Source organism: Sciurus vulgaris, assembly GCF_902686455.1.
Source record: "Sciurus vulgaris genome assembly, chromosome: 10".
Taxonomy (NCBI): Eukaryota; Metazoa; Chordata; class Mammalia; order Rodentia; family Sciuridae; genus Sciurus; species Sciurus vulgaris.
In genome coordinates, this window is record NC_136470.1 from 121,798,206 (window position 1) to 121,868,583 (window position 70,378).

Consider the following 70,378-nt stretch of genomic DNA (forward strand, 5'->3'; position numbering starts at 1 on the left):
GGGGGCTCCCCTCCCAGGAATGTGCAGGGGCCCCAATTCTGTGTACAGAGGAAAAAGTGCAGGCCTTGGAATAGCCTCTCCAGCATTGTTCCTTTGCAAACACAGGAAGATGGGTTTCCTTTAGCTTTGTAGGGCTGACATCTGAATCCGGACCCCTCCCCCAGCCTCAGCTGTCGGGAGGGAGCAGAGGACCAGACATAGATGGAAAATAAACACCCACCTCTGCTCTCCTGACTTAGTTCATGTTCTTAGAATTTCCTCTCTTGGAGCCTGGCTTTGTTGTTTTAACATTCCACACGATAGTTGGGGTTGGGAAAATCCCCAGTTCTACCGCTGTGGAGAGGTAGCTCCGCACTGGGGACTCAGAGTCAGGATGCCCAGAAGAAGGGGCCTGGCCAGCAGGCCTGAGCCCGGTCTGCAAGTGAGCTCCTGAGTCAGCCAGGTGGGGGAGGCTCTCCCTGCTGGGTGTGCATGCATCTGCAGGGGCGTGTGCCAGTTCCATGGTAGGGGTGGGAACCAGGCCAGTATAAGAGTGAAGTCTTCACTGGGGAATGTTGGAACCCCCATCCAAAGGGGGTTCTAAGTGGGCCTTGGCAGTACACAAACTGAAAGGACACCGCCAGCCCAACTGGGACCTGTCTCCACACACACCCACAAAACTCCTACCTGTTCTGGACTCTGTGCTGTAGACCCATGGAGGTGTGCTTACCTGTCCATTGTGGCTTCTGATTTTCTTCCTTGTCTCCTGACATCGTTCCTTCTTCCCATGCCATGTACAAAGATTTAGCCACAGATGATCATTATAATATTTCTTTCCTTCACCAATGCATTCATTCATTCTCTCATTCAACCCATAGTTACAGAGTGCCTGCCAGGTGCCAGGCCTGGTTCTAGGTGCTGGAAATACAGAGACAAATAAATGGGAAAGATCAGGAGCAACCTAAGGATCCCACCAATAAGTAACATGGTGTCTGGAATGACTCAGAACTCTGGGACGAGGGAGAGAAGGAAGTAAAATAGAAGTACCAAACAACTCCATGTTGAGACAAATACACGACCTGTTTAGAAATAAAGAATTAATCTATGATGAACAAAATTTTAAGTAAGGATAGGATCATAACCAAGCCTGTGCTGGGTTATGTTGGGACCTAAAGGGAAGGAAAATCAATGATTCAGATCCTGTATGGAGATTAAATACAGCATTGATAGACTGTCATGCAAGCATTAAAGTTAAGTTGAAGAAGTTTGCTTATTGACACAGAAGTACATAGCATATAGTGTAGCCAGGTGCAGTGGCACACTTCTATAATCTCAGGAACTCGGGAGGCTGAGGCTGGAAGTTTGCAAGTTCAAGGCCATCTTCTGCAATTTGACAACACCCTGTCTCAAGAAAAAAGAAAAAAAAAAAAAAAAAAAAAAAGACTGGATATGTAAGTCAGTGGTAAAGTGCCCCTGATTTCAATCCCCAGTACTACAGAAAGAAAATGAAGAAAGAAGTAAGGAAAGGAGCTGGGTGCATTGGTACACACCTGTAATCTCAGCAGCTTGGGAGGCTGAGACAAGAGGATTGAGAGTTCAAAGCAAAAGTGAGGTGCTAAACAACTCAGTGAGACCTGTTTCTAAATAAAATATAAAATAGGACTGGGGATGTGGCTCAGTGGTCAAGTACTCCTGAGTTCAATCCCTGGTACCAAAGGGGGGAGAAAAAAAAAAAAAAAGAAAAAAGAAAAAAACAGAAGAAAAGGAAAGGAACTAATTCATGGCATCTAGTTATAAACAGCTCTTTCCTCTGTAATGAATGGTTATTTTACTGCCTTCTTTCTGTTTCTCTATTTCTTATTTTTGCAATTTTTAATGGGTAATATTTGTAGTTTTCTTAAAGATATGTTAAGAAAAAGGAGAGAACTGTAGCCGAGTGTGCTGATCTGTGGAGCAGAACTGGTCTTGGCTGTTCAGACCCAAGGCCCATGCAAGTCAGTGCCTGAGAGGTGTCCAGACAAGGGGCAGGCCTGAGACGCCATTTCCACTTTGTATGTGGGGAAAGCAAATGCTTTGCTGAGCAACTCAGAGAAGAGCACCATTTGGGACATGGTAGAATCTGGCTCTCCAGCCCAAGCTTGTCCTCGGAATCCCAGAGTACAGCATGGCAAGCTGGCCTTGTGTTCCTAGTTGAAGCTGAGTCTTCTTGGTGTCTCCTCTTGGTGGCCCTTTGGCCTACGTCTTCTGGTGGTGCTTGTCTTTACTAAGAGCACACTGCAGGCGATGAGTCTGGCCCCTCTCTGGGCCCTTAGCAAATGGCTAATGGCCTTGCAAGTGACTGAGTGAGGGAATGGGTGGTTCTGGTTAGAAAGTATTTCCAATGTTGTGTGTTTCTCTCTGGCACCGACACACCCCACAGACTGGCATGAATCATAAGTAGTTCCCTGAAGCCCCCATCTGCCTGGAAATGCCTAGCGGTATTTCCCGCAGCTCAGAAGCCATCAGCCCTGTGTGCCAGCATGCTTAGCTCGTCCCCGCCCAGCCACAAACCTGCCCATCCCCAGGGAGGACACAGAGGGGTGCCATCTCTGGACCCTGCAGCCGCTCCGGAATTTTGTCCACACAAACCTCAGAGCTGAGGTCCTCCCAGGTGGCCTCTCAGTGACTCCATAGACCTCCTGTCTTCAACATGATGCTTGTGGGTCCTAAAGAGAGACTCTCTTTGTCATTAGAGGCGGGTTCCAAGGTATAGCTTGTCCTTAGCAATGTGTGGCTTGAGTTTGTCTATTGAATGCCAAGAGGCAGGAGTTCTTGGTTCTCAGTGTGGGTGTAGCAGATTGCATTTCTCTAAGATGGCTGTGACAGTATTGCAGCTAACTATGCCTGTGTAACTAAGTTATGCCAATGACACGTAAGTGGAATTATTATGTGGAAATTTCTGGAAAGGAAGGTGGAGTGCTCTTCTTGTTCATTTCTCCATCCTACTGCCTGCAATGCAGATGTGATAGTTAGAGTTCTTGCAGCCTTCTTGGGCCATGAAAACTTGGAGTAGGGAGAAGCCTTAACAAATAACCAGAAACCCAGAAGCCATGAAAGAAAAAGAAAAATTTATTTGACTGCAAAAGATAGCAGAAAGACAACAAATGAACGGATCTGGAAACTGTGTTTGTTAATCAGAGGATGAAGTGTGCCAAGAACATGTACAAACTGACAAGAAAAAGATAAATGGCTAATAGAAATACTGGAAACTTATAGAAGAGAAATTTTAAAGAGTCAAAAAATATGAAAATTCATTAGAATTTAGTGAAATGGTTAGGGCAGCTTGAAAAATGAAAAAGATTGGCAATACTACATACAAGGTTGATGAAAATGTGCATTTTATAGCCTTTTAAAAATTATTCAAAGTATCATATAATTAGCAAGTTTATATAACTTGTATAAATTACATGGATATAAGTAGAGTTGTTACAGACACATTCCTCTTATCTGTCCTCACATAGCTGTGCAAGATAATAATTATTGCATGCCATTCATAATGTCCAAAAACTGGAATTGGAGCAAATGTCCATTCTTAGGTGAATGGCCAAATAAATTATAGTACAACCATATTTAAGAACTTTATGAGCTAGATGCCGTGGCACATGCCTGTGTCCTCAGTGACTGCAGAGGCTGAGGCAGAGGATTGCAAGTTTGAGGGTAGCCTGGACGATTTAGCAAAACCCTATCTCAAAATAAAATACAAAGGGCTGGGGATATAGCTCAGTGGTAGAATGCCCCTGAGTTCAATCCCCTGTATCAGAAAACAAACAAGCAAAAACACTAAGTGTGTGTGTGTCCATATGTGTGTATACATATGTATGTATACCTATATCCATATGTAGCTATAGAACCCCCAAATTCCAGACTCCTGTATTCAACTGCATAGACAACATCAAAAGAAGAATCTCAATTTTAATACATTTTAAAAATGCATTCCCAAAGCAGTGTGGAGATTCCTTAGAAAACTTGAAATGGACCCACCATTTGACACAGCTATCCCATTCCTTGGCCTATACCCAAAGGACTTAAAATCAGCATACTACAGTGATGCAGCCACATCAATGTTTATAGCTGCTTAATTCATGATAGCCAGACTGTGGAACCAAACTAGATGTCCTTCAATTGATGAATAGATAAAGAAACTGTGGTATATATATATATATATATATGTATATATATATATATATACACACACACACACACAATGTATATATATATATATACATATATATATATACAATGGAATATTACTCAGCTATAAAGAATAATAAAATTATGGCATTTGCAGGCAAATGGATGAAATTGGAGAATATCATGCTAAGATAAGCCAATCCCAAAAAAACCAAAGGACGAATGATCTCGCTGATAAGCGGATGATGACACATAATAGGGGGTGGGAGGGGGACAAGAATGGAGGAAGAAGGGACTGTATAGAGGGAAAAGAGGGGTAGGAGGGGTGGGGGGTGAGGAAAAAAAATAACAGAATGAATCAAACACCATTACCCTATGTAAATGTATGATTACACAAATGGTATGCTGTTACTCTATGTACAAACAGAAACAACATGTATCCCATTTGTTTACAATAAAAATAAAAAAATAAAAATGCATTTCTAGCCCAGCATGTGGGTACACTTCTAATCCCAGCTACTCAAGTGGCTAAGGCAGGAAGATCATGAGTTTGAGACCAACCCGGACAACCTAGTGAGACCATCTTTTTTTTTTTTTTGGTGCTAGGGATTGAACTTAGGGGCACTCCACCCCTGAGTCACATCCCCAGTCCTATTTTTTGTGTTTTTTAAAATTTAGGGTCTCACTAAGTTGCTTAGCCCCTTGCTTTTGCTGAGGCTGGCTTTGAACTTGCAGTCCTCCTGCCTCAGCCTCCCAAGTCACTGGGATTACAGTTGTGCGCTCAGCTGAGACCATCTCTTTAAAAAAGAAGAAAGAAAGAAAATGCTGTTCTCCACTGATCAACACAGAAGCCCCTCCTGCCTGGTCTGCTTCCCTTAAATGACCTACTTTCTTTGCGCTGGGCTTTAGCATCCTTCCCTGGTGCCGGGGTCTGGATTCTCACCCCCACCTCTCTTGTGCATTTTTGTCCTGGGTACTTGACAGGCCTTCATGCATGTCCTTGGTTTCTGGGATCTGATGTCCTTATTCCCAGTCTCTGCTGGGGAAATGTGGGTCCAGGAGGTGTCTGGAGGGGTGGCTTGTGCTGGAGAAAACAGATGAGGGACCTGGCTCCCTGCCAATCAACCCACCCAAGTGCTTGTCACTGAGTCACTCTCATTATCTGCACTTTTCTAGGGAGGAGGCTCGCCACCATGCCCAGGGCACCACAGTGACTCAGAGATGAGGCTCTGGTCCCACCTGCTCCCAAGTCCAAGTTCCCAGGCAACCTGCCACGCACCCTAGGCAGTGAGAGGGCAACAGGCTTTAAGATGGCCCAGTAGCCAGGGAGTCTCAAATCATATTTATTTTTTTTTAATAAATAAAATGTCCACATACTCTTTGAATTCTTGGACTGAGACACAGTAACAATTCTCCTTCCCAATCCTGTTGCACAGCTGTGCAGCTCCTGTAGCAACAGTGGGTGCTACTTCTAGAGACATTTTAATGCCCCCCCTCAAAGAAAATAATCTTCCAGGTCCACAGTCCCTTCTTTGGAAACTTCAGGGACAGGTGTATTTTGGAATTTTGGAATCTGAGGAGTGTAGCAGGGGAATGTGAGTAGTGTATGCCACTTTCTCACTTCTGGCAAATTTGCTAATATTTCTGCAAGGAATAGGGTAAATAAAGCCATGATCAGCCTTAAGTCAGTGCAGTTCAGTTCAGGTTTTGATACCAAATGTGTTTGTGGTACATACATATGTATATATGTGTATGTATGTATATATATATATATATATATATATATATTTAAGATTTTTGTGTTTCAGAGGGTTTGAATTTCATAATTATGGGTAAAGGCAAAGTGGACTTGTGTTTATCTTTCCATCCTTAGTTTAAAATTTGTGGCCACACACCATGGTGCCTGTAATTCCAGTAACTTAGTAGACTGAGGCAGGAAGATCATAAGTCCAAGGCCAGCCGGGGCAATTTAGAGAGACCCTGTCTCAAAAGTAAAAAAAAACCAAAAAGTTCTGGGGATGTAACTCAATGGAGGAGCTCTCTATCCAAAGTACTGCAAAAATAAACTTATGGCAGCACTCTGGATACACTGGGTCAGTGTTGAAGAACTTCTTCCTTATTTTTTTTTTTGTATCTGCATATGTATAATATATTACATTATATGTGTGCGCCGTAATTATATGAGCTGTTTATGGGCATTTGGATTATTTCCAGTGTTCTCAATTGCAACAATGCTGCGGTGAACAGTACAAAACACTCCACACATGTGTAAGAATATCTGTGGGATAAATTCCCAGCAGAATTACTGGGCCAATTAATAATAATGATATTTAACATTTGCATGGTATTTACTAAGAACTGGGAACTGTTGTAAGTACTTTATAATCTTAATGAATTTTAATCTTCACAATAATCCCTAGGGCCAGGTATGATTACCATTCCATTTTGCAGATGAGAAATATGGAGCCCCAGAGAAATGAAATGACTTGCAGAGTTGGGATTCAAACCAAGGTGTTCTGATTCCAGTCTGCGCTCTTAACTATCTCCTCCTCCTCCTCCTCCTCCTCCTTCTTTTGGTACCAGGGATTGAAACTGAGCCACATCCCCCCACCCCACCCTTTTTTAATTTTTTAAATTTTGAGACAGGGTCTCACTAAGTTGCCTAGGGTCTCGTTAGGTTGCTGAGGCTGGCCTTAAACTTGCCATCCTCCTGCCTTAGCCTCCTGAGTTCCTGGGATTACAGGCATGCACCACCCTGCCCGGCTACATTCTTCTGCTTTTTGAAGGTCGTGGGAATTTGTAATTCATACGATGTTGCCAAACTGTCCTCTACATAACTTTACCAGTTCACATTCCCGTCGCAGCCTTTGACCATACTTGTTTCCCAAGGATTGCAGTGCTGAATCACATTTTTTGATCTTTGCCAATCTGATAGGTAAAAATGGTATCTTGGTGTATGTAGTTTTGCCTTGCATTTCTTTTATCGTGGGTCAGGTTGAGCATCTTTTGATCTAAGGGTCATCTGCACTTTCATCTCTATAAACTGCGCATTGGTGTCTTTTGCTCTTTTTTCTGTTTGGTAATGTCTGTGACTTGTATTGAGCTGCTTCTGTCTCAGGAAGATTCATCCTTAGTGATTCAAGATACAGATCTTTGCCCAGGTTGGGTTTTTGCTCAGGCGGATGTTAGGCAGAGTATTTTGAGGCGAAAGACAGAGGGAAAGGGTGTCAGTGTTGGAAAGGGAGCGGAGGGAGAGGTCAGAACAGATCTGGAGAGAGAAGCTCCCTCTGCCTGGTGAAGAGGGAGAAGGAGGGTGAGGAGGGCCACTTATGGAGACAGGTCACAGCCTTCAGTACACCCGGTGTGGGCCACTTAGGCTGGGGCCTGGGAGAAGGGACTCCATGACAGGCACGAAATATGAGGCTCAGATGCACTGCTGCACGAAAGGACTGCCCAGAAGAGGTTGTGATCAGCCGTCAGCCTTGCAGCTCTCGGCTCTTCTTTGGGTGGCCCTGGCTGATGAAGAACTGAGATGGAGGCACAAGGGCCTGGCCACTTCCACACTTCACTTACCATGGGAGTCTGCTTGCCAGAGATCTTCGTGCTCCCTGGAGAGGAGCAGAGACTGTCAGGTCTCTGGAGACAGAAGACTCCGGTTCTGTCTGTACCCTCTTTCATTCACAGGGGATACCCCTCCCCCCACGACTCGCTTTGCATGTCTAACTCTATTTCAGCATCAGTTTCCTGGACAACCCAAGCAGTTCAGATTTCTGAAATTGTTTAGTAAAAAGTATTTCATATTGTCTGAGTCTAAAGACTCTCTGGCTTGTTTTCTATTTGGTGGTGACTCCAAATGCCCCCTGACTTAGACATGAGGCAAAAATATTGGCCTGCATAAGAGCAGCTGAGGGGGGCTCCCCCAGCCTGGAGCTGGGGCAACTGGACAGGCAGGCCTGGGAGCTCTGGAAACGCGTCTTGAGTATGGTATGTGGGACCATCTTCAGTGCCCAAGAACAGGCCCACAGGAACAGGGCTCAGAGGCATCTTCCTTGGTAGCCACAGATGCCGGTCCTCATGCCCCAGCCTCTCTCTGCCCGGCCATCTCTCCTGGGTCTTGCTGTGGTGTCTTGACTGGTCTTCTGCCCTTTGTATGTTGGCAGAGTGATCCCATCACAGAGCTTCTCAGTCTTACGCTTCCATTGAAAAAAATCTGAAGTCTAGGGATTGGGAATATAGCTTAGTTGGTAGAGTGCTTGCCTCACAAGCACAAGTCCTGGGTTCAAATCCCCAGCACTGCAAAAAAAAAAAAAAAAAAAAAAAAAAATATATATATATAAGAAATCTGCTTGCTCAGCTTGTGATTGGAAGCCTTCCCACCCTGGTCCTGTCCTCCTTTCAGTTCCTTTCTAGCCACCCCCCATTTTTTCTTCCCTACACTCCACCCTCACGGGACCACTTGCATGAAACCATCTAGGTTCTGAGCCCCCGACCCTTCGCAGCTGGTCTCTAGGACCTGAGCACCCTGTTTCTCCTCCCACCTCAAGACCCACAGATGTCCAATTTGACAGGCCAGTACCTGCCAGCTGACGGCTATGCGTGGTAAGTAGCAGGTCCCAGCTCAGCTCCTTAGATGTGCTTTTTGAAAGAGGAAAGAGATGACATACAAATGTATGAGTGTGGCGTGTCACGTTCAAGTTTCCTCTAGAGATAGCAGTAAATATTTGAAGTGCTTTTAAAAGAAAACAGCCTTCATTGTCTACCACCCTGGAACTGCTGTGCCTTTGAAGATGTTCAGCGCAGAGGGCTGGCTTATACGGGTGACACATACCCTCCCTAGAGACAGCCTCAGAGGCATTTCTTGACCATTCTTCCTGTGACCATCTGTTGCTCACCCCATTCCTACCATGTAGATCTCCACAGCCACCACGGCCGATCAGCAATAAGCCTCCTCACTTGTATCAGATATTCTTTCAATTTTCTCATCATGATTGCTTGAAATGGTGAAATGCACTAGGGGATAGATCAACCAAAACATATTTACTATGATGTGGGCAAAGCCTCTGGTACAGGTAGGTCAGCAGGTTATAAGAAATCATGGAATGCACCAGTACACCTGCCCCCACCAGAGCAGACTGCCCAATTTGCAATCTAATGGCTATGCATGGTAAGCAGCCCAGGTCCTAAGTGACAGGAGACCCCAAGGTACATGCTGATTGTAGCTGGGGCCGTGGGGGAGGATTTCCATCAGAAGATGGCGGTTGAGATGGCTCTTGAAGGATAGCAGAAAACTGGAAAGACTAGAGAAGTGAGGGGTCCCCTCGGGAGAAGGTGCTTGTGAATCACTTAGGAGGAGCCCTCCTTATTTTGTTGAGCCTGAAATTCATCAGATAACTCTTCAAAGCACTGGTTCTCAAGCCTGAGTGAATATTTTAATTACCTGGGAAACTAAACAAACAAACAAACAAACTCAGATCCCTGCATTCCCACTTTGAGGACCACCAATGAATTGGTCTGGGGTGCTACATGGGACATGCTGGGATCTTCAAAAGTTCCCTAGGTGATTGATCTCTGATGTGCAACCAGAGCTGAGAAGCCCTGTTCCGGGAAGTTCAAGCATGCAGCGAGCTCTCTCCGGTCAGCCCTCCAGCACACACACCTGTTGGCCCTGACACTTCGATGACATGCTTCTCATTCCTCCCTGGGACCACAGCCACTCCAGGGAGGGGCCTCGGTCTCTTTTAAATCCCACTCGAACACCTGGTCTCAGGCTGCCAGGAGGATCTCCTTGCCTGTTTTGCATTCAGGCGGCAAATTTGCTTTCTCCGTGCCACATCAGCGTTTCTCTTCTGGAATTTTCCTGAAGCTCAGAGGGAGCCAAGGCCCCTCTTGCCCAGCTGTGGTCATCACCAGAGGGTCTCAGGCTGAGCTTCCTGAAGACACAGCTACACACACCCACTGGGCAGGGAACCTCTGCTGTCCGTAAAGGCAATGCCAGGAGGCGATTTTCTGTCCCTGTTCTTCCTGGCACTGAGCAGGGCCTGAATAAAGTCCAGCTGGCCTTTTTTTTTTTTTCTTTTTAATTGCAAACAAGTGGGATACATGTTGTTTCTGTTTGTACATGAAGTAAAGACATACCATTTGTGTAATCATACATTTACATAGGGTAATGGTGTTTGACTCATTTTGTTATTTTTTCCTTCCCCCACCCCTCCCACCCCTCTTTTCCCTCTATACAGTCCTTCCTTCCTCCATTCTTGCCCCCCTCCCACCCCCCCATTATGTGTCATCATCTGCTTACCAGCGAGATCATTCTTCCTTTGGTTTTTTGAGATTGGCTTATCTCACTTAGCATGATATTCTCTAATTTCATCCATTTGCCTGCAAATGCCATAATTTTATTATTCTTTATAGCTGAGTAATATTCCATTGTATATATATACCACAGTTTCTTTATCCATTCATCAATTGAAGGACATCTAGTTTGGTTCCACAGTCTGGCTCTTGTGAATTGAGCAGCTGTGAACATTGACGTGGCTGCATCTCTGTAGTATGCTGATTTTAAGTCCTTTGGGTATAGGCCAAGGAGTGGGATAGCTGGGTCAAATGGTGGTTCCATTCCAAGTTTTCTAAGGAATCTCCAGACTGTTTTCCAGAGTGGCTGCACTAATTTGCAGCCCCAGCTGACCTTTTGAAGCCCTCTGTATGGAGTGGTGTCAGTAACACAGCTCCTCATTTCAGGGAATTGTAATAGCTGTGGCTTTTGGCCACCCACCAGTGCACCTCTACCAGGTGTGACCCGCCCTCCTCTTCAGCAGGACCAGGAAGGTTGCTGCATCCTGAGGTTTACCACAGAGGCAGGAGGAAAAGATGTCTCGGCTCCTGCCTTTTAAATTGGTTATTTATTTAAAAACAACTCACTGAGTTTTGATTTAGGTTGCCTTGTGTGTGGGTGAGGGGTACTGCAGATTGAACCCAGGAGCTCTCCCACCCTTGGCTAAATTCTCAGCCTTTTTTTTTTTAATTTTGAGACAGGGTCTGGCTAAGTTGCTGAGGCTGGCCTTGAACTTGTGATCCTCCTCTCTTAGTCTTCCAGTTTGTTGGGATTAGTCATGCACCACCAGGCCCAGCTTGATTTTGATTTGAAATGATACATATTCTTATCCAAAGAAGAAAAAAAAAAAAAAAAAAAAACAGGAAATAGCAATGTAATCAGAAGAACTTGAAATTCCCAGCTAGAGAAACCTAGAGAGAAAGTTGCTCTGGTTTAATGCTTTGCATCTGCGAAGCCCCCTCCTGCAGGCACAGGGTGTACTTCTCTGGGCAGGGGCCTGGATAACTTGGCAATGCTCAATCGTGGGCTTGCATAAGTGATGCAATGACGCTCACAATAGCCCCTCTAGAGACTTCCCACCGCCCTGCTTTCTTGGAAAGAATGTCCAGCATGTCCCATCCCGGAACCCATCCAAGGAGAGAAGATGCCGAGGTGGTGGCTCATCGTCCTTGGTCCCAGAGAGGCCTCAGAGCGATCCTCTCTGTTGCTTCACAGCACTCCAACTATGCTAAGAATGCAAACCATTTCCCATGGGGCTGGCAACCATGAAGCAATTCTGAGCCCAACCTCCCCAAATATCTGCTTTGCAAACACATAAAGCAGAGAAGCATCCTGAAAATGTGATCTTCGGCCGGTCACCTTAGGCGGCTGTGCCTGCCTGCCTGCCGTGAGTGTTTTGGCTTCCAGAGTCCATCTTGGAACTATTAGGGAGCCAGCTTGGGATGCAGCTGAATTCCCTGAGGGAGCAGAAAACAGAACTTTCTGGAAGGGGCTTCTCAAGGGAATGTGGACCAAGCAATGGCCTGAGCGCTTTGCAGGAACCTGGCTCCCATCCCAGAGCTGCAGTCCTTGCTGAGAAGCCCTTGGGGTCCATTGGTGCCCTTGGGCTCCAGAGATGTCTGGGCATAGGACTGGATTCATCAGCAGCCAGATCCCCCTCAGCAGCCTTTGCCCACCCTGATTTTGTGATCTGAGTGGATGAGCATTAGCAGGGGGCCATCCACAGAGGAAGGGAGATGAAGGGACAGGAGAAGGAGAGGAAATACCTGTCTGTGAAGGTATTAGAAGGACTGCTAAAGGGATTCAAGAAGGCCTCGCTGTACCACGCAGGCCTGATCAGGTCCCAGTGACCTACATAAGCTGCTTGACATTGGGCAGGTAGGAGCACTGGCTCACATCAGGGAGCCTGTCTGGGGAAGGCTGGGGGCGGAGAGGATTTTTAATCCTGAGACATTGAAACCACCTAAATGTTCAGTGATGACTGAGTGAGTCACCATATGTTCACAGGGTAGAATATTATGTAAAAGTGATTATTATAAAAACTATTTAGCAACATTATGAATGTTTATGATATCATATTAAGTGAACAAAAAGAAGATTTGTGTGTGTGTGTGTGTGTGTGTGTGTGTGTGTGTGTGTGTACCCAAACAAGAGAAGTCTGGAAAGGGATTTACAAAAATAATAATTGGGCTAGGGGTATAGCTCCATGGTAAAGTGCTTATTTAGCATGCATGAGGACTTGGGTATGATCCCCAGCACTGCAGAATAAATAAATAAATGTAAATACATAAAATAAACTGGGCTTGGTGGTGCATGTCTGGAATCACAGTGACTTGGGAGACTGAGGCAGAGGATGGCAAGTTCTAGGTCAGCCTCAGCAACTTAGTGAGGCCCTCAGAAACTTAATGGGAATTTGCATCAGAATTTTTTTTAAAAAAATTAGAAATAGAAATGACTGGGGATGTAGTTCAGTGGTAAAGCTCTCCTAGGTTCAACTCCCAATAGCAAAAAAAAAGAAAAAAGAAAAAAATATATATGTATGTATATATACAAACACACACATACATATGCATGTATATACGCATATATATATATATATATATAATAGTTACTACACTACAATGGTGACTAGAGACCTTGTTCTTTAAAAAAAAAAAAAAAAGCAGCCACTTTAAAGTAAGACAGATCTAGACTAGTAGCTTGGTTCTATCTCTTACTAGAAATGACCTTGAAGGTAAAATGGGTACAGTAATTCCTATCTTATGAGATTCTTGTGCCCATCAATCAGGTGGTATGTGTCCTCCCTGCTCACCTTTTCTTCCTCTTCTCCCTCCCTCGTTCTTTGTATTTTTCATTAATGGGGCACAATCCAGTTACCCACAGAGGACCCTACAACTGAGTCATCCTTGAGTCTGCTGAAAATCCTTTCGTTCTACAGGATGCTCACTTGCCTGTGAGTGCCTCAAGCAAGCTGGAACCCAGACACTGTGGAAGTCCAGGGGAGCTGATGGCTGCAGCCCAGGCCACATGGTCAGGAGAGACTCCTCTTGTCCTCACTTCTGGAGCAGTGGCCATGGGGTGTCCTCTAACCTCCAAGCAAAGTCATAAAGGCCTTCATGGTCCAAATGCAGGGTGGGGTTTGGGAGCCAGTCTAGCTACACCCTACACAGAGCAGACCTCTGTCCCTACTGTCCTCTATGTATTTACTTATTGATACATTAAAATCATGTATAGTTATGGTCTATGACATATTTGGAGACATGTAAACATTGTGGAATGGCTACGTTGAGCTAATTAGCATACACGTTACCTCACATACTTACCATTATTTTGTGGTGAGAACACTTTATCTACTGTCAGCAATTTTCAAGTATATAATACCTTGCAATTAGCCACAGTCGCCATGTTGTACCACAGATCTCTTGAATGTATTCCTTCTGTCTAACTGAATTGTAGCGTCCATTGACCAACATCTCCCACCCCCTGCCCCTGCTCAATGGGGCCATTTTATCACTAGTAGAATCCATTGCTGCCCAAGCCCAAGCCAGATGCCAGATGCCAGATGCCATTGTGGGCAGAGAAGTGATTTCCAGTGGCAAGTGGACACGCCCTTTTTAGGAGTGTAGCATTTTCATGGATATTAGGCAAAGATGACAGATAGCTATAAGGTACACCAGAAATGATGTCAACTGTTAAAATGAGCTGGCACAGAGAGAAATGTTACATTCATAATTGTTCAGATGATTCCTGGACCTGGGCAGGTCAAACATCAGGGATGACTGAAGCTAAATTTCTTTTTTCTGTCTCTTCTTTTTTGGTGGTGCTAGGGATTGAAGCCAGAGCCCTGCACATGCTAGGCAAGCGCTCTACCACCGAAGCCTTCGGGCATCTTCTTGGCAAAGCCTTCAAGGCCCTCAAGCGTGGCTCTGCCTGTCTTGTTCCCTTCCTCTTCCCATTTTTAGAGTCTTACACTCTGGGCTTCCAAACCCAGCTGACTGACTGAACCTGCTACTTACTTTTCTTGTCCTTACTCCCTTGTCTGTCTGAAGGACTCCTATGCAACCTTCAAAACCTTTTCAGGGATCTTTTGTTTATATATAGATCTTTACAAAAGCTAGTTCCACCTTCGCCCCTATCTTGAATCACACATTTAATTCAACCCCACATAGCCTCAAGCTTCCTGTTTGCATAGTTCTCCATGCCTGGGATGCATCTTACTTGGTTCAGGATCCTGTAAACTGGTACAGTAGTGGGGCTATGATAAGTGTTCAATACTAATAAGAAAGCAATGATTATAGTTATTCTTTATGAAGTGCTCTTTGTGCTTTATCCATGTAATCTTCATGGCTTTCCTAGGAGAAATAATTGACACACCCATTTACACATGAGGAAACTGAGGCTTAGAGAAGATAACCCTTTGCCACAGAGTGGATAGTGGAGAAACCAGGACATGAACCCTGGACACCTGAGTTCTGTGCTGGGCTTTTAATTACTCAAGCTGTCTGCACTGCTGCCATACAGTTTCCCCCTCAGTGGGGGGCACGAGGTGAGCCCCTGCCTCCACTCAGATCAGGGACCTCCTGGCCTCCAGGTGTGGCAGCAGCATTAGGCCTGGCTGCAGAGCCAGAGATTCTGAGCTGTCTTTTCAAGGTCACAATGGTGGAAAAGGAAGAGGAAGGAGAAAATAGAGTTGAGTCAGATGCTTTGTGGAATCTCTGGCCTTTATTGAATTCTGGGAAGAGGGAAAAAAAATGGCCTTGCTTATTTCAAGTATGTCAAGATAATCAGGGGCTCTTTGCTGTTTACATGCAATAATCTCTGACCACCAACACCTGCAAGCAAGGGGCCATCTGTGAGACCCAACTACCCTGAGCTGGAGCCCCAGGCTCTGGAGTGGGCCAGCTGGACCGAGATGGACAAAGCGAGAAGGAAAGGGGTGGGACCGTCCGGCCCTAGCACCCAGTGTTTCCTGCAGGCAGCATTAGGTCCCTGCCCCTGGAATGTGGGGCGGGCCCCTCCTGGGTGGAAAGGGAAGGGGACTGAGTGGCTGCCTCCACCCCTGTGGCACCCCGCCTCTCCAGCTGAGGCTGGCATCCTTTTCTGGGGCGGGCACTGGGCAATCCAGCTCAACCTCATTCTTCAACAACCCTCTTATTTGAGGAGGGACCCTGCGGCTCAGTGCACTGCAGAAACACAATGAGTTACACAGGCGACCAACCTGTTTTCAGAATTCCTGAAATCCCAATGCTCCCCTTGGTTAGGGCAGATCAGGTCAAGCCCAGTAAAACAGAAGAGATCCAGATAAGAGATCATGGGGCAGGCGTGGGGGACAGGAGGTAACAGCTGGAAGATGCTTATTCTCTGAAAAGCCGTTTATTTGTACAATTCCAAATATCTGAGTTGAAAATGGAAAAGAGCAATTAATTCGTTCTACTCATGCATGTACACATGGGATGAGTTCAATCAACAAACATCTGTTCATTCATTAAATGGGCTGCATGGGATGCCAGGTGTCAGTATTTGGAAGTGTCCCAGAATGTCTCGATGGATGTTTCTCATTTGGGAGTGGGTATGTGTGAGAATCATGTACTCAAGCTGGGTCCCATCTGAGATACTCCTGCCCTCCAACCTGAGAATCAGGATTTGGGGGAAAAGATATCTAGGAATGAGGACTTTGAAAAAGTGCCCAGGCAACATGAATGTGAACTCATCCAGACTGGAAGTATATTTGTCCAAATGTACCTAGAGTCCTATCTCTCTGGGAAGGAGTGGGCACAGTCTCCCACCTGTGCTCACTCATCCGTTCATTCATTCATTCATTCCACTGGAATTTTTGAGCTCTTGCCGGTCCCTGTGGTAGGCATGGCATTGCAGACTGACGCTGCCCTCCTGGGCCTCTCACGCGCATGAAGAACAATTGTGCCCCTCCCTCCCTGGCAGTGTTCCCCATTTCATTCTCTTATAATCCAAAGTCCTTACAGTGAGCCCGTGACATGCCCCTGACCTCCCTCATCTCCTCTCCCACCAGCCTCCCCTATGCTCTGCTCCAGTTCCTGCCTATTCCCACAGGTCTCCACGCTTACAGCTCTTTCTGGAATGTTCCTCCCCAGAGGTCCCCTCTGCTCACTCTGTTGAAGGCTACAACCAGCTCCACCCTCAGCTCCGGTTCCCCCTGCTGTCTCTCCTGCCTCTGTTTTTCTGCACACTTAATCAAGGACATATTCTGTTATTGTCACAAGGACTTTGGAGAGGCTGCCTTTGCTGAAGGCAGTGACTCTGCATTTAGGCCTGCACGTGCACAATGGGCCGCTGAAAGCAGGATAAAGCTCTGGGCACCTCTATTTCCTATCTGCCCCCTTTCTTACCTTAAACTGTGGGTCAGTCCCCTGCTGAGCTCAGCACATAGGCATGTTAATTATTTAAAGAATGTTCATCTAAAAACTAGCAATGCAAAGTTTATTAACCCAAATTTACCTAGTCCATCTTTTCCATTTTCAAGACAGAGGCCAGATTTGTAGCACCCTCTTTAGGAACCCTGGAGTGGCCTAGAAGTCTTTAGTCCTTATCCCACACCTTCCAGGAACAGCAGGAGGCCAGCAGGCACATCACCCCAGGATAAGACTTCCCACAAGCAGGAGCAATGGAACCCAAATGCCCCCTCCCAGGATCCCAGGTCTGAGGATAAACACCTGGGGCAGCTAGTGGAAACTACCCCCTCAAGAGATAAGGACTTGGGCTGGGGTTGTAGCTCAGTGGTAGAGCGCTTGCCTGGCATGTGTGAGGCCCTGGGTTCGATCCTCAGCACTGCATATAAATAAATAAATAAATAAAATAAAGATCCATTGACAACTAAAAAATGTTAAAAAAAAAAAAGAGAGAGAGAGAGATAAGGACTTCTCCCAAGGTTGCCTCTGGAGCCATCTCCCAGAACCAGACCCGAACGAGCAATCGGACCACAGCTCAGTTCTGCACCTCTCGCCCTGTCCTAATTCTTTCTTTTTAAACCTAAAGCTCATGTCAGCACCTGGAAGACAGGGCTGAAATGCCGGACCTCACTTTGCCTTCCCAATGTGACCTTATCAATTAAGGTCTCCTTTTCTGCTTCTCACCATTTTCCGCTTGATTTCGGGGAGCAAGTGGCTGTACCTGATTTGCTGAGACCCCCGGAGTCATGGCCTAACATGCCAGTAACATCATTTCCCTGTTTATGGTGCTAATTGTTTACTGCCAGCTTCCCGGGATGTAGTCCAAGCATACAGAATAGTGCCCAGCATGTCGTGTGTGTTCAGTAAATATTCATTGAATGGACTGAACAAGTAATAATACAGATAAATGTAAAATCACTCCTGTGGTAGCGCGGGCCTGAGAGAAGGAGGAAGATTCACTCCGCTTCTCCCAGCTCTTCGACTTTACAATTTTACTCTTGTTTTTCTTTGAAACACTATTCAGTGTTTACAATTATCCCAGGCAGCCAAGACCATTCCCTTCCATGTTTGTTAACATCTTGTTCTTCCCAGGGCTGGGGCCTCAGGACAGGGCAGCGGATGGCTGGTGGGGCCAGCAGCCTGGGCTGTCTCCCTGGCATTCCCTGGAGGGAAGGCAGTGAGGACAGTTGGTGGCCAGTCACGTACCCAGTCAGCAGGATCCCCCGAGCACGTTCAGTACGCTGAGATAATGGAGTTTAGAACAATTGTAAAAATACCTAACATGCCAGCAGGGATTCAGAGAGCAGATGCATGAGGTTCTGAGGCCCCTGGTCCTTCCTGGAAGCCAAGGGAGGGAGAGGGTCACAGAATGCCAGGTAGTGAGGCAGGAGGTGCTTGTAAAGAGGCCTGGCGACCTTGGAGAGCAGGGTTGTTTCTTTTTTTTTTTTTTTTTTTTGTTTGTTTGTTTTTTGGTTTGTTTTTTAGTTACACATGACAGTAGAATATATTTTGACATGTCACACATACATGGGATACAACTTCCCATTCTTGTGGTTGAACGTGATGTGGAGTTTCCCTGGTCGCGTATTCATGTATGACCATAGGAAAGTGAGGTCTGATTCATCCCACTGTCTTTCCCATTCCCATTCCCCCTCCCTTTGTATAATCCAGTGAACTTCTATTCCTCATCACCCTCACTTATTGTGTGTTAGCATCCCCACATCAGAGAGAACATTTGGTCTTTGTTTTGTGGGGATTGGCTTATTTCACTTAGCATGATAGTCTCCACTTCCATCTACTTACTGGCAAATGCCATAATTTCATTCTTCTTTATGGCTGAGTAATACTCCATTGTGTATAGGTACCACATTTTCTTTATCCATTTATCTGTTGAAAGGCACCTAGGTTGGTCCATAGTTTAGCTGTTGTGAATTGAGCTGCTATAAACATTGATAAGTATGCTGATTTTAAGTCCTTTGGGTGTATGCTGAGGAGAGGGATAACTGGGTCAAATGGTGATTCTATTCCAAGTTTTCTGAGGATCTTCATTCTGTGGAGAGCAGTTCTTGAGACTGTCATGAGCTAGCCAAGCAACTCCATTCCCAGGATCCCAGCAGAGATAGGAAAAGCCACCTCTCTGAACTCAAAGGACAGCCATATCAAAGGACTAATTCATTGAAGAAGAAAGGATGCAATGGTCAGAACCCTGGAGGAAGCCATCCTATCCCAGTCCTGCCCAGAGGGCAGAGGGCACAGCAGCCTTAGCCCAGCCATCCAAACCCTTAGCCCATCCAAAAATAGGGTGGGGTCACAGGTCATGGAGATCTGATGGCCTCAGTCACCCCTACCTTCCTTCCTTCCTTCCTTCCTTCCTTCCTTCCTTCCTTCCTTCCTTCCTTCCTTCCTTCCTTCCATACTAGGAATTTAAACCAGGGGCACTTAACCACCGAGCCACAGCCACAGCCCTTTTTTATATTTTATTTAAAGACAGGGTCTCCCTGAGTTGCCTAGGGCCTCACCAAGTTGTTGAGGCTGACTTTCAACTAGCGATCCTCCTACCTCAGCCTCCTGAGTCAATGGGATTACAGGCAGCATGCACCACTGTGCCGGACAGTCCCTTTCTTCTCTCTCCATCCCCTCTCCCCAGGCAGCTTGGGCCCATTGGGAGTGACATGATTGCCCAGCATCCTGATCAGGGTGTGCCTTGGGGCCATCTTTGGACTGATTGACATGCCCCTTTCCCAGAGACCAGGGCTGGGCTCTAGGAAAACTCGGAAGGAGAGAACACAAGGCCAAGGAGAGAGTGCCAGCTTCTCCCATTCTCTACTCAACCTCCTGCAAAACCTTCCATTAAGAATCAACCCTCCTGATTGTAAGGAAAAAGGAAAAAAGGACAATTCCAAAGTGAACAAACAGTGTGAAGCCAAAATCATGTCTCTTACCCCACAGGTCAGATCAGAAGGTCTTCAGAGACCCCTTATAACTGCAGGAAGGGTGTGTGTGTGTCAAGGGGACAAAAGGAACCTGTGATCAAATGCCTGCCTCTTTTCTATTAGCACATAGAGGCTCTGACAAGTTCTGCAGTCTGCTGTGTTCATCAAACCCAGCACTTCCCAAATTCATGTAACCAACTAATCTGTTGTGTTTATGTATGACATGCAGATGACAACTATTAACATTGCCTAGAGTTTGGACATTGGACAGTCTAGATCTCCTTTGTACCTGGTGTGCCGTGTGACTTTGGTCAAATTCTTGGCCACTCTCTTCCTCAGATGCTCATTTGCAAAATAAGTTCCTTATGTGCTCAGCAGAGTGCAGGTTGGCTGAGTCCTAGGAGGACAGCATAGCTCACATGGTGCACTTGGTGCCTCCGCCGCTATAGCAGCTCCCTTTCCTGGCTTCCCCCAGGGCTTGGCCCCTAGAGCCCTGAAGTCCCCGTAACTGCAGCTCCTCCCTTTGGACCTTGGCACTTCTACTAGGGCCTCCCCTTCCTTACCTGGCCAACAACCTGCAGGCTCAGCTGGATGCTCTTCTACTGTGACATTCTCTGGCTCCCCCAAGATGCCTGGTCTCAAGTCTGTGTTCCTGTGGAAACTCTATGTCCTATTTCATAAACACCTGTTGCAAGATTGTCAATTTTTTGTCATTCACCTCTAGCTAGTCAGTTGCTCCAGTGCAGGGCTGTTGACCATCGGCTGAGCACAGTATTAGATTGAAAAATTGCTTGGACATGTGAATCCCTGTTCACTCGTGACCCTCTGGACCTGTCCCTGGTATAACCTTTCTCCCTTTTTGTGGGGAACTACAGACTGGGTCATTCTTTTGCTGATGAAGGAATGAATCACCGGTCCCCAAGTACTCACATTATAAAATTCTCCCTCTAGGAGCACAGAGAAAGTGCTAGAGACTGTGGCTCAGCCTTGTCATGGGGAGTGTGATGGGTGGCACGTGATGGATGGCAGGGAGCCTGTGCAATGGAGAGAGTTGGGGAGTCCCCTGCCAGCTCTGTGCATCTTTTTGGATTCTGCCAGCTGAATTTGCACAGAGGGATGGTCATGTAACTCAGCTAAGGTGGGTCGTGGGAACATGAATATTGTTGGCAGATACTGAACTAAGGCAGTGGTGGGAATGGGGCAGGACATGGCTCGGAAGTACAGCCCAACCCAGACTGCCAGACAGGTGATGGGGAGCTGATGAGGAGCCAAGCCCAGGATGAGCATCCTGCTTAAACCTGAGGTGGGAGGCGGGCAGAGCTATTGACGCAGGCACAGGGGAGGGCCTGCCTAAAATGTGGCCTTGGGGCCTTCTAGCTTGGCCAGACCAGCCCAACAGGAAACCAGGGTTGGGAGGACCAAGCAGGGCGGGGAAGGATTGCAGGCTAGGCTCAGCACCTTGAGAAGCCAAAGGGCTTCTAAGGAGGATGGCTTTCTCGTAGAAGTCAAGGCTTGTGGCCATGCATCCTCCCATTCCCTTCCATTCTGGGTCTGGAAAAGTCTGCTCCTAATTTCTTCCATGGTCACTTCCCAGCAGGGAATCTGCTGGAGTGGGTTCCCTTGAAGGTGGGGCTGTGCATGGGCAACTTGCCACCTCCCATTCCTGGCTCCCTTTCCTATCCTTCCTATAGTCACTGTTGACAGCTGGAGGCCAGAGCTGCCAGAGTGGAAGATGCTAGGGCAGGCAGAGTGAGTACAGCTCTCCAAGAATGCAAACCTGACCTTGCCATTCCTTGCTGTGTACCTTCCCTGGTACCCTGCAGACAATCGGACAGCACTCAGCACTGGCCTCAACCTACTTGACCCTCCATAATGGTCTCAACCCCTTTTCTAATCACGCCTCTCACTGTTTCCCTACATCCCAAGCACTTGAGTGTAGTACTCAAAGGCCACCCCAGGGCCCATCTGAGTCCTGCTCAACCTCCACTTGCTGTTCAGGAAAGGAGAGGCCCTGACTCTCATCCAGGCTGCAAGTTTCACCCTGCAGGCAATTCTGAAGCTCCTGCCACTAACCAGCTGGCAGGGCCCAGAAGCAACACTGAGAAGTTGCAGTCGCAGAGGATGCCATGGCAACAGCCCCTAGTCCCCAATTTCCTACTCACCCAATTGAAGGGGCCACCTGCTCTGCCAGGTGCCATCTTGCCCAGCATCCTGAGTGTGGGTCCTGGCTGCCCTTCTCCTGAGGGTTTCCTGAGCCTAGATATGAGGATTTGGTCATTATGGGCGTTCCAAATATGTTCAGGAAAGACGTGAGATCTTTTATATTGTTCTCATTAGGGCTATTCCTCGGTGATGGAGACCCTGGGTCCTCATGCTTTGTCCTAACCCCCTTTACTATATGTTCCCATATGGCAGGGCCATCCCCTCCCTGCATCTCTGTCCTCCCTGCTCTGGCCTCCTCTGCTGGGATTCTCTAGCAGTTTCCTTCCCCTGTCTCTGAACTTGTCTTAGATCAAGTTCTCCTGATCTGAACTCAGCACGTATCTTGGGATGCTTTTCTGCCCCCCTGTTCCTCCGTCTCTGGATTCGTCCTATTCCCCATGCCCACTGCCGGCTTTCCTTAAAGTCCTCTTGAGGGCCCATCACATGGCCATTTATTCACCAACAACCCCTTCTCCCAGTCTCTGCCCCACCCAGGCCTAGGCTGGAGCTGGAGCTGCAGTGGGAAGAAGCCAGGCCTCAACCTTGGGCCTCTCACAGCCAGGGGGAAACCAGTTACAAGATCCTGCTGCCCAGGAGGCTGGGCAAGGTGCTCTGGAGTCTGAGAGGGTAACTGGGGCTCTGGGAGATGTATCTGAGTCTCTGCAGACTCTCTGGCTACTTGACCTCTGCTTTTACTGGCTCCCACCATTTCCTGATGGCCTCTGTGATGTCCATTGATCTCTGATCACATTTTTGGCTACACGTGTCCAGGAAGCCTCTTAGCCTTGAGCTGACCACCAGTTCTTGTGTCCCCATGATGGATTTACATGAGTTAAACTCTTGGCTGCTCCTGGATGGTGGGTTCTGCATGGTGCATTAAGCCCCAGCCTGGTCGCTGGTGCTCAGAGACTGTTTGAAGAAAGAAGGTTCTAGCCCCAAGAAGGAGGCTGCCTCTGCCACCTCAGGTGAGGAGGCCTCCACGGAGGTCCTCTCCTCCAAATTCTCTGCCTACTCCCCACGTGAACTGAAGGGTTCACTTGTTGTTGCCTTTAAAATTGTGAGTAGATCCGTGCATGGCCGGGCAGCTTGCTCTGGGCTCTCATGGGAGCAGAGGGCATGGGACCCACAGTGAGGCCACCCACCGTGGGACATCTGGCTGTGCTGCCAAAGAATGGGGCAGTCAGGATGGGCGGAAGGGCTGGCCCGCCCCGTTGTCCTGGAGACAGGTCCCAGGCATGAGGGGGCTTGAGGAGCTGAACTTGTCAACATGGTTGGACTCCGTTCTTGTTGGCTGGCCATGTCCAGGTAAGTGTCCCCAGGTGCAGGGTAGAGTGAACTGGTGGAAACTGGGCTGCCACACTAGCACATTGCAAGCAGCCCTGCCAGCCCCCACGGTCGCCTGGTGCAGTGGCCCTCCAGGGGCACGTGACCCTCCCTGCACCCAGCTCCCCAGCAACCGCCCATCCTGGGCCTGCTCTCAACCCTGGTGGGAGAGGCCCTTTGGTCTCACCCTGCTTCCTTTTCCCCCGAGGCCCCGTCCCAGAAAGGCTGTGTCCCTTCACACCTTGCACCTTTATTGGAGCTGTTAAGACTTTGTCTACACTGTTTTCAGGACCCTCTGAACCCTCTCAGTTTCCCTGTCCCCAAGGAAACTCACACATAGGCCTCAGATGCAGGGAAGGCACTGCCTCCTGTAAGGCCTTTGTGGATGCCTCTAAGCAAAGCCGGGTGGCCTGCTCTGAGCCACAGCTGTGGTGGCCACCTTCATTCTGCCTGTTGTCGTCTCTGCATCATAACCCTCCAGAAGAAAGGATTTAGGACTTCTCTGCTCTCTGCTGTGTCTCCAGGACTTGGCAGATGGAATTACTCAATAAACATTAGACACATCCACTGTCTTAATTGAATTCCTTTGGTTACAAGATTGGCTGAAAGGAAGTTTTTTTTTTTTTTTTTTTTTTTTTTTTTTTATCCCAGTTGAAGAGGAATCCTGAAGAGGGTTTCCTGCTCAGGGCTTGGGAAGGGCTTGACTGCTGTCACAGAGTGTCTTCCAGTCACCAGTTCCTGAGCAAGCTGGGAAAGGAATGAGTACCTCTGCTAGGCTTGCTCTCCCTCCTGCTTCCAAAGCTGGCAGAATACTAGTCACTCTCCAGATGCCATCTCAGGAGAAAAGAAAGTCTTATAACTGCAGGAAGGGTGTGTGTGTGTGTTGGGGGCCTCAGAGACGGCTAGAACTGAGGTGCCGACCAGTATTCATTTGCATCTTCCGTCTCTGCTCTCCCTCCTTCCTGTGGTGAGGGACCTAACCATCTATGACTCCAGAGCTTCTGGCTCCAAATTCACAGGGGAACTAATCTATTTCTTTACCATCTCACATTAAAAAAAAATCCCAGGAAAAGAGTGGGAGTGTGACTCAGCGGTAGAGTGCTTACCTAGATGCCTGAAGCCCTGGGTTCCATCCCAGCACTGCCAAAGAGAAAAGAAAAAGAAAAGACCTTCCATGAGGGGGAACTAAGAAGGCAGCTCCCATTCAAAGCTCATGGTTGGATAGGGTTGGAGAACGATGAAGAAAGATTCCAGAAGAACTGCTACACTGCTCGAGTCAACAAAGCCAAGTTGGCCATTGCACGGGTGAAGCCGCGACTGAATGAGTGAGCCGAGGGCTGCCCGTGCACTGGCAGGTGATGACATAGCTTCTGGAGGTTCGCAAATCACTCTCCTGGTTCTTACAACAGCTCCAGGAAGCCCACATTTCACAGATGAGGAAACAGACTCGAAGTCACACCCTGGATAACGCAGCCAGTACTTCACTTCCTATGGTGCTGGGTGCAGGGCTGGAGATTTTCCTCCCACCCGAGTGTCTGAATGTCGGCAACCCGACCTCTCCTGAGCAGTCCTGGACTCCTTTTCCTGGAAGAAAGGGCAAGGGTTGGCTGGAGGGAAGAGAGGGGACTCTCCAAGGTTAACTCTGTGACAGTTCCTCAGTCTTTGTCTCTCATGACCTTCAGACTGGTTAGTTGTTTTATGGAATGTCCCTCAATTTGGGTTTGTCTGAGGTTTTCTCATCATTAGATCAAGGTTAAACCTTATTGGGAAAGATACCTTGAAAGTGATCCACTCTTCTCAGGGCATTGTATCAGGGTTCCAAGATGTCTTATTGTGGATGTTAACCTTGTTATAGTAAAATCTGCTCAGTTTCTCTACTCTAAGCTCACTATTTTTCTTCTTTATAGTTAAAATTTTATTTGGCAAGAGCCAGGCATGGCGATGCTCTCCTGTAATCCTAGAAGCTCAGGAGGCTGAGGTAGGAGGATTGCAAGTTCAAAGCCAGCCTCAGCAACTTAGTGAGGCCCTAAGAAACTTAGTGAGACAGCAAATAGAAAGGGCTGGGGATGTGGCTCAGTGGTTAAGCACCTCTGGGTTCAATCCCTTATACATACACCCACAAAAAATTATTTGGGGAGAATACCATCCAAATACCATCTATCCTTCCGTCCGTCCTTCCTTCCTTCCTTCTTTCTTTATTTTCTTCCCTCCCTCCCCCCACTCCTTCCTTCTTTTCTTTCTTTCTTTCTTTCTTTCTTTCTTTCTTTCTTTCTTTCTTTCTTTCTTTCTTTCTTTCTTTCTTTCTTTCTCTCTCTCTCTCTCTCTCTCTCTCTCTCTCTCTCTCTCTCTCTCTCTCTCTCTCTCTCTCTTTCTTTCTTTCTTTCAATTGAACCCCAGGGGGACTTTCTCATATTTTTCATTTTGAAAAAGGGTCTTGCTAAGTTGCTGAGACTGGCCTCAGACTTGTGGTCCTCCTGCCTCAGCCTCCCAAGTCACTGGGATAACAGGCGTAGGCCATCACACCCGGCCCAAATACCATGTTTATTAAACTTTCACCCAGTAGGTTTAATATCCATGGGTGGATCTTGCCTTCAGAGATCTGGCACCCTAACGGTGACTTTATATTTCCTCATTCCTCTTGTGTTTATTAAGTGGAATTCTTCTGTAAGGGAGAATTGTCACAAATACTTCCTTAGTGACAGCAGTGAAGAGTTTTATGAGGTTGCAATGAGAACATACAATGGGTAACCTTACTCAGCCTGGGGTAGTCAGGGAAATCATCTCTGAAGAGGTGACTTATGCTAATTCCTGGAGGATCTAAAGGATTTATCAGGACACAGGATTGGGGGTGGCAGAGGGAATGTTCCAGGCATAGGGAACAGCATGCCAAATATCTTCACCTAAAGCTGATAGAGACAGAAATAACACCGCAGGTGTCACTTTGGTGGGGTAGAAACATTGGCCACCTGGAGGGACATCCTCATTTGAAGGAGGCAGCTGCTTCTTGCTCTAGTGGTTTCTACACCAGGTGGAAATGAGGGTCCAGTATTCCCACCGTTTCTGGTGCTTGGACCCAGGGACACTTAATCACTGAGCCACATCCCCAGCCCTTTTTTTCTTTTTTTTTTTTTTTTTACATTTTATTTAGAGACTGGGTCTTGCTATGTAGATGTTGCTCAGTTGTGGAGCATCTGTGGGTTCTGTCCCCCTTTTCCCAGTACCATAAAACAAAACAAAAACAGTCAATTTCCTTCAAGGTCTCAGTCAACTCTGACTGTGACCGTGTGGAAAGGACAGTATTAGTAAGGACTGTGAGGTGATCCAGGATGTTGGTCCACGGAAGGTGCTCAGCTCTCAGTCCTCTGGGCTGAGGACACAGCTGGCCCTGGTCTCAAGGGCATTGTAGTCCAAAGCTCTGGGCCTGCTGGCTTTGCTGCTCTACTTCCTGGGAGGGAAGGGCCAAGGCCATCTCTTCATGCACCCTCATTGCTAGCAGGACGTGAATGTGTTCCTGGTGGACTCACCGATAAGGCTGGTATGGAAGAGATAAGGGACCAGGGCCCCATGCCAGGATGCAGAGAGGAATTCCCACCACAGGGGGAGAGAAGAACCAGGGTCCACTCCTGAAGCTGGCAGGCAGGGCTTTGTGTTGTGATGGACTGTCCTTATTGTGAGTCAAAAGCCAGCCTGACATGGTGCTGGTTGTTCCAGAGGGAGAAGAGGGAGGGCATTTTCCTCACCCTTAAGGGAGACAATGGAAAACTGTTTCTCTTGCTTATCCAAGTAGGAGGCAGAGGTGGTGTCCTCTGAGCTGCTCTAGGGCATACCTCATTCTCTTTGGGCCTTGGATTGGCACCTACTGAGGAAGACTGATAGACTTGGTGTGTGTGGGGGGTGGGGGGGGATGCTGGGGATTGAACCCAGGGGTGCTCTCCCATGGAGTTACATCCCCAGCCCATTTTATTTTGTGACAGGATCTTGCTAAATTGCCCAAACTGGCCTGAAATTTGCAATCCTCCTGCCTCAGCCTCCGGAGTTGCTGGGATTATAGGCATGTGCCCCTACACCCAGCCTGATTTTTAAAGTTACCAGTAAAATGAAGCTATGAGGGAGTTGACTTCCTCCTAGAATAATTGTAAAAGTAATTAAAAATTTAGCATAAAATATTAATGTCCTAATTTATTGAACACTTATTCTATGCCAGACATCATGCTTGGGGATTTTCATCTACTATCTCATTTAACACTCCTCTCAGCCCCCAGGGTGCAGCTTAAGAGCTCTGTTTTCAGGACATACGTGGAACCTGATTAGAAGTTGCATCAAGGTCAAGCTTATCAGAACTACATGCTTCCCACCCAGTTTCCCCTCTTATTAACATTTTGCATTTGTATGATACCTTTGTCACAAATTGGTGAACAAATAACAATACATAATCATTAACTAAAGTCTATACTTTATTCAGATGTCCCTGGTTTTCCCTGTTATTCTCTGCCTGTCCCAGGATACCATCCACAATATCACATTTAGTTTTCTTGCCTCCTTAGGCTCCTCTTGTTTGTGACAGTTTGAAAAGACAAGTTCTGACTGTGTGCGGTGGCACATGCCTGTAATCTCAGCAATTTGGGAGGCTGAGATAGGAGGATTGCAAGTTCCAGGCCAGCCTGGGCAACTTAACAAGACCCCGGTCTCAAAATAAAAAATAAAAAGGCCTGGGAATGAAGTTCAATGGTAGAGTTGTTCTGGGTTTAATTCCCCGTGACACATGTATTCATACACACACACCCGCACACACACACAAACACAATTGCAAGTTCCAGCTTTGACACGATAATGTAGAAGGAGTCTGAGTTCCAGAGTCTTGGCTCAGATCCCACCTCTGCTTTTCTTAGCTGGGGATCTAGAATAGTTTATCAAAGGCTTCTGAGCTTCAGTTCCCCAGTGAAATCAATAAAAGCTAACCTGCAGGACTGTATCCTCCAAGATAATATGCAAAGAATGCCCAGCACAGTACCCAGCACACAGACCTGCTTAAAAAAAAAAAAAATCATGATATACTTGGTGTGATGGTGTACACTTGTAATCCCAGCATCTCAGGAGGCTGAGGCAGGAAGATTGTAAATTCAAAGCCAGCCTTTGTACCTTAGTGAGGCCCTAAGCAACTTAGCGAGATCCTGTCTCAAAAAAAAAAAAAGATCTGGGGTTATGGCTCAGGGGTAAAGCATTCCTGGATTTAATCCCTGGTACAAAAAATAAAATAAAAAACCATAAATATAAAATAAAAAATTTAAATTAAATAATAAAATAAAATAAATTAAATAAATAATAAAATAAAATAAAATAAGATAAAATAAAATAAATAAAATAAAATAAAAATTACAGTATTAGTGACATGTCCAGTTGCTTCACCCGTCCTTCCCAGGGCTGGCCTCCCAAGCGGCAGTCTGTGCGGCATCCAGCAACAACACTGGTGCTGACACACAGCCCCAGCCCCAGTCCCGGCACTGCACAGACAGAACCGAACTCAGCCGGGAATCTGCTGCTCCATGACAACCGGGTTTTCCCCATCTTTTCCAGTCGACCTTAGGTCCCAACATGTGAGCCAGTCCTGGTGACCTACTTGTCAGGAATGCCAGGCTATCTGCTCCTGGCCTGAGTCAGCGCCCGAGAGCTGAGTCTATTCTGCTCAACCCTGACCCCACCCCAGCCTTACCCTCCAGAAAGGAAGGTCGGGAGAGAGGTGATGGGCCTTCTGCTTGGTGAACTCTGTCCCTTCCACCTGTTTGCTCCGAGGAGAAACTCTCCTTCAGGGCGATGGGCCTGTGTTCAGGTGGGGGAGGGGCGCACGTGTGTCTGGGAAGGTGTGTTGGGAGGGGTTGGTTCCAGGCCTGCAAGAACAGGTATGCGCATGTATGCATGCGCGTGGTGTAGCGAGCATGCTCACATTGGGTTACGATGGATGTTGGTGGGCAGGGGTGCTTGTGGCCAAACCCATGAGTACATTCTGTGTCTGTCTCTTTGGTGTGGCAGTGTGTGTTGGGACAGGATGTGCACGGGCAGGTGTGGAGTGCGTTCAGTGGAGGAAGGAATCACCATCTTGCCACGTGTCTCCTTGTGCCACATAACCTGGGCAGGATACAGACGCAGGAACACATCAGACGGATGGAACCTTCCCCACTGTTACGGCCGACAACTCTGCAGCAATGGGCTCAAACCACCCCTTGGGCTAGAAGCACCTTTTCTCTCAAAGCTGGAGGGAGGTGGGCTGGCTGAGCACAGCAAACAGTTCACGTTGCCAGGGGAAAGGCCTGTGTCTGATGTGCTGGGTTCAGGCGGTGTCTCCCCGCGGCCTTACCTGCCCGGCTTCCCGTCCCTGCTCCTCACTCCTCAGGAGCCTTCAAGAAGGAACCCCCAACCAATTCAAGTGCAAGGTTACGAACTCTCTTTTTATTTCCTATCTGGAGTGCACCTTCCTCAGATCTGCATGAGGCTCACTACTTCACCTCTTTTAATGTTTTTGTGTCAAAAGCCTTCTCGGTCACCACCTTTTAAAACTGCAGCTCACCTCCCACCAGTTCTGCCAGCTTTAAACTCCTCAGCCCTCTTGCCCTCCTCTCTTTTCCCCAAAGCTTGTCTTACAGTGTGGACCAGCACTCAAGAGGACACAAGTACAGAAATTCGGAGTGTGCATTTGGAAATACCCACACAGTAGCATCTATAGATACTATAAATTTTGGGGAGAGGGTACTGGGGATTGAACCCAGGGGTGTTTTTACCACTGAACTATGTCCCCAGCCCTTTTTATCTTTTATTTTGAGACAGGGCCTCACTATTTTGCTGAGGCTGGCCTCAAACTTAAGGTCCTCCTCCTTCAACCTCCCAAGTTGCTGAGATTACAGGTGTGGGATGCCACACCTGGCTAGATGCCATGAATCTTCCCTAGCAATTTGACCTTGCCCAGAAATCCAAATGCAGATTGGGGGGAAAAAAAACTACTAGCTTTTCACCACAAAACCTTTAAGGATCACTGTTCTAACACAGTCTTTAGGGTTTATTTAGTTTCCTGTATATTTGCTACTCACCCAACTCCTGCTGGAATGTCAATTCATAGGGCAAGGATTTTGTCTGCCTTCTACCCCACTGTCTCTCCAGCACCTAGAATAGTGTCTGGCACACAGTAGGTACTTCAAGGCTATTTGTTTTTGTTTTTGTTTTGGGGAGAGGGGTACTAGAAATTGAACTCAGGGGCACTTGACCACTGAGACACATCCCCAGCCCTATTTTGTATTTTATTTAGAGACAGGGTCTCACTGAGTTGCTTAGCACCTCGCTTTTGCTGAGGCTGGCTTTGAACTCGAGATCCTCCTGCCTCAGCCTCCTGAGTTGCTGGGTTTACAGGCATGCGCCACTGCACCTGGCTAAGGTATTTGTTGAATGAGTGTGTGCTGAAGACCTGGTCTGCAAGGGGCAATAGAGTCAGGCACACAGGGTGGAGGCAGGCAGCAAAGGCTCAGTCACATGGCACTGTCCTAGCTTCATTGTTCCTGGGTCCAGACCTACAGGGACCAGTGTGGGGGCAGTCGGAAGTGGAGCAGGCCTTAGGAACACACTTTGGACCAGGTTACCCAACCTGAGGGAGTGAAGCCGGATGATGGTACCACAGGTGTGGAGGCCAGGGTCTTTCTTGTGGCCCAGGAGGGATGGGGGCTGGGAGCCAAGCAGGCTCCTCCATTCCCTGGAAAGCATCACCAGCCCCCTCCCCGTGCCCTGAGGTGGGGCTTCTGATTCAGGGGAGGAGGGGTAAAGGACATTGGCACCCCAGGATTACCTGGAAACTCTGCAAGGGCCTCGTTCCACAGATCACTGCTCTGATCTGTGCTCTTGGTCTGAAGCCCTGTGAGTTGTCCTCAGGACTCCAGTACCATAGAGGATGGCTGGGAATGGCCGTCCAGATCAAAAGTACTCAGTCTCCACCCCAGCCCAGCCCCAGGGAGCTCAGGGCTGGCAGGACCAGGCAGGAGCAGCTCTCTTGGGGGTGGAGGGAGGTCTGGTTCTGCCTGCCATTCCCACGTTCCCACGGCTGGGCTGGCCCAGGCCCACGTGGCTGTCAGCGCCTGGGCCTGACTCAGGGACCAGCCATGTGACAGGGCTGGTTCAGGGCTCACACACCCCTGGCCACCTGCACATTCACTCCTTTTCAGCAGGGCCAAGCCCTCGGGCTCAGCTTCTTCTGACCTGAAGACTCCACCCCCAGAGTCCATTTCATCCTCCCCCACCTCCAGGGAATAGTAGCAGGGGCGGAGTCTGGCCAAGGAGGAGGGACCCGGGACCTCTGGTCAAAATATCCTCTGGGCTAATATCTGGGTAGTGTTCAGGGCCACCTGTGACTTGGCCCTGGGATTGGAAGTAAAACTCAGTCAGTAATGCCCTTTTACCTGTGGCTGAGCCTCAGACTAATGTCCACTAGCAAGGGGTCCCTTGGTCTGCAAGTGCCACTTCTCCCTCTCATGGTCCTTTCAGAGGATGCTGAAAGGGGAGGATGCCAGGAGGAAGCAACACTCCAGCTGGAGAAGCAATGAGAGGAGGAGAAAGTCATTCTGGGGCAAAGAGATGACGTGTGCAGAGGTCTGCAGGTGAGGACCATCGGGCTCCCGGAGCCGTGGTCCACCTGCTATTTGTATGGCTGGACATGCGCAGGAGGCTGGTGGTTATTTGGAGCCAGAGTTTATCCATCACCAACATCTACAAGTCGGTGCTGGGCTTGAGATGGAGTATGAATGGCCATTGCTGCCACAGTGCTGGGCAAATGGCAAGGTACTCAATAAACATGTGACATGAATGAATGAAGGAATGAGTGAATGAATGAATAAATTGAAAGAGGGCATGGCCACTGATAGAGAAATAGAATGGAGGAAAGAGAATTCAACTGTGCTGAGACACAAGACCCAAACCTTGGAGAAAAGTCCTTGGGATGGAAGACTGCTTTTCTTTAAATTAAAGAAGGTTACTGTCGTTTTCCAGGCAAGGCTTTGCTGTGGGTTGTGCAGTTAATCAGGCTGTGGTGAGTTTGGTGTTTTGCGGCTGATGCAATAGGCTGGGAGGATTTCTACAGTGTTTCCCATTGGGCAAGCCAAGGCCACAGAGGAGAGTCTGGGCCGGCCTTCGAGCTAGAAGAGAAGGCCAAACCGATGCAAATGAGGGAACCAGAGCAGGGAAATGACCACACTGTTGCCCAACACACCTGGAATGTGTCCCCAGGTAGCACCTTTGGACTCGCCAAAGACATTTATCTGAGGACAGAACCTGACATTCTGCTTGCTCAGAATCAAAAGCCGACAGGCCCTCAGAGTAGAGCAAAACGTGTTCACACTACAATTGAGTGACGACCGACTGTTCTATGTGCCCACCCTGGGGCTGGAGGTTTGCTTGGTGGGTGAGGGCACAGTGCAGACCTGGGCCAGTCACAGGTCTGGGTCTTAGTGAGCTGGTCAGCCCTGCTGTTCAGGCTGCATGGTGAATACTCCAGGCCCTTGGGCCCCCTTTGTGGGTACTTCTGCCCCAAGGAGAAAAACTGCAGTTTCATGCAGCTGGAATGCCAAGGCTTCCTGGGGAGAGATAAGGAAGATGCCAATCATGGACACTGCCCAGATCTTCATTCCCTAGGGGAGACAGGATGCCCAGTACCCAGATGCAGAAGAAGCTGATGTGAAGCTAATGAAGCTATGCCTTAGGGTGCTTCCTTGAATTGACTCTAGACCCAATTTTTTGCCCCAGTACTGGGAGTTGAAGCCAGGGTGCTCTACCACTGACTACGTCTTCAGTCCTTGTTATTTTTTACTGTGAGACTGAGTCTCCTTAAGCTGCTGAAGGTCTTGCTTAGGTTGCTGAGGGTGGCCTCTAATGTGTGATCCTCCTGCCTCAGCCTCAGAGTTGATGAGATTATAGGCACATGCCACTGTGCCTGGCTTAGATCTAATTTTGTATTCACCATTTTACATACTTGTTCTTTTTTTTTTTTTTGGAGGCTGGGTACCTGGGTACCGGGGATTGAACCGGGGCAGCTTAACCACTGAGACACATCCCCAGCCATTTTTATTTTTTATTATGATACAAGGTCTTGCTAAGTTGCTTAGGGCTTCACAAAGTTGTTGAGGCTGGCCTTGAACTTGTGATCCTCCTACCACACCTGGCTTGCATTTTTTTATCAAAGACCCCACCCACATACCCCCATTTTAAGCTTCAGGCCTCACAAAACTGAATCCACCCCTCACAATTCTCCTTGACTCTGGAAAGCCGTCAGCAGATACTGGGTGCCTTGGGGCTCAGGGTTACTGGGTGTCCTTCTCAAGCCTCAACCAGAACCCATGTCCTGGCATGGGGGTCAGATGGTAGGGGATTCCGACTCAGAGCACATAGTGTACCCACTATAGCCCTGTGGAGAAGCAGTCAAGTTGCTGGGCCCAGCATGGCTGAAAGGAGACAGTGGGCAGCTACAGAAAGTTCAAAGTGTGGGAAATAGCAGCCCGACAAGTGTGAATGTACCAGATCAAATAACACTGCTAATGGTGTCCATATGGCGCACTGGTGGGCATTTGATGTTGACCTATGGTTGACCGCTAGCTTAAAGTGGTTGCTGTGATATAAAATACCGACTTCAAAAGGGAGAATTTCATGGTATGTGAATTCTATCTTGCTTTTTAAAGGGACGCTGAGAGCTTGGTTGCAGAGGCACTCGGCACAGGTGCTGGATTCAAGCATGGCGCGTCCATGAAGCCACTGCTTGTTGCTGGGGTTTCTGGTCTACTCCAGAGGGCTCTGTTACACAGCAAGAGCTATTAGGGGAGACTGCATTCCAGCAAGTTCCTCACTTGGGCTAGGAGACAAGACAGTGACACTGCATACAAGTTTCCTGTCTGGCTGGGGTCCTTGGGGACAGTGGCTTTTGTTAATCTCCAGGTAATTGGGCCTCGATTTGCTGCCTCTATCGTGGCATGTTTTTATTAAGCTCTCTGAGCCTGGCACATGCTTGAGCCAGGGGAGGGGTTAAAAATCAACCAGGAGGTGGATAGACGGGAGGCTGGGGCCGCCTCTCATGACTCCTGGGTTGTTCTCCTGCCCTGGGGCAGTGTGCTACCTCCCACTCTCCACAGCACTGTTGGTCCTGGCACTGGGTAGGGACAGAGCCCCTTTAAAGAGGAGCTTGGGGGCTGGGGATATAGCTCAGTTGGTAGAGTGCTTGCCTTGCAAGCACAAGGCCCTGGGGTCAATCCCCAGCTTGGCCTCCCAGGGGCCCAGCAGAGCCACCCAGTCTCTGGCCAAGGCCCCACCCTTTCATAGGTATCCAGACACCTGGGGCAAACATGTCTATCCCCAGGATCTGTCCAATTCCTGCTCCTTCACTCCATTTCAAAGTGCACCAAGCAGCCCCCTCTCCAGGCTGATCAGTTAGTGAGCATGTGACCGAGAGCCCTAGTGCCTTGGAAGGAAGGGCACCAGCCAGAAAACATGGTGCTCCTCGCACCTTACTCTGGGATACGTGGCCAGGCACATATGTGCACACATGCACACGTGAAGCACATGCATGCCCACGTCTGGGCACCGATTTTGTCATCCCCCAAGGAAATAGTAAGGTGACTCTTGGCAGACTAGATTCCACAAAAGGCACAAATTCTTCAAAAGCCACTGCCAAAGGTACTGAGTTGGAATGGTGCTCTGGGCTTTCTGCCCTGGATCTGTGCTATCCCCCGCTGGGCTCTTGCGGGGTGCATATGGCAGGTAGAGCTGAACAGGACTCCCCTGCACAGTGGTTGCTATTTTGTTTTGGACCCCAAATGTTAGCAGAGGGCCAGAAGTAGGTAAGTGCAGGGCCCCAACATTCAGGCGGCTCCAGGGACAGCATTCCTTTAGGTGAGCAACCTATTTGCACAGCCAGGACCCCAGTCCAGGGATTAGAGAGAGCAAGACAGGCCTCCACGTTGCTCAGGTGGCAGGAAGTAGGCTGGAGGGCTGGGTGATCACCCCATTTAGTAGGACCCATTGTCATCTGCAAAGTTCCTAGAAAAATCTTTGGAGGTTCTGAAGTCTTCCACCTGCTTGACTCCGTTCCTGTGGGTCCTGTGGGCAGGAAGGCTGGCATAGGGACACCTTCTCTAGGATCCCAGTTTGGTTACTCATCAACATGGCTGCAGAGTCCCCATACCTGTCTGAGGATACCTCACCATGACCATAGGGTAACTGGTCAGACTTCTCTCTGCCACAATTGGGAAGAGATGAGAATGATTTTCTTTTGAATCAAAACCATATACTTCCCTGGGCACTGGGAGCAAGTGATGTTACAGTGTAGGAAAGGTGCCCAAGAACGTGTCACACACTTGAACGTCCTCTGCACTTGTCCAGGCAGACAGCAGGCATGGTGTCTGGATACATGGATGGTCACAGACAAGACTCTGTGCTGAGTGGGAGAGAAGGTAGGAGTGGTGTAAGGAAAATGGCACCTTCGGAGATTCACTCTCACGATGTGGTCAAAGCTACCTGGGGAGGCTACCATCTGCCACACCCTCCTTTCCCTTCCAACTCTTTTTGGTACAGGGGATTGAATTCAGGAGCACTTAACTACTGAGTCCCATCCCAGCCCTTTTTGTATTTTTTAGAGACAGTCTCATCAAGTTGCTTAGGGGCTTGCTAAGTTGCAGAGACTGGCTTTGAACTCTTGATCCTCTTGCCTCAGCCTCCAGAGCTGCTGGGATTACAGGAGTGGACCACTGTGTCTGGCCCCTCGCAACATTGAGAACTTCCTCTGGAAGTCAACCATATCCTTATTCCAACTCTTCTTAAAGCAACTTCACAGAATTCCTAGGACTTGTCTTGAGACAGGACTATGACATGGGTGGACCCCAAAATTCCTTACCCCATTTCCTTCCATAGGTTTGAACACACCATTCTTCATAAATTTTTTTATTAAAATACTGTTACACCCAGTGGAATGCAGCAGCAATCCTGATACAGGGTGGCATAACAAAACAGCCATGTTTACACTTAAATATTTATGATAACTTAAACATATAGACACACATCACGGTCTTTGGCAGAAAATGTTCACAGCACAAAAAATACTTTAAAAGAAATACCAAATATTAATCCAAAATATATTAAGTTGTTTTTTTTTTTTTTCTTTTCGTGATATTTGTTGTTTCTCTCTCTTTTTTTTTTTTTCTCTTTTTCTTTTTGCTTTGTAAACAATGCACATGAACCAAATGTATTTTTCAGGGGTTGGGGAATTAAAAAAATATGCAATTGTCCAGCAAATGCAAATGTTTAAAAAGGTAACTTGGGGAACCATGGGAATGAAACAACACACGTAGAACTTAAAAACAAGAAGGAAAAAAAAAAAAAACCCACAAATATTCAAGAACTGAAAACAGTAAAGACAAAACTGCTAAACACCCACCAATTACTATTGGACTGAATTGGGGGACTTTTAAGACCAAAGTCAAAATCTCTGCTGCTGCAGGCTGCCATGCAGGACACTCCACCCTAATTCAAAGTATCTGGCCCTGCTGTGGGGCTGCGTATGGGTCACGTGAGGAGCCAGCCCCATGGGCGCCATTTTGTGACGTGGGCTCCAGGTAAAGTCACATCTTGTAGCTCACTGGCTAGTTTTCAACAGCACAGCTTCCTTTCCCAATCCCTCTGGGTGGGAACAACAAAGACATGAGAACAAGATAACTCCAGTTTCCTCAGAGAACTGGTGCTGGGTAGGGCCACCTTCATCCACAAGTGGGCATGGCAGATGTCCGTGTGTGGTGGCTCATTTCATCTGGCTCAGTTTATTATCAAACTGACAGGATGTCCCAGGGATAGGAGTTGTGGAGCCATTTCAAAAGGTTGGTGATGGGGATCCCATGGGCATTTCATACAGGGCTCAAGATGGAAGGACAGGCAGCCAATGTCCCATGAATCAACCAGCATGGAAATCCATGGGCCAAGAAGTTGAGAAGGAAGAACAACTGGGAAGCCAGTCAGAAGCTTCAGGACAGGGAAACACCACCCGTGAAGACAAATCTGAACCAGCATGCCTTGATTTTCTGTTCCACAAGAAAGGGAATTATTTACAAACCAGAAACCATCTCCCAGGTCACTCAAATGACCCCAACCTGCTCCATGTGAGGGGTGTGACTGTGGCTTCACATCCTCAACAGTCTCCCAGAGATTCAAGGTGTAGTGATTCCAAGATGACAGTGAAGAACTGAAGAGCAGATGAAGTTGGCTGGGACCACACTTAGCCAAAGAACATGACTGACTTGATTACTGAGCCAACACCCACGATGCCCATGGGCAGCTATCCTTGTCAATCAGCTCCCCAAACCAACATATCCCCTCTCCCTCCCTGCCTGAGTGCCAGATGGCAGGTGGCAGGTCAGAGTGGGCTCAGTTCCTTTCTGGGCTTTTAGTTGCTACCCCAGCTACAAGCCTTGGGTGGCAGACAGAAGCCGAATCCTTATTCTTCATGGGCAGGCAGGGAGCTAAGAAGCAGTCTTTCCAGGTGCTGGTCTCCTGCAGCTTCCTTCTCTGCTGTAGTGCCCCTTCCTGAGGGCATTGGTTGGGGAAAGTGGGAAGCAGCAGTTGAAGGGGGGCTGCTGGAATGGCCAAGGGCAGGGGAGGAGAGGGCACGGATGAGGGTCCTCAAGGCATCGCCTCCTTCAGATCAATATCTCCACCATGTCCGACAAATCCTGGACTCGGGATGTTGCTATAGAGTCTGGGGAGAGACAAGAACACAGGCACATGTTACCAGAATGCACTTTTATTTTTCATTTTTGAGATAGGGTCTTACAAAGTTGCTGAGGCTGGCCTCAAACTTGTGATCCTCCAGCCCTTCGGTCTCCTGAATAGCTAGGATTACAGGTGTGCACCATTGCACCCATCTCCCCTAGTAAATTTTGAAGACAGGATCTTACTTCACCAACTTTCCCCTACTCAGCTGGCTAAGTACCTGGGTTCCCATAAGCAGGCCAACCTAGAACAACCCTCTGCTGCTTCTCAGCTCTTGGCCCAGACCCCCAGCCTCCAATGGGGAAGTTGCCTTTGTTTCTAACTTTGAACTGTTGGAAGGCTTGGAGGGAGCCAGTGGACAGCCCTGCGGGAGGGAGGCTGCTGCATTCTTTCCATGCCTGTGGTTTTTTGAGATCATGAGGCACAGGCAAATATGCAAAGACTAATGTGGACAGAGAGCAAAAAAAAAAAAAAAAGGGCATGTTCTCAAGTTTCTCCTTCCTGGACTCTTTTTAAACAGTCTCCTAACTTGAGCATGCCCTCAGGATAACTTGCCAGGCTCCATTATCTTAGCTATTTGGATTGGCAATGAAATATGTCAGGAAAACTATGAAGGAGGAGATAGAGTGCTTTCTGTTCTGTGGCTTTCTTTTTGAATTTGGATCTGTCTCCCATCAGGGCTTCCGATCCCTCTACCCATGTAGCCAACAGCCCTGGCATTGACACTGAAGTGGGCCAGATGCCTCCTCACCTCTCACATGAAGGGCTTCCCATGGAGGGTGGATAATGACCAGGAAGGGTCTGGAGACAGGGCCTTGGTGTTCTAGTTCATACCCAGGGCACCCTCAGCCCTGCCCAGCACAGAAGCTGGGGACACATGGGGGCTCACCCAGAGAGGTGGTCTTCTGGCCACCGCCACTGCACCCTAGCAGGCCATCGGGCTCTGGTGCCAGGCAGGCAGAGGTGCTGTCCGGCAGGCCATCGGTCTGGGTGCTCCCATCTCTGCTCCCGTGTTTGGTGTGGGCCGGGAGGGGAGCTGCAGCCACTGTCTCCTCCAACGGTGCCCTGTCTGGGGGAAAGGCAGGAGATTGGTGGTTACTACCTGGTTTGTAGGAGGTAGCCCCTAGGAAGAACACCCCAAGTTAACAGGACCTCCTAGACATGGAAGTCGGTAATGAATTGCTCATGATTTGCAATAACTGATAAGACTCAATGTGAATGGGTTGGCTACCAGATGGTTTTGAGTGGTGGAAGCTTCCTTTGTAGAGTAAATCTTGAATTTCTGTGGTATCTGATTAAGAAGAGTGGAAGGGGTTTGTGTAGAACAAGCATCTGCACAGGAAGCTCTATTTTTATTGGATTGTTAAATCCTGGGGCTAAAGGTGATAGAATTCATGGAGAAGGGGGCTAATACCTTTCTTCATACTGGCAAGACAGCTGTGGGCTATAGGGTCTCTGGAGCCACAGTATAAACTAGTTCCCCTAGGAGGATTCAGAAGTCCTGGTTCTTATGAGCCTTGTTGCTAGGAGGAAAGGTCTGGCAACTTGTGTTTGGACAGGAGAAAAACCTCAATCTACCCCACCATCAGCCTCCGCTTACCTATAGTCAGTTGGGTGGGGGCATCTGCTTGTCGCTCACTTGATGAAAGTCCTTGCCAGACCTGGGTCCCAGCTGCTGCGGCCGCAAAGATAGATGGCACTGACTTGGCAGGCCGCAGGGAGCCCTGGGTGGCCTTGCCAGGGTCTTTCCTGGATCGTTGCTGAAGGACCTTGATCACAGCGTCCTTCTCCAGGATCTGGGCGTGGAGCACCTTTAACCTGAGGGGGGAAAGGTCATGCCCCCTCATCAGACCCGCAGTCCCGGTGCCTCCCTCCCTACAGCCATGGGACCCTCTCCTTTGCGTCAGGGACCTGGAGTGGGCCTGCAGATGCCATCACAGCTCTGTAATTTGACACTCTAAGCCCAGGCTCTGAAAACTAGCAGTATGTGAGGCCCTGGGCGCTTCTCACAAACAAACATGTCATCGGGGTGGGTCTAGATTTACTGAAGGCAGCAGTGGTATGACCATCTCTGTCCTAAAGGGCAGGTCCCCAGAGAGGGTGAGGAAGCTTAGAGCCTGGACGGTAGCCAGCACCTTCAAGGCCAGAGTCTCCTGGGTAGACCAAGAACCTGGTCGTGCCAAACACAGGGGTCAGCTTAGAAGCAGAAGGATCTGCTGAGCTGAGCGGGGACAGAGGCCTATTTACCAGGGATCAAGGACAGGGCAGAGACAGCCACCCCCACCCTCACCAGCACTGTGGTGCCCAAGCCCGGTCTGCAGTGCCGAACCTGCTTTCCATCTCCTGATGCCTGTGGCCACCTGCAAGCAGACCCTCGTTGAAGCTACTGCTGGGTGAGGGCTGGGGGGAGTGTCGGATGAGAGTAGTGTCACGCTGGGCAGCTGCGGTGGCAGCTGCGTCCATGGCAAACTGCCTCATGGCACGTTCCTCCAAATACTTCTGCTCCCACTTGGTCATGTCAGCCTCCAGGGCCAGGATCTGTTCCTCCTTCTCCCGCAGTTGTTCTGACAGTCGCAGGGCACTGAGTTCCGGGGAGCCACCACTACTGCTGCCGCCACTACTGGGGGTGCCTGTCTGTCTCTGCAGAGCAAGAAGCACCGTGGTCAAGGGTGGAAGTAGTGGTCTGGTAGTTCCTCATCCTCACATGAAGATGCCTACTTGTTTGAAGATGCCTACTACGTGTTTGTTCAGCCATGTACAACACAGAATCTACATGCTGCGTGTCCAGAGACAGGGTGGCACAGATCCCCACATACTTCCCCTGAATCCTGTGGCCCAGGACCATATAAACAATTCTCTAAACTAGGAACGGGACTACTATAAATAACCATACTGGTCGGCTATGGTGGCACACGCCTGTAATCCCAGAAGCTAGGGAGGCTGAGGCAGGAGGGTCATAGTTCAAAGTCAGCCTCAGCCACTTAGTGAGGCCCTAAGCAACTCAGCAAGACCCTGTCTCAAAATAAAACATAAAAAGTGTTGGGGATGTGGCTCAGTGGTTAAGTGCCCCTGGGTTCAATACCCATACTCCCCTCATCCCCCCAAAAAATATCATATTGGAGCTGGGCACAGCAGTGCCCACCTGTAATCCCAGCTACTTGGGAGACTGAGGCAAGAGGATGGCAAGTTTGAGATTGGCATGGGTAACTTAGTGAGATCCTGTCTCAAAGTTGAAAAACAAAAGGGGGGGGGGGTGAAAATGTATTATGGGGAAAAAATAGGGTGGCAGGTTTGGTTACCTACTTCTACAGGAAGGTTAAGGCTGGGAGTGGAGCCAAATCCATCTGATTTATATACAAGTCCAAAGTAGGGACAAAGACTTAGGACCTGGTAACCACCTTCCTTCAATCCTGGAGAGATAGATAAGAGCTGCCAGTCTGCTAAACCCAGGTTACTGATCGACTTTCTCTAGAGATCAAGGTTGCCAACTTTTGCTATTGCTGAGGACAAGAGTCCCCCAAGCCTGGGCTCAGGCCAAGTAGCAGAGCCTCTGCTAGGACAGGTGAGTGAGTAGCCACAGGGCAAGAAGGGTACACGGATCAGACACGGGTGCTTTCCCAGGGGGCTGAGGCTTGGATCGCAGCAGGGCTCCCACGGCAATCCCTGGGACCCGCCTCCTCAGATGCTGCCCCAACTCTGTTGGCTGCTTGTCTTCTGGCTCACCTGCTGTGCGCGCAGGGCCTTGAGTTCCTGCTCCAGGCGTGTCCGGAGACGCAGTTCCAGCTGCTCCCGCTTCTCGCAGGCGGCCTGCAGCTGCCCAAGCGCCTGCTGCAGCCGCTCCACCTTCTCCACGTAGGCCTGCTTCTTGCGCAGCTCCTCTTCGGCTCGCGCTGCGCGACCCTGAGCATTGCCCAGAGCCTGCTCCAGCAGCTCCGCTCGCCGCCGCTGGTCCTCAATGGCGCCGCGCAGCAGCGCCATCTCCCGCTCCAGCTTCTCCTGCTCCTGCTGCTGCTCGTAGCCTGGAGGGAGAAAGAAAGGGGCTTGGTCAGTGAAGGCAACCACCCTGGCTGGCCCCCACCCTCTTGACAATCCAAGGAGTTAGGTTCCGTGATGAACTTACAGGAGGACACTGAGGCTCGGATGAAGTCAGGAGTACACAGCACAGCCTGACTCCAAGACCCGGGTAGTAGGAACTAGGCTAGAATTGACTCTCTACTGGGACAGCCCCAAACACTGCACCTGTAGCAGGAGCCACAATTCACAATTTCCCTTGAGCCTCATGATAACTTGTGGTCTGGTGGTAGGAACTGTGATGCCCATGATGTCCTTTTACAAGTGAGAAAATGAAGGCTCTCGGGGACAGTGACATCATCATTATTCAGGAGGAAGGATGAAGAAAGAGACAAGAGAAGCACTATTTGCCGCCCCATGAACCAGGCACTCCAGCATCTTATTCCACTAACTTCTCCAGGCTTCCTAAGTAGGATGTGTGGTCCCCAACTTGGAGGGGAAGAAACAGAGGAGGGGGACTGGGCTGCCAGATGGGAAGCCAAGCTGCTCTGGCTCCAAAAGCCCAGGCTGTGGTGTGAGGCACTAGCCCTTGCAATGGGCCTCCCAAAGTGGGCTCCATCCAGGGTTCCTTCTGCAGATCTAGGTCTCACATTTCCTTCCATGGTCTGGGAACCTAGACATGGGCAATGGAGTGTTAACTCTGCAGTACACTGCAAATGTCTTTGGTTGAAAGATTTGTGTCTGTGGTTCCGGCTATCCTGACTTTCAATGGTGATTGAGGCCTGGGCTAGCTCAGAGTCCTCTAGCCAATGTTCTCAGCTTAAATCCCCTTCCATGCACTTGCTCCTTGGGAGTTTCAGTCTGGTCTCCAAGGAATGGGCGCTTAGCTTGCTGAAGAGCAGGAGGTGGGTGTTGCTATGGGGCTTGCCTAAAGAACCCAAAGTTTCTGTCTCTGGGACGGTGGAACTTTCTGCTGTTGTGGAATTATTCTATATTGTGCTATCCAAAGCAGTAGCCACTAGGTCACATGTGGCTAGTGAGCACTTGCAATGCAGCTAGTAAGATGGAGGAACTGGAGGTTTGATTTCATCTCATTTTAAAAATTTTAATCTTTTAGACACGTGTGGCTAAGGACTTGTCATATCAGACCCTCACTGCTCCTGGAAAGCAGAATGGAAGATTCATTGACTCAGGGCCCTGTGGCAGGACAAGGAAGGTGACAGAGTCAACCCAGGTCAGCTCCTGGTTCACTATAGGATTTTAAAGACTGAGCCCAGGTTGAAGGGTTTCATTCTTTGACTTGGAAAGAAAAGATGGAGAAGTCCAATGACATTGAAATCAAAGTGTTCATATTCTTAATGCCCAGTTGGTGGGGTGGGGCAGGCAGGTTTGGACTTGACATTGACAGTGCCCCTTTCTGTTTGGGTTCACAGAGCCCTATTACTTAGAGTTCACATAAGACCTGCCTTAGCATTTCTGGAGGTAGAACTCCATCCCATCTTACAGTCTGAGAACTTGTAACAGTGAGAAGACACGTGCCCAAGGGTCAGAACTAGCAGGAGGGCAGGGGTCGATCAGAGGGGTCAGAGGGACAGAGCTGCTAGCTGTATGGCTTGCTTGTGGTTAAAATGGCAATGACCACATTTTTGTCCTAGTGCTGTCTGACTGCCAAAAAGGTAGGTCAACCAGAGCCATCTTCCCCGAGAGCTCTGCACTGGCCCTCCAACCTGTGAAATGCCTAATGTGGGCCAAGAAAAGTTGCCTGTGCTCCTTAGTTAGCTCTGGGGTGCTGGAGCCTGCATGGGAAGTTTCCTACAGCCTCTAACCTTTAAGGTACCTGATGGGGGCTGGGAGGCTGGACCTTGGAGGCCACCTGGACCCTAAGAAAACCAAGGGCCTTGGGGAGGTCAGTTCCTGGGCATATCTGCAGCCAGACCAGGGACATGGAGGGGCCAGAGACATGCCTGCTAGGGGCCCCCACCTCCACTTCCCCGCCTCCTCCTGGGGCGAAGGGCGCCAGGCAGTGTGTTCAGGAGGGAGGGAGCGGTGGGGGGCGAGCCAGAGCGGAACAGCCCAGCGGCTCTGGAATGCCAGGCATCCAGGTCACCCGCGGCTATGAGATTAATGGCTCCAGCAAGAAGCCAAGAACAGCCTGGCGCTTGCTTGCTTGCTTGCTAGCTCCCAGGGGAGCGGAAACGCCTCCTGGCCTCCTGGCCTGCCCCCCCCATTGCATTGCTGGCTTCCAGAAACCGGCCTTTTTTTGGCTGAGCCAGGCCCCAAAAGCCAGCCCTCCCTTCCCTACAGGATACCCCTCATCTGCCTGGCCCTGCTGCTGGCACTCTCCAGATTCCCAAGGGCAACCCCCACTCATTTTTCTCCCTCCACTCCTCTCTAGGGAGACTTAGCCACTGCCACCTCCCTTTGCCTGCCTAAGGGAGCCAGTGTAGCCTAGCCGACCTCAACCCCCGCCAAACCCTGATGCCTTTGGTGGATTCTCTCACTTTCCTCCATGCACCTCCATGGGAGCCATTTAATGGATTTTTCATCTCTGGCTCTCTTTCCACCCCTGAGAACTTCAGGGACCCTCCCAGTTAGGCCTCCTGATCCAAGGACCTTCTGATCAGTCTCCTGTATCATGAACACTCCTGAATGTGTGGGAATCTGTTCCACCCTTAGGGTCATGGCTTCTCTCCTGCCTCCCTTTGCCAATTTCTGGGCCTGCTCCCATCCCTCGGCTAAACACCTGCCAGGTGCTTAGCTCAGTTCTGCTAATGAAAAAAATGAATGAATGAAGGGATGGATGGGCTAGTCAATGAACTCATCCACAATCAAGGATGCATGAACCTCCTCCTTTAGAGAGAAGCCTCAGAATTCCTTTAGCTTGCTGGCTGCCTTGCTATGGCTGGGCTCCACCATCTTCCTCAGCTCTCACATTCCCATCAAGCACCCCCAACCTTTCTGCTGCCTGAAACTCTCTGAAAAACTCTAGACTCTTTTCATTCTCCTTAATCCTACTGTGACCAGGGCAATCCTGCACCCACTACTGCCCAATGCAACCCTATTGCTGACCAACACTACAACCATGGTCAGTATCATAGCTCAGTAAATCACTACTTCCCAGTTTTCCCTCTTGGATCAGTTGACCTTCCCAATAAACAGAGAACCAGATCTGCTTCTTCTATGGAAGCCACCCCTCTCTCCCATTGGTCCAGTGGCATATAGTAGCCATTCAATAAATGTGTGCCTAGGGTACTGCTTTTGCAAGGGAAAGGGCCAACCCTCTCCATCCAGAGAGATCAGTGGTGCTATTGCCTGCATACCTGGGCAGGCTTCTTAGGGAAATCACTACTTACTCTGAGCAAGCAGCTTGGCCACCATATCCTGACTTCCCGCCTGGGCCTCCTGTGTCTTGCTTGCCAGGCGGCGGTTTGCCGACTCCAATCTCTCTGTTTCAAGTGAAGGAAAGATGTTTTAGTGTTAGGAGATGCTGCCTGCCTCGGGTTTTCCCTGGGGTTCTGTTATCTGTGAGGCTGCATCCTCCAAGCTGGGAATGGGCTCATAAGGACCAGCTTAGCTCAGGTTCCAATGAGAAGGGAGCACCCTCTCAGGGGTCATGATCTGGTCCACATGGTGAGAATTCCAAGACCCAGAACACAGAGACAAGGATCTCTCCTTAAAGACAAGTAGCTCCCCAAGAGTCTTGGCCTGCCACTCACGCTCGCAAAGAACAGAGATTATGAAGGCTCCTGGCACAGAGGGTCCAAAGCTCTGCAGACTCTCCCCAGCCCTCACCTCTAAGGTCGCGGTTGAAATCCTGTAGCCGCCTCATTTCACTGTCCATCTTGTTCCGCATGGTCTTCTCCAGGGCCTCACGCTTGGAAGAGGCCCTCGTCAAACTCTCATGAGCCTCTGAGAGCTGCTGGATTTCACTTTCCAGCTGCAAAGGGACAGACAGCAAGCTGAAGGAAGGGGAGGGATCCCAGGAATGATCCCAGGCTGGAGAGTGACAGCACTCTCCAGAAAAGGGAAGAGGGGCTGGGGATATAGCTCATTTGGTAGAGTGCTTGCCTCGAATGCACGAGGTCCCGGTTCAATCCTACCACCACCACTGCACACACACAAAACAGGGAGAGATGAGAGGGCAAAGAACAAGACTCCAGGTGGCTCTGGTGGGATGGCCAGAAGCCTGCAGCCTCCAGAGGTGGACCGAACTGCTGGGACCACAGTAGGGTCCCATCTGCTGCTAAGGACCGGAGGCTGAATGAACCCAGCTTTTCTGTGCCCAACATCCAGAAAGAAGCATTTTACTTTCAGCTAGCATCTGCTAAGAAATCTGAGTGGAGGGTCAGGAGTGGGCATGTTCTGGGTGGTTCAACAGGACACCAAAGTATAGTCACAGGAGCCTGAGGTCATCTGTTAAAACTGAACTTTGGTGCATAGTGGTAAACATCTGCTAAAGAAGGGACACCAGACCAGAGCCTGAGTTGCCTCTGCCTGGAATATCTGCCCCTGAAGTGGCCCCGTCCAAGCCAAGGGCTAGCCTGGCCCGGGCTGCCCCTCCCACTTGGCTGCCACAGGTCCCGCACGTGTTCCTAGCTGGCTTGCCATGCCAACAAGTCGCTTTTTTTCCCAAGAGGAGGGGCCTTCTCTTTGGCCTAGAACAGACTGGCTGTTGTGTGGGGGACACAAAGGGCTCTCTGTGGGCGGTGTCTGCAGGAGGGGTGTGTGCAGGGCAAGGGTGCGAGGGTGCAGGGGCTGAATGAGCTCTTTCTAACTGCGGCTGGACAGCAACTGCTCATGCGCCAGGCCTGCAGGCTGTTCCCCAGCTGTCTGGAGTCAGCTTGGGAGGGTGCATGAGGAGTGAAATGGGAGGGGGAGGATGGAAGCTGGGGAGGATGGAAGTTGGTGAGAAATCCCGCCAGGCTCTCTGGATCCTCCCTGCCTACCTACTCCCCAGCCAGACCCCCAAGGTCCCCGTCAGGGCCTACCTTCTCGATGCGGCCTGCCTTTTCTGCTGAGCTCTCCAGCTCTCTCTGCAGCCTCTCGTTGTCCCTCTGCAGCTTGGCATTCTCCCTCAGCACAGCCTCCATCTGGGCCAGGTGGGCACTGCCCAAGGTGGCTGAGGAGGCCTGGGCACTTGCTGGCCCCCCCACCCCAGGTGGATTGAGGGAGCCCAAGGGGCCATGACCAAGGGCGGCTGGATTTGGGGGTGGGGGTGGGGCATGCTCCTGGGGCTGCTGCAGGTACTGGTACTGCTGCTGCTGCTGCTGGAGGAACACAGGAGGCACCTGGGCCTGCAGGATCCTGGGGAACAGAAGAGACGGTGCTCAGAGACTATAGCTCTATTAATAAACGACCAATACGACTGCTGATCATTACACAGCCTCCCCAGTGTGGGCAGAAACCAGTAGGTAAGGCTTTTTCCAAATGGTGTCTGCCTGAGACTCTCAAGAGCCAGAAAGGAGGGCTGAAGGGGATTAATGCAGGATGCTTTCTCGTGTCCTGCCTCACTGAGGTCAGGGCCTTGGGGATCAGCCTAAGCAATCCTGGATCTCCTAAGCAACTAGTGCTTAAGCGAGGCACCATTTAAAAAAATGCAACCTAGATCCTTCTAGTCTATAGAGGTTCTTTTTTGGGGGTCTGGAGGCCACAGTGATCATGACTGAGCATGTAGCCTTTTGGACCCTGGAACCACTTTGTGGTGGGTCCCAGCAGCTATCCTGTGTCTGTTATAAGCTGCCAGTTTCAGGACTGCCAAAGCAGCACATTCAAGTTTTCTATTTTAGGGCCTATAACACATACACCCACCACCCCTGTAAACACTGAAATATTTTTAGAAGACTTCAATTAATGGTCAGAGCAAGACAGATTGCAGGATAAGAACCTGAGGAATAGATGATCAAATCCCAGCTCCTGCCATTTGACCCTTGGCAAATGCCTCTACCGCATGGGGGCCATTCCTCTACTAATCACGAGGGGCTCCAGGCCCAAAGGTAAGGCCTGCAGAGTGCTGGGCCAAAGGCAGGTACTCCCATAATGGTGGCTCATTTCTACCTCTCCTAGGAGGGACCTCAGCTTACTCAGTTTAAAGAATGAGGGGCCATTTCTGGACTAGTACGGTGGGTGAGCTCAGGGGACAATGCTGTACTGGCCTCTGGCACTGGTGTAATATCACCCTCAGGGCTCTATGTTGAGGGGAGGAATAAAAAGCCAGGTGATCTTTCTAGAGCTTTATGATACCAACTGACACAACTCCTTCAGTTTCACAAAGACTTTTCCAAATATCCGAAAGCCCCACACAAACTGAAATCTACCTCAGTTCATCCCCTCAGTCCTCACGCTCAGCCCTACAGCCTATGGCTCCCCCCTAGGCTAAAGATCAGGACCCAACTCCCCAGAAATAATCTCCATCTGATCAGCTAAAAGGAGAAGTAGCAGGTGCATTTCTCTCACTACCTAAAGTAGGGCTTCCAGTGAGAGTTGGACAGAGGGTCTCCACTATGAAGCCCAAATTCTCTTCGCTGTTACATGTGGCCAGTTCTCAAGGTGGTTTCAGAGCTTGCTACCCTCTGCACTGGGCAGGGTAGACACATTCTTTAGGGATGACTTAGCTCCAAGAAAGAATAGTCTTCTTTGCCTTCACGCTTGCTTCCCCTGCCCCTTGCCCTTCCCCTCCCCCTCTTTTTGTTCTCCTGCAAATAGTCAATTTCCTTGCCCGAGATATTATCTTTTCCTGACAGGGTTCAATAGGGCTGGTCCAAAAGAAGAGACCTCGACTCAGCTTCCGAAACGCTTCCTGATCAGTCCTGAGAAGGGAGATAAGGTGGGAGTCTGGATCGGGTGGAGGCTGGAGAGAAACCAAGGGGCTCCCTCCATACCAGCAACATCACGTCAGTCACTCATTTCTCAAGAGCAAGGAAAGGCATCTTTGCCAGGAAAGGCCAAATGGTGGGAAAGGGGGTGACTAAATGAAGACTCAGCAAGAATGAAGAGAGAACCAGACTTGGGCCTTGAGCCACTGGAGGAAGGAAGTTTGCTAATCCATAGGGTCCCTATGATGGGGTACCTGGACCCTTCTGGGTGAAGACGCAGCAATGACGGCTGGCTTCTCAGAACCAGGTGAGATGACCAAGGCAGGGCCTTCTATCTAGAACCTGTATTTTTGTAATTATCTGGCTTCCTGCCTCCCCTGGTCTCCCTGCTTCCATTCTGGCCCTTATAATCTACTCTTTGCATGCAGTCATTTATTACCCATGTGCGTGCTTTTTAAAGAGAAATCAGATCACATCTTCTAATGGTCTCTCTTCACACTCAAAATCAAACTCCAAGTTGCTACCCTGACCTAGCAGCCTCTCCTGAGCCAACACAAAAAGGGGCTCACTTGGGCCCAGCATCCTCTCCCACTATAGGTTGTAGGCATAAGGAAAAAAAATGGAAATGAAAAACAGACAGGACAGCTGACAGGGAGGTCTCTAAGGTGGCCACCTGGTTCTTGTAACCTCATTAGGAGCTCCTCCCAATAACTGTAGCAAGCATGCTTCTAAAACACCTTCAGGGGATGTCTTACTTTTCTGCTTAATTTGGGGACAGTTCAGCAATGATTGCCAACTCTGTCTTTGGGAAATTCTTTCTGAAATCTCACCTTTAACCCCTCCTACAATTCAAATCCTCTGGGGGGGCCTACTTACTTGAATGCTACAGCTAAGCAGGTGTCTACCTCTGAGACTAAGCAAGGATGCTGTAAACTTCTTATGTGACCTTGGCTAAGTTCCCCTTTCCTCCAGCCACTGGCTCTCCCTTCTCAGGAAAGGGTTAGACCAGGCAGCCTCTGGAGCTGGGGTGGATGGGGAATATTGCCAACTCAGACCCAAGGTGTGATCTTGAGACTCTCCAGCCTGGAAGAAAGCCAAGATTTGAAGGATCATGATGGGGGCTGTTACCTGACTTCCGCATGCTGGAAGTGTGGGCTGTTGCGGGCGCGGTACCTCGGGTCCGTGACAGCAGTGGTGTCATGGGTGAGTACAACATGTGGGTACTGAGGTGGGGGCCCCCGGGCCTCTGGGCCCTCAGCAGGGGAGCCCCGTGGCGGGGGACCCTGCTGGCTGCGGGCCAGCTGTGGGAAGCTGTGGGAGGAGCTCATGTGGCTGGGGGCCCGGGCACCGTTCCTCTCCAGGGACAGCTGCAGGAGCCTCTCACTCAGGGAGCGGACGTGCCCATGCCGCAGCTCCCGCAGAGCTTCATCCTGCCGCCGGGTGCCTCCTGGGGCCCCTCGAGGATCCCGGTCCCCGACCTGTGGCCGGGACCCCGCCTGCTGGGCTGCATAGTACTGAGAGTGGGCTTTGGCCTCCTCATAGGTGGGCAGCTCTTCGCCCTTGCTGGGCTGGGAGCACAGCCGGTAGAAGGTGTTCTCTGCCAGATGGGCCTCACCACCCTGGTGCTCCTGGCCCTGGGGCTCCTGCCTGGTGGCCTGCTGAAGCACCTGATTGTCCTCAGGTGCCAAGATCTCCAGGGAGCCCCCAGCTGCAGCCCCACCCCGCAGGGCCTGCTGTTGTATGGCCAGCAGCGTGCGCGTCTCAGCCAGGTTGCCGTAGCGCAGCTGCTCCTGGATGAGGCGGTGCAGGACCGTCCCTGAGGAATCTTCCAGCGTCCTCATGTTTCTTTGGCTTGCACACACCTGCCTAGACAATGGCCAGCAGGCAGCTGGCCCCAGAGCACCTGGCGAGAGAGACAGAAGAGCATTCAGTGGGAGCATGTGAGAAAGGGGAGGGTTTTTCATTATGGCAGGTTGAAAGCACAATGGTAAAGACAGAAGCTGGAATGGGCAGGTTTCATGCAAGCTTGGGTTCAAGTGCTAAGGCTGCCACCTATGGATTAAAGCAAGTCACCAAACTAACCCCTGGGCCCAGTTTCTTCTGGTACACTGTAAATCCTTGGCAACATCATCAGTGTAACGATATTCATGAAGACTTATTAAGCCTAGAGAATATAACAGAAATCCACAGGGTAATCTAATAAGAACCTCGGTTCCTCGGTCAGGGGCCCATCAAACAGTCTGATGGGCAATTCCAGGTAGATCTAACCACTGAGCTGTCCAGGTCAGGGGGAAATAGGGGCCCTAGTTATTGACAAATGATTAATAAATTGCACATGGCTCAGTGGAAGCCTTAGGCAAACAGCGACAAGGACCCTCTAGAATGAAGATGTCTGTCTGAGTCCAGCTGTCACGATCTACTACCCTCTATCCATTCCCAGCCATCTACCCTCTTCTCTCACTCTCCCTGAACCAGAGAGGTCCTAGGACAGGCTCCAGGCTCTGCTTCACCAAGGGCTGCTGATAAAATTAATCTTGGACTCCTCCTCACAGATGACCTTGGCAGTCTATAGGTAGTTCTTTAAGGTTAAGGAGGAAGAGGGAAAACCTGCATCTAGACCGGAGAACAAAGGATGGGGGGAAAAAAGGCTACAGAACAATAGGACAATGGTTTTGTGAGGCCCAACAGGGCTACCCAGCAAGGTTAGCAGGGTGTTCACCTGCTTACAGTAACTGCATGGGAGTCAGGGTTAAGAAAGAATGGCATGGTGTCTTTGATTTTATGATTATTCCCTCCCAATTTGGAACTTGGAAAAGCCCCCATTGGTCCTCTAGGGACACAGGGAATGAGCACTCAGTATTTTTGTTGACCTCAGTAACGATAACTGCGCCAGCTGGAGAGGGAAAGGGAAAGGAAGCTCTTTGTTACAGGAACCTGGGGCTGCAGACCGAGTCTAAAATCTGGGGAGATCGTATCCAAGGAAGGTGTTCCCTTCTGAGCCTGGGCTCCTCGTGGCTGCCTCCCTCACACCGCTTCCTTTCCACAGACTCCTCCAACACAAACCTCCAAACTGGGATTCAGAGAAAACCAAATAAACTCTGCACGGCCACAGGTACTGTGAAAGGGGGTGGGGGACCGAGAAATTTAGACTCTCCTCTGCCATAAAACCAGCTCCAGTGCCCTGCCTGTTTGGACTTGGCAGAACAGTCATTCACTCCTCCACTCCAGGACTCCAGCTGCCTAGAGCTGGAAGGGGGACATGAGTCTGGGGGACACCTAGGTACATGCTTCCTGGCAGCCAACCCTCCTCCCCTGATGATAAAGCTCCAGAATTACCAGAGGCAAAACAAGCAAACGGGAGTCAGTTCGCATGGCGTTTCGTCTACCCGGCATTTCCTAAGTTAATCACTATCTGAGCTGACCCCGGCTGAGAAGGATGGGGAGCGGCAAGAAAGAATGCAGAACCTTCCCCACAGATTCCAGGCGTGCCAACAATGTGCCTGGACTGGACGCAAAGAAAATCTCCGAGGCCTCTTATCGCAAATATGCCCCTGAAATGCACAACCTTTCAGATATCTAAAAGCTCAGCTCTTATTAAAACCTGCTTCCCTTACCCGGGCCTTGCACACCTGCGGTGCTTGAGCGCTGCGCTCTCGGAAAACCGCCTTTCAAAGCAAGCACGCATCTGCAAGCCTTTGCCTGGATTCACTCTAGCCAAAGGAACCAAAACTACAGCCTCTAAACCAGATCGCACCCCAGCCAGGGCTCCCAACCTACCCCGACCCTAGGGGACCACAAGCACCGGTAGCCGCCAGTGAGCCTAGGGCGAACGGGCGAGAGGAGTCCGCAGCCAGGAGAGGTCTTTAAGCGTCGCGGGTCCGCCTCCCTTCCTCCCTACCCAGTCCTCTTTGTTTTCCAAATACTCCAGCGCTGACGTCACCGGGCTGGACAGCAGACTGCATTCTTTCTAAGTGAGAGCCAGTTCGTGGCTCCAAAGAGGATTTTCCAAGGAAGACAAAGAGGAATTCTTGGGCTAGTTGGGGGCAGACACCTGTACCACTCACCTAACCAAATCGGCTGCCAAGGCCTTGCACCCCGATCTCCAAGAGGCGCTTGCAACCTCGTTCCGCACCCCCCACACCGGACCTCCAACCCGAAATAGCGACCCCGCGCTCTCCAGAATCTGCTCCCTCCTCCAGCCCCAAGGGATCCTCGCACCTTCAAGAGATCCCACCCACCCAGCCAAAGTGCATGGCGCGGCGCTCTCCAGGTGTAGCTGCTCTTGCCGGGCTTTGCGGGTTGCCCCGAAAGGGCGCCTTGAGGACGCCGGGTCCCCAGAGCTCCGGTTCCCGGAAAAGGCCGGGCTGCACCCGTACTCTGGCTCGCTCGGCCGGCCCCGCGCGCTCTCTGGAAGCACCCAGCGGCCTTCCTTACCTCTGAGACCCTCTGGTGCCCGCCGCAATCAGAACAGACGTGCCAGCCGGTCTCCGCTCGGCTCGACAGCGGAGGTGCGCACTCGCCGGTGGCGCCGACACTCTGGCCGCTCGGGCCCCAGCGCGCAGCCCCTGGGTCTGCCCGCGCTGGAGGCGGCTGCTATGCCAGGAATGTGAGAGTTTCAGGTTCCCCCTCGGGATCAAAGCGAACCACAAATAACCTCTCAGCGCGCCGCCCTCCTCCGCCCTCCGCCTCCTCCCGCTCCCCCTCCCGGCCCCCGCCTTCCTCCGGGGAGGCGGCGCTGCGGGCTGGGCGCAGGGCTGGGCGCAGGGCTGGCCGCTGAGCTCCGCTCCCCCGACGCCCGGGCCGCGCCGCCGCGCTCTGCCCCCTCCCCCTGCTCTGCAGTCTGAGCTGCTGGGGACGATTTAATCCAACTCGGCCCATCACCGCCTCCACTCCGTCGGCGCCTTGCGCCCATCCGTCATCCCTAAAGCCCTCGGCTGGAAGTCACGCAGGGATGTGCATCGCGAACCCCGGGGTTGCTGCGGGAGGGGTGCTCCGACCTTGTGTTGGGGGTTGGCCTACAAAGATGTTCACTTCTGGCCCAGTTGGACCCTGCCGGGGCGAAGAGATGATTCTGCTTCGAGTGGCGAGCATATACCCAACCCCCACTGTTTTCACCCCCCGCGGCAACCTTTGAATTGCACTTTTATTGTTTACAAACACCTTGGCCAGTTCTTAGGACCTGTCTGCCCAGGAAGTGTGAATCTGAGTTGAGAAATCCGGTGAATTTGAGCCACCTACCCAACTGAATCACCCTCCGTTGGGCATTCTGTCCAACTCTTCCCCAAAGTAGCAATTGGCGCCCCTTCAAGCATGCCACCACCCTCCCAGTTACCATGTGAGTTATTTTATCATCCTCCTCATAAGTGAGGAAACCAAGGCCCAGAGAGGTTAAACATCTTACCTAGGGTCACACAGAGATTAATTGATGAAGCCAGCTCTTTTCCTCGGCCACTGGAATCAGGATTCGCTAGACAACAAGGCAGGCCCTGATAAATCCTTCTCTCTCCACCTACCCTCTCCCTGTTCCAGTCTCTTCTTTCTTCTTTCACCTCTTTGCACACCACTGCTGGCCAGGGACCCTCCCTTGTGCCCACTTCTTTGACTCCTGCCATTTTCCCTATACGTGGAAGTTTCTTTGCCCCCAGCCTCTTCCTCCCCTACATGATCATCATGCTGTGAGGTGGAAAACCCCTTCTTCCCAAAGCTGTTCTGACACCCTTTGGGTCACACACACCTTCCTCCCTGCCTCCACAGCTCCTCCGGCTATTCCTGAGTCCTGACCACAGGTTCTTGGAGGTGGTGGTATGACAGTCCCAGGCCACCAGGAGAGTCCGGGCTGATTTCAGCCCCTGGTTGGGCCCTCCCTTCCTCCCCTCATCATAGAGTGTGCAGTTCCCAGACTTTGCTGGAGGGACAAGGAAACTTTGCAAGCTCAGTAGCCAGGGACATTGTTAATTTTTAATAAAAAGTGTGTGGGGAGGTGTGGTTTACTTGGAAGCCAAATATTGCATTTCGAATAGTGATTTGAATCTGAGACAAATGAAAAAATGGGTCACTTATGCCAAATTTACAAAAAGAAGTTATCACCAATACACCACTGTCCTAACTAGATACAGTAGGTAGGAATCTTAAAAATGAGAAGGAAGAGACATGGGTTCCCACGAGTCCTCACCTTGTGGATAGCATTCTTCTTGGAACCACTTGGTGGAGGTATGAATGAGAGTGGGTGTAGGTATGTGAACTCTGGCATTGCAAAACCAGGGCAAAAGCCACATGGAACAGTCCTGTCTTTCAGGGACTTTCAGGAGACACTTAACAAAATGCGTGACAAATGTTCCTCAGATGGTTGCAGAAAGGGGCAGTTCAGGGCACAAGGGCTCAAGGAGGTACATCTGCAAGCTTGCTGCAGACCAAGATGGCCCTCATAACTGCTCACCGTTGTGTCCCAGAGGGGCGGGAAGGCTAGGGGGATCCCAAAACCTAAATGGGAAATTCGTAAACATTTTTCTTCTTTTCTCCTTTCTGCAAGGAGAATGAAGGGCAGGGCCGCTCAGGCAGGGCAGGCCAGGGGCCTCAGTGGAACTTGCCTGAGCTGACAGCCACACCTGGCTCTTCAGGGTGGTTGGGTGAGAAGGTGACCACAGTTCAAATGTGCCTGAAGCAGATGGGCACAGGTGGGCACTGGCTGGCCGGCCTGCTTGCATATAAATCTTTGCTGACAGCAGAAGAGGAACAGGGTTTTCTTCCTCACCTGTGTCTCTAGGCCTGCCTTGCCCCTCCTCCACGCCTCCCCCCTCCCAATCCGCAGGTAATGATTCTTCCCAGATGACAGTGTGGCTGGCTTTGTCTGGAATCCTGCCCAGGAAAGATGCAGAGGTGACCCAGTTCTCAGAGTAAGCCAGTCTCCAGGCCTCTGCTCTGCAGAAGGCAGTTCGCAGGGGCGTGGCTGTATCATAGGTGTGTACCGGGCTTTGCAAGAGATCCAGGCATCCACACCCTCATTAGCCTGGGTCTGTGCCTGCGATAGAACCTCAGTCCTGCCCTGCAGTTGCATCTCGCTGCACCTGACAGAAATATTAAGGAGGTTTTTATGGGACCCCATTCCTTTAGCAGCCCACTTCCGTGGAGCTGAGAAGGGACCCGTCCCTCTCATTTTCCAAATGGTTGATTGGGGGGGGGGGTTCAGGGCCTCAGTGACAACATCAAAGAAGATGGTTAGCTGTGAAATTCCTCTTTCCAGACTCCCCTGGACACTCCCTTTGACAGGTTATGGGAACAGGAAACCTATCAGAATCTGGGGCAGGAAGCAAGCCACTGGAAGATCCTGGATATTGAAATGGAAATTCCAGTGCCACTTCCAAGAGAACATCCAAGTCAGAGCCTTTTTCTCTTTATCCTTCTGCAAAACCCTGCCCGTTCTTCACCCCCTTCCCCACCCCTTCCTCTAGGCTTTCTCCCCCAAGCCCTTGCTTCCTGCTCCTTGCGAACCCAGCGCCCTTTCACTCCCGGGATAGGCCCAGGAATCTCTCACGGGTTGCCTCCCGGGCTCTGTGTCTCTGGGAACTAAATCCAACTTTGTGAATTAAAGCCCCATAAAGGTTGAGGTCAGAGGGTGCTTTCCTGAAAAATGAAGGAGCCCTGACTTTCCATACTGCACCCCTTGAGCTCTTAGCTTTTCTCTGTGTTCTTTGTTACTGGTGCCCTGGCAGGCCAAGGGCTGGGGAGAGTCTTGTACATGGTGAGACCACAGAAGGGGAAGGGACCTCTGAACACTTCTGCCATTTCCTCCTGCCCAGGATCTCCCACACTCCCAGTTCCGAGTGGAGGATGTGGCTAATGGATACTGGTGAATAAAAGGAGAAACTGCACGAGGGCATCCTTCAGGTCATGGCTGAGTAGACACCAATCAGAAAGGGAAGAGGCAGGGTGGGCATTGAAGAATTGGGAACTTCAGGCCTGTGTATAAAGGAAGATCTTTTTTGTTTTGTTTTGTCGGGATTGAACCCAAGGGTGCTTAACCACTGAGCCACTTCCTGGCTCTTTGTATATTTTATTTTGAGGTTCTCACTAAATTGCTTAGGGTCTTGCTAAGTTGCTGAGGCTGTTTTTGAACTTGCAATCCTCCTGCCTCAGCCTCCGGAGCTTTTGAGATGAAAGGCATGCACCACTGCACCCAGCTAAAGGAAGATCTTTTAGAAATATCTGCTTAGTCCCAGACACCTGTCTTTTCTGCCAGAGCTACCTTGGACTGGGGATACTGATTTGATAGGCATGCCATTACTGCCTAGAAAGACCCTCTACTCTTGGTAGGAAGCTGCAAAGAATGTAAGAGGCCTCTGGGTTTTGCAGTCCTAGTGGAAAGGGCCCAGGGTAAGGTTTTGTGTCTCCTGGGGCAGGGCCAGGGTGACGGAAGAGTGCCCCCTAGTGAGCTGCCTCCTCAGCTGCTTGGGTCAGTTCAGCTCAGCCCGGGGGGCTGCCCAAGGAGATCTTGGTGTCTGGTTTTGGCAGTGGGGATGGGAAGAATTGGAGAGGGGAGGGATGAGATGTTTGGGATGGGACAAGGTTTCAGCCTGGTACGGATATCTCCTAGATCCCTCCAAAAATGGACACTAGGTTCAGTTGTGTTTCTTAATTTTCCTCCCATTTCAGCCTCTCCTGGGCTTTCACATGGTTAAATCTTAAAGAAACCAGCTTTCATACATACAACTTTATGTCATTGACACTGGGAAAATACTTTGCATTCACTCACCTATTCACCCATCTGTGCATCTATACTCTCCTCTATTTCATTCATTCATTCAAAATATATTTCCTGAGTACCGGCTTGGAACCAGTCTCTCTTCATCCTTGTGGGGCTCACAGGTCACTGGATGCAGGAGAAAAAGAAGGAAGTACACTGCAGAGTAGAGTCCCCCATGGAAGGAAGGGGGCAAGGTTCAGGGGGGCAGTCATAGCAGGCTTCTTGGAGGAGGTGCTTCTCAAACAGAGTTCTGAAGGTCAACTTGGATTGTGAGGTGTCTTCCCCAGGCTGGCATCTGCAGAATGTGCACTAGTGGTCCAGACCCCTTGTCTCCCTACAACAGAAGTAGGCAGCGTTGAGCCATTCCTGAATGGTGACTGAACTTCAACTACCCATATGTCAATCCCCAGGGGTCCCAGGACAAAAGGATTCCAAAGGGTACAAGAAAATTGTCAAGGGTATTTGATATGTTTACTTTTTTTTTTGTTTTTTGGGACTTGGAATTGAATCCAGGGGTGCTCTACCACTAAGCTACATCCCCGGCCCTTTTTACTTTTTAATTTTGAGATAGGGTCTTGCTAAGTTGCTGAGGCTGGCCTTGAACTTGAGATCCTCCAGCCTCAGCCTCCCAAGTAGCTGGGATTACCAATATGCCTGGGCTCCATTTTCTTGATGTTCTTTGTATGTGGCATTAATTTGTACCCAAACAAAACTCTATAAATCCCCTCTGTGACTGTGGACCCATTGCTGTTCCATCGGGTCTATCTGTGTAGGTGGCATCCCTCTCGCAGAGTTTGACAGTGGGCCACCCTTTGGTCCCAGCAAACAGCTTGCATTTTGCTGCGGAGTCCCTTCAGTTCACTTCAGTCTGGTCCCTTGTTTCCTGAATTCCCGTCCTCCTGTTTCTGGGTTGTAGCTTCCTAAGAATGAATCTATGGGAACAAATTTTAAAAAAACAAAACCAAAATTGTTTATGTGTCAGTGTCTTTATTCTACCCTTATGCATCAGTATTCTTTTTTTTTTTTCTGGGAATTACAACCCCCCTTTGTTTTCACCTTTTTTAAATTTTCACTATCATTTTTAATTTTCAAGAGCTGTTTCTGGTTTAGGGTTCCTTTTTCTAACATTGTCTTCTTGATTCATGGATTAATCTCTTATTCCCTTGGCAATAGTAATTCTAATGAAATTATATTCTTGTTCCAGTTTCCACATTATCTCTATTTCCTTGGAGTTCATTTTTTCTGTTTGTTTTGGTCTCTGTTTTTCATAGTTACGGCTTTCCCAAAATGATTTTAATTCTTGGCCTTCGGGTCTTATTTAAGATTGAGGCATTTAGCAGCCAATGGGAGACCTGTGTCGGGGGCTGAGTTGGTCTTTTGGCAGGTTTTACAGAAGGATGGGATCAGGTTGTGGACCTGATTGATATTGGGGACCCCCAAATAGCAGCATACGTAGGTCTTTGCCTTGGGTCAGTTTCTTAGTGAAGGAGCCTCATTTTGCTGCCTGCCAGCAGCAAGGAAAGATGCCCAAGGAGTTCAGGGGCATTGAGCTACACCAGGACCTGATAGCTGGCCTCCCCTGCTTTGGTCTTTCCAGAGGACAACTCTGCAGTTTGGCCGCAGGCTGAGGTGTGGATCTTGCCTCTCCATGGGGAGGGAGGGCCTCTTGGAGAGCTCCAACCAGACTTCCTGTTTCCAGCCTCACACCCACACCCCCTTCCTCGAGGTGCTGGTGCCTCCATTTCCTGAGATTGTCTGAGGCTCTGCTGAGCTTGCTTCTTCTCTTTCCCTAAACATTCTTCGATGGGGAGAAAGTGAAAATCTCCTCGATCTGTTTTTCACTTTCTGGAATTTTGTTGACACCCTCTCCCCATCTCCACTCCTGATTTCTTTTGCTGACAGTTTGGACTTTTTTCTCCAGCTCTTTCCTCCTGGTAGGCAGAGTTTGGGGCGGAGACAGGATGAAGGGGCTCCACCCATCCAGCCTCCTCTTCCTCTTTTCCCACTGCAGGAGCTCATTCCAGGCCTTGTCAGGACTGGTGTGGGCACCTGGGACAGGAAGCTGGCAAGCTCTGGGTCGTCCGGCTGGTTCTACCACTTTGGGACTGGCTTTCCAAGTTGTGGACTGGATTCCTATCCATCTGCCAAGGATAAGCCTGGGGTGGGGCACTTTTATTAGTACTCTGGACCACAGAGGCACGATACCCACTCTGGGACTCCCGGACTCCAGGGCCAAAGCCACAACCTTAGAAAGAAACACTCTAGGCTGGGGGCTGAGCTGCAATTCGGGAGCACCTGGTGATCCCTTTAGCTACCCCTTGTCTTCAGGACGGCTGATGGTGCTGCGGGAGCAGGCTGGCCAGAGGCTTCTGCTCCCAAGTGCCCCCTGTTCTTTTGGGTATTCATAGGAGAGGGCAGGGAAGAGGGCTTTGCCTCCCTCAGCCTTTTGGCTGCTTCTTGAGGTCTGAGCCTCTGACCTCGGAGTCTCTTTGGAAAGATTCTGTTTGGCAGGGTAGGGTTGAAGCTGGAGAGTCTCTTGGAAAACATGATAAGGTTCCCTTGTTTTGTGCAGAGGTTCTCAGGTATGTTCTGTGAGCACTGATCCAATATGCCAAAGGAACCCACCATCAGCGTCACGGTGGCATCTACCAGGGTGAAGGAACTGCAAAATGCCTGTAGGAAAGAAGCTGAATATTTGGCTTAAGTCACCCTTGTAAGTGAGGACAGGTGGAAAGAAATTAGACTGACCTTAAAAGATATTAGGCTGCAGACAAGTGGGAGTAGAGAGCCTAACACTCTAGTGGAGAATCCAAGATGGCTGCAGAGTTGGAGACAGTGAATAACACAGCACCTGTTTTGCCTGATCCTTGGCTAAATTCTGTGGGGAGCTCTGGCAGATCCTGACTTCCCAGCCTGCTTTCTCAGACCCTTTTGGCAAATCCGAAGTGGCTGGTGCTGGAGGAATATTAATATTCCATTGCTTTTTATCACTGAGTAGTATTCCATAGTATGGACTGTTTGTCTTTTCACCATCAGATGGATACTTGAGTTATGTCCAGTTTGAGGTAATTATAAATAAAGTTATTATTCACATCTGAGTCTTTGTGGAGACATACATTTTCCTTTCTCCTTGGTGAATAACTAGGAAAAGAACTGCTAGGTATGTGGAAAATGTGTGCTTCACATACTAGTACACCATGTTCCAAAGTGCTGCACCATTTTGGATCTCTGCCACTGGTGGTAGGGGTTCTCAATACTCAACATCTACCAATTCTTAGTATTTGCCAGTCTTCTTAATTTTACACTTCCAGTGTATAATACTGCCTCATGAAGGTTTCAGTCTACTACTCTTTAATGACTAGTGATATTGGACATCACTAGCCCAATCTTTTATGTGCATTTTGGCCACTCATATCGTTTTTGTTTTTGTTTTCCCTGGTTGTTGATGAACCTTTATTTTATTTATTTATACATGTTGCTGAGAATCAACGCCAGTGCCTCACACATGCTAAGGAAGTGCTCTACCACTGAGCCACAACCCAGCCCCAACTCACATTTTTTTTTTTTTTTCCTTTTTGGCAACACTGGGAATTGAATCCAGGGCCTTGCATATGCTAGGCAAGCACTCTACCACTGAGCTAAATTCCCAGCACTGTATCTTCTTTTATAAAGTATCTGTCTAAACGTGCCCATTTAAAAACTTGAATTACTTTCCTTTTAATGAATTGTTAGAGTTCTTTACATATTGAGGATATAAGCTCTGTATGCAAATATTTTCTCCCAGTCTATGCTTGTCTATCCCCCACCATCTTTAAATGGAGATGGTCCACTTACTCTTTGGGCAACCTTGAGCAAGTGACTTGCATCTTAATTTCTGCATGAATAAATAAAGTAATACAAAATGTTACTTACCAGTCCCAGCAGCTTAGGCAGCAGAGTGGCGGCAGCCAGGCAGCCGAACTATGGGAAGGCTGTCAGTGCTGCAGGGGCTGCAGGCACACTCTCCCACCAAGATGCTCAAGAGGAAGGTCAGCTTAGCTGAAGGAAGAGCCCAGGACTGCATACCTTGAGAACGGTGCATAGTGGAGATGTCTACGTATGGATCATCAAGACAACCAATAAAATCACATTTATGAAAAAAAAAAAAAGAATGCTACCTAATCATACATTTGTTGTAAGAATTAATTCCTAACTGGTCTAAGAAGTGCCTGATACTGCCTAGCAATAGAAGGCGATTGTTTCCAGGGACACCCACTGTTCTGGGAAGTGAAGAGGGCTGAGCCACTGAACAGATGCCCACAGTCACTACTGGTAAGGTCCGTCAGCCCCTGGTTACAAGGCTGTTGTGGGTCTAGGAGAGCTGGGTGGGCTCCCACTGGTGTGTCAAGGACTCCAGGCCAATGGCCTTTAAAGATTTCTTCACATACACCCTAACCACTAACATGTTTCTAAGTTAACATTAAAATTTTAGCTCTGAAGTTTAAGACATTTCAAATGATGCAATCTTCAGTTAAAAAAAATGATATTTTAAAAAGATACTGCCTGATTGCCCTTCTAAATGTATCACGTGGAATCTAAATATCATCATCATTTAATATCCATCAATATGCTTTGGAGAAAAAAATATATGGATGAGGAGTCTTTTTTTTTTTTTTTTTTTTTTTTTTCTCTCGGTTGGTACTGGGGATTGAACCCAGAGATGTTTTATCACTGAGCTGCATTCCCAGCCCTTTTTATTTTGAGACAATGTCTCACTAAGTGACTGAGGCTGGTCTTAAATTTGTAATCCTCCTGCCTCAGCCTCCCAAGTAGCTGGGATTACAGGCATGTGAGCCACCATGCTGGCTAAGTCCTTTTTTTAAGAATCCAACATTCTAGTTTTTTAAAATTGAAATGGTGCCACATTTCATTGCATAAACATCCCGGATTTTATGCCAATTTTAATTTTTTTACAAAAAAGGAAGGTGCAACCATTATGTGAAACTTAAAAATAAAAAAGCCATGCTGGTATTACTTAAAAATAATTTCTTACTAAACTGGGTGCAGGCTAAAGATGCATGGAATCATCATGAATATATGTTAACGCAGTGGTGATGATCACCTGGTGAAGTACAGTATTTCTATTCTCTTCTCCCAAAGAATTTTTTATTCCCGCATTTTTGTTTTATTTTAGAAAGTCTTTTGTTGATCCCTTCTACTTCTTGGCAATAAAAATATAAATAAAAGCGAGTCATACATCTATGTATTTTCTGTAATTAAAAGATTCTAGGAATGAAACATTTTCGTTCTGAGTTAGGACAATAATCCTTATTATACAATTGACCAAAACACAAAACATGTTATACACTTTGACAAATAATTATTAAGCAAGGTGACATTTTATTGGAAATGTATTTCTTGCTGATGTGGATAGAGTGTGTTTTAAGCATCCCCTTGTTTGGGTTCTGGTGCTGGGGGACCAGGTATCTGAGTCATGCTTCTTTGCCCAGTGCAAAGGGTGAGGGCGAGAGGTGAAGGAAAGCAGTCCCAGGGACACCTCTACTGTTAGGTAACAGAAAGGATTAGGGGTTTAAGAAAATGCTTGGGCCAGGCAAGGTGGGGGAGGCTGAGGCAAGAGGAGTGTGAGTTCAAAGTCAGCCTCAGCAACATAGTGAGGCCCTGAGCAACTTAGCCAGATCCTGTCTCTAAATAAAGTGTTAAAAAAAAAAGGGCTGGGGATGTGGCCCTGGGTTAAATCCCTAGTACCAAAAAAGAAAAAGAAAAAAAAAAAAAAAAAAAAAATGCTTAGTACAGAACAAATCAGTTAATCTGCAGCCCTGTCTCAGTGGCACAGGGAGATCTGACAAGATAGCTATTTCAGGACCCTGACTTGATTTCAGCCCTATAAACTATTCCTCTTACAACAAGAATAAATATGACAGAGATAAATGCAGCAGGTAAGAACAAAGGGCAAGGATTTGTTTGCTCAAAGGGGCCTAATTGTCAAGACAGCTTTAGCAAGACCCTACAGAAACAAGACCAGAGACTGCCAGACCTGGGAAAGCAGGGTGGTTAAGACTGGAGCCCATCCACCATCAATTCTATAAAACCAGTTCCACTGAGGACCTGTCAGTCAGGCCAAGAGAGCTGAGAGTTGCCTTTAGGTTGTTGGCTAATGTAGTCTGTCAATCCAGAGCCCTGTGGTCATACTTGGGCGGGACCTTCTAACCACCTCCCTCCTACCCCAATAAAAGCTGGGACCGCCTCTCTTCCTTGGGGGTGCTTCTCTATTCCTTCTTTCTCCTCTAGTAAACTTTGCTATACTTTCACTAAGGCTCCTGTCTTGTTTGAAATCTTCTCATGAAAAGACATAAGAGCTGAGAAGCCAACAATCTCCCACAGCGTCTGATCTTACCACAGGTCTTCTGGGTGAATCAACCTTTAAGAGGTTGCATAGGTAGGTTGAAGATTGGGAAATGAGTCTGTTAAAACAATTTGTAACCTTATAGTTGTAGGCAAACCCATAGGTACCCCCAGGGTTACACAGAGGATTGTCCCGCCTGGTTTCCTGAGCCTTTCAAGGTTCCTGTGTTCCTGTACATGGCTGAGGCATGGGGTTAGTGTGGAGGCAGATGGGACATCATGTGAGGGATGTGCATGCATGTGTGTGTGTGTGTGTGTGTGTGTGAGAGAGAGAGAGAGAGAGAGAGAGAGAGAGAGAGAGAGAGAGAGAGAGAGAGAGAAAGAGAGGCAATAGCTCAGGAATATATAAGCAGAATAAATAAATATCAAAGAATAAAATGCTCACTATCCTTAAGCAATACCTCCTCCTCAGCAAAGCACATGGCAAAATATTTTCCCCAGAAATATTTATGCTTTTTAACCCATAGGAAAAGAATCCATGTAATCCCTCATTGATATAAAATGCAACTTAAAATATTTGTATTTCCTTGGGTGTGGTGGTACACACCAGTAATCCTATTAACTGAGGAGGCTGAGGCAGGAGGATTAAAAACCTACAGCTAGCCAGGAATGGTGGTGCACACCTGCAATCTCAGCAGCTCGGGAGGCTGAGGTAGGAGGACTGCAGCAGGATCAAAGCCAGCCTCAGCAACTTCGTGAGGTTGTAAGTAATCTAAGGAGATCTTGTCTGAAAATAACGAACAAAAAGGATTGGGGACATGGCTAAGTGTTTAAGTATCCTTGGATTCAATCTCCAGTACCAAAAAGAAAAAAAAAAAAAGAAAAGAAAAGAAAAGAAAAGAAAAGAAAAAGAAAAAGAAAAGAAAAAACGAAAGCATTATGTTTTTAAAGAGGAAGATGTAATGGTTAATTTTTTGTCAACTTGGTTAGACTATGGTGTCCAGTTGTTTGGTCACATTCTAGTCTAGATGTTACTGTGAAGGTAACAATGGGATTAACAATCATATAAGTAGACTTTGAGCAAAGCAGACTACCCTCTGTGATGTGGGTGGCCTCACTGAATCAGCTGAAGGTCTCAAGAGAGAAAACAAGTCCCTTGAGGCAGAAGGGATTCTGCCTTTGGACTGCCTCTACCTTTGCAGCCGAAACATCAAAGTCTGCTGGAATTTTCTACCCTTCAGATTTCAAATTTGCCTATTCAATATTAAAATAAATGCCTCTCTTTTTTATACACACATGCATGTGTACACGTGCACACTATATCTTACTGGGTCTGTTTCTTTGGACAACGCTAATACAGGCAGTCAAATTTATTGTATTCACTAGCTTTTCATATTACATGTCAAAATCCCTAGGATTTTGATTTAAAAAAAAAGGGAGTAAACATCTTGTTCTTTAATAAATCCCTGAAAATTTTGAGATCTATTTATTGCCAGATTCTCGTCCATGCTAATGTACATATCTACTATGTACCAGGTATGGTCTTAGACTCTGGGGATAATAATATTCATCTCAGGTTTGTTGCGAGATTTAATGAAAAGTTTAGCTGAGTGCTGGCACATAGTAGGTCCTGAGAGTTAGAGAAACTACTTACAGAACTGTCCTCATGTATGTAAACTGGAATACAGAGCAGCCAGCAGAGTTGCTGTGGATGCACCTCTGGACAGATCAGGGTCCATGCGCAGAGGATCCCGCCATGCTCAGCCTGAAGGCTCACCAAGGTAGACAGCAGACCCCTGGTTTCGTCTCTGGCTTCTCTTCTATGCCATCTCAACATTCTTCCTGCTGTATTGGTTATCTACTGTCGGGTAACAAATTATCCCAAGCTTGGTGACTTTGAAACAATAACTAGCTGTTAGTTCTCACAGTTTCTGTGGATAGGAAGTAGAGAGCTGTTGGGCTTCTCACATGGGCTTTGCAGGAGGCTGCAGTCAAGATGCCGGTTGGGCTGCAGTTATCCAAAACACAGACTAGAGCCACGGGGGTCACTTCCAAGGTGGCTCCCTCAGCGTGACTAGCGAGTTGGTGATGTTAGCTCTTGACTGAATCCCCAGTCTTCTCCTCTGAGACTTTGAACATGCATCATCTGCGAATGCTCTAGCCTCCCTGTTCTTTGCCTGAAGACTCACTGGCCAGGGCGATCACCGAGGGGGAAGTCTACAGAACTCTCGAAAACCCACTGCCCACTGGGAATAATTCCATTCCCCTTGCCCCACTAGGGATTGAACCCAGGGGCACTTTACCACTGAGCCACATCCCCAACTCTTCACATTTTTTTTTAAATTTTGGGATGGGCTTTCACCAAGTTGCTTAGGGTCTCCTATAAGTTGCTGAGGTTGGCCTCAAATTTGTGATCCTCCTGCCTCATCCTTCTAGTTGCTGAGATGACAGGTGTGTGCCACTATGCCCAGCATAGTATTTCATACTCTGACTTCCCAGATAATGTCAATGCCAGTGAGCAATGTCTGAGTCCTTGGCACACACTGACAGCTTTCCTTCTGTGGGACACCGTGGGTCTCAAGGGTGCCATCTACCTCGTGGCCTTGGGGATAGTTGCAGGAGTGTCACCTGCATTTGCACTAGGTGGAACTTTGGAAGAGCCCAAACTCTCTCCACAACCTCCCCTCCGGATGGAGAGGGACTTGACCCCTCCTGTCTGGTCCCCTGCGCTTCTCTAGACCTCTTTCTTCGTATCCAGAGCAACGCTTCATTAGACCTGTTTCCTTGACACTCTTCTCACCAGACACCTTGCAAAGGTAGGAACTTGGGTCTTGCTCATCTCCTGGCAATTGGCACTTAGTAGGCGCCAATTCACAATTCCCTCCATTTCTACTGTCTCTACACTGGTCCAAACCACCAGCTTCTCTCTCCTGGTCACTGCAACAGCTCTCTCACTCACTTCCCACTTCCGCCATTGCCCCCATTCAGCCTGATGTGTGTGTGGTGCAGCCGCACAATCTTCTAGAAACGTGACGGGTTATACTGGGCCTCTTCCTAAAAATTTCCCAAAGCTTTCGGAATAACACCCAGAGCCTACCTGTTCTGCACAGACTTCTCGCCTCTCCTGCTCTCCTCCCACACCCCTCCTGCTCAGTCACTGGGCTCCACTCACAAAGCCTTACCTCAAACCTACCATGACCCTTCCCACTGTAGGGTGCTTACGCCTGCACTTCCCACCCCCTCGAAAATTTTGGCTTCACCTCTTCATGTGACTCCTTCTCTTCCTTCAGATCTGATCTCAAATCTCACCTCCCCGGAGAAGCCTTCCCCGACTGCCCCTCTTCGAACACCCACAGCACTCTCTACACCACTCTTGCCTATCCTCTCAAAAGCACCTGGTGCAGAGGACACCACCTGTGGAGCTTAAGCAGTTGCGAGAATCTGCAGCCACCAGTTCCTCTGATATTGCAGGAAGGATTCCAGACAAGTTCCCACAGCAGCAGGCAGGAGTTTATTTGGGAAAGTGAGAATAAGAGAGAGAAGCATCAGTACAGGTTCTGAGTGGCTTGGACCCTCTCTGAAGACAATGGCCTGGTTTTTACAGGATGGGGAAGCTTTAAGCGATTTGAGTTTGTCTTTGTTCTATTCTTTGGTACCCTGTTCAGTGATTAATTATCCCTTGGTAGAGCCTTTAGCAAAGTTTCTTTTTTTTTCAATATATATATTTTAATTGTCAATGGACTTTCATTTTATTTATTTATATGCAGTGCTGAGAATCAAACCCAGAGCTTCACACATGCTAGGCAAGTGCTCTACTACTGAGCCACAATCCCAGCCCCTTTAGTGAAATTTCTACATGAGGGTCGGGGTGACCCAGTCACAGCAGTAGTTGTGAACTGGTTTTGGTGATAAGGGAGACCTGGTCACAAGAGATAGTGGTGACATGGTTTGGAACCACTAGCTCCCCTAAGAGATTATAATGAACCATGCCTCGGGGGAAGTTGTGACATACCAGTCCCCATTTTCCTGAAGCTTGTCTGCTTCGATAAGGTTCCCCATGATCTTAAGTAATACTTTCCTTAAGGGATTATAACTTTGTCTGGCTTGGGAATGGTTGGACATTCCAGCCCCCATTCTCCCAATGCCGGCCTTCTTTGATAAAGTGCTCTAACAACCTCAGTCCTGTGACCTGGGCACTCTCTCTGGAGCATATAGTCTGAGTTCTGTCCTGTAAGTTTTGCCCTTTACCACCCTTCCCCTACCCATGGCTCATGGCTGGCTAACATACCTGACACAACCGCTCCTCCACTGCCACTGCCACCTGGTCCCCTAAGGTTTTGATGGTCTCTTTATGGTCACTCTATCCCCAGCTGAATGTGGACTTGATGGGGAGAGACTTTGTCTTTCTCGCTGCTTGATCCCTGGTGCCAAGCACAGGGTAGGGATCTAACAGTTGACATATAAATATTTATTGAATCAATGACTACAAAGAAGACAGGGAAAGAGGAAAAGAAGAAAGAGAAGGAAGGAAAGAGAGAGGGAGGAATAAGAGATCAGAAAAGGAAAAATGGAGGGAGGAGAGAGGGAGGAAGACCACAGGTCAGGAGCTGGCAAAGGTCATTGCCTTGTTGTGATTTCTCACTTCATAGTTCTTCGGTCTCCTCCTGGGTTTTTCCTTGGGGCTGTCGTGAGATCAAAAGCGACCTCCATGGGGCCTGACCCTGAAGACACAAAGAATGGAAGGAAGAAAGAGGACATTGGGTCTCTCTTCTGCAGACTTCCTGGGGAACGCACTTGCTCTTCCTCCCTTCCTGCCATTCAGCAAGAAGCATCTGAAATTTGGGCCAGACCAGATCATGTGTCTTCATATCTGCTGGGGTCCAGTCCCAGTCCCAGTCCCTGTCCTGGTGGCTGAACTGTCTTGTTGATGGTGAGTGGACTGGCAGAGCTGATGGGCCCCAACTCCAGCTGAGGTTCCCTGGGAGATCACATTCCAGGTTCCTTTCTTTGGAGGCACTGTCAAGATAGTGTGGCCCTGTAGTCTCATTTCCATAGGGACAGGGGCTAAAGGAGGAAAGTCCAGAAGGGAGTCTGCATGGAGAACTGGGTTGGGGGATGCATGGGGTAGGTGAAGAGGAGAGCCTCTGGCCTCTGCAGCTGCAAAGCCCTTAATGCTGGGACCTAGCTGGCCCATTGTCCCCCTGCACCTGTGACTGCCACCAGTCTCCTGGACCCTCATTGCCCCTCTTAATACCAGTCAGAGGAGGAGGGAAGCACTCAGCCTAGGACTTCCAAGAAGGGCTAAGTCTCCCTCGGGGTCCTTTCTCTCTGCTTCTGAGCTAGTGGAACTTCTTCAGATCCTACTGTTGTATGTTAGCCTGATAGACAGTTGCTAGAGATGGGAGGGCATGGGTTTGTGAGGTGCTGAGTTTACCTGCTTGGGAAAACCTCCCACCTGCTTACTGGCTTCCATCTTGAACTAAAAGATCAACCTTACTCACACTTTGTATGGAAAAAAACAAGCATTGTAGTAGTCTCGACCTCAAGGTAGGTACAGAGTTGCATTAATGGAACAACCCACCTAGTGACATCCAGAACATGCTTAATAAGTACCCTTTCCATGGAGTGGGTCTTTAAATTCCCACCTCTCCCCACTGCAGGGGAACCTCTCAAGTGCCAGGTTCCCCTCCTGAAGACTCCGGGACAGTTCTGAGCAAGCAGCACCCTCAGCCAAAGCCGTTCCTGAGGATGAGTTTTATTCTCCTGAATTCTCCCCTTCTGCTTTGACACAGCTGATTGAAGCTTTCTCTCCTAGTTATGGGTCTTCCACTCACTCCATTCAGGTCATTATCAAACATCACATTGCAGCATAAACTTCTCTTATCACGTTAATTATATTATAACCTAGGAGCTGGGTATATAACTAGGGGCTGGGTATGTAGCTTGGTTGGTAGAGTGCTTGCCTCATAAGCTCAAAGCCCTGGGTTCAATCCCTAGCCACTGAAAAAAAAAATTATGACCTGCCCCAGTCCTCAACCCCGCTCCCCATCAACTTATTATTGTTCTACACACTATTTATCTTATTTATTGTTTTTCTCATGTGGCCGGGGAGTTTTGCCTATTTTGTTCATTACTGTGTCCCTGATGGCTGGGACAGTGTTTAGCACATGGCTGATGTTCTGTAAATGTTTGTCGAGTGAGTGGAATGAATTCTCGGACTTCTATGTCTACCCACGTTGTTCTAGGAAGAGTGGCTGTCTGTGGGAAACCACTAATCTCATTGTTCCTTCTGAGGTACCACAGCAGTGTTTTTGTCGGTGTGAGAGGTGGTCACTTAATGG

At 49.0% G+C, this 70,378-nt stretch overlaps 1 protein-coding gene and 1 long non-coding RNA gene across 7 annotated transcripts; both read right to left on the reverse strand.

Moving 5' to 3' along the window:
* Window positions 1-15,122: 15,122 nt before the first annotated feature.
* Window positions 15,123-31,651, reverse strand: LOC306671133. 4 transcript variants are annotated; one of them, XR_013766597.1, is made up of 4 exons: window positions 31,189-31,651; window positions 23,698-24,947; window positions 20,128-22,094; window positions 15,123-15,875 (listed from the first exon to the last, which is right to left on the reverse strand). It is a non-coding gene; the product is annotated as an uncharacterized lncRNA (long non-coding RNA). The 4 variants fall into 4 exon arrangements; XR_013766598.1 differs by having other exon boundaries at window positions 20,128-20,235; window positions 20,402-24,947; XR_013766599.1 differs by having other exon boundaries at window positions 15,123-15,312; window positions 15,699-15,875; window positions 20,128-24,947.
* A 4,862-nt stretch (window positions 31,652-36,513) lies between these two features.
* AMOTL2 (angiomotin like 2) lies at window positions 36,514-53,594 on the reverse strand. 3 transcript variants are annotated; one of them, XM_079156033.1, is made up of 10 exons: window positions 53,390-53,592; window positions 50,084-50,858; window positions 47,132-47,447; window positions 45,936-46,080; window positions 45,497-45,589; window positions 41,856-42,151; window positions 40,462-40,772; window positions 39,733-39,950; window positions 39,022-39,201; window positions 36,514-38,118 (listed from the first exon to the last, which is right to left on the reverse strand). In XM_079156033.1, exons 2-10 carry the CDS (start codon window positions 50,794-50,796, stop codon window positions 38,060-38,062), a joined length of 2,331 nt encoding a protein of 776 aa, XP_079012159.1. In that variant the 5' UTR covers window positions 50,797-50,858; window positions 53,390-53,592; the 3' UTR covers window positions 36,514-38,059. The 3 variants fall into 3 exon arrangements, with proteins under 3 accessions (XP_079012159.1, XP_079012160.1, XP_079012161.1); XM_079156034.1 differs by lacking the exon at window positions 53,390-53,592 and adding an exon at window positions 52,739-53,374; XM_079156035.1 differs by lacking the exon at window positions 39,022-39,201 and having other exon boundaries at window positions 53,390-53,594.
* Window positions 53,595-70,378: the final 16,784 nt, after the last annotated feature.

Coding starts and splice junctions, on each gene's coding strand:
- AMOTL2 (XM_079156033.1), bottom strand. CDS start 50,796: ATGAGGACGCTGGAAGATTCCTCAGGGACGGTCCTGCACCGCCTCATC. Junction 46,081..47,131: donor AGGCAGGCCGCATCGAGAAG/GTAGGCCCTGAC, acceptor GTCCCTTTGCAG/CTGGAAAGTGAAATCCAGCA. Junction 40,773..41,855: donor AGGCCCTGCGCGCACAGCAG/GTGAGCCAGAAG, acceptor CTTGCTCTGCAG/AGACAGACAGGCACCCCCAG.